At 37.6% G+C, this 72089-nt stretch overlaps 2 protein-coding genes across 5 annotated transcripts in view; one reads left to right on the top strand and one right to left on the bottom strand.

Annotated features, from left to right (window-relative positions):
- Positions 1 to 39504: 39504 nt before the first annotated feature.
- On the bottom strand, positions 39505 to 43627 carry LOC110911250 (calcium-binding protein CML19-like). 4 transcript variants are annotated; one of them, XM_035984021.1, is made up of 7 exons: positions 43305 to 43627; positions 43111 to 43230; positions 42260 to 42440; positions 41520 to 41637; positions 41397 to 41416; positions 40224 to 40312; positions 39505 to 39907 (listed from the first exon to the last, which is right to left on the bottom strand). In XM_035984021.1, the coding sequence occupies exons 3-7, from the start codon at positions 42323 to 42325 to the stop codon at positions 39808 to 39810; spliced, it is 393 nt and encodes a 130-aa protein (XP_035839914.1). In that variant the 5' UTR covers positions 42326 to 42440; positions 43111 to 43230; positions 43305 to 43627; the 3' UTR covers positions 39505 to 39807. The 4 variants fall into 4 exon arrangements, 2 of the variants coding, with proteins under 2 accessions (XP_035839914.1, XP_035839915.1); XM_035984022.1 differs by having other exon boundaries at positions 42317 to 42440; XR_004881310.1 differs by having other exon boundaries at positions 41397 to 41637; positions 41793 to 42440.
- Positions 43628 to 61686: 18059 nt separating this feature from the next.
- LOC110909537 (zinc finger CCCH domain-containing protein 66-like) overlaps positions 61687 to 72089 on the top strand; it is a 15192-nt gene continuing 4789 nt past the window's right edge. The window contains exons 1-2 of the mRNA XM_022154442.2: positions 61687 to 61836; positions 62035 to 62097. Coding sequence (XP_022010134.2) covers positions 61702 to 61836; positions 62035 to 62097 — 198 coding nt within the window. The 5' untranslated portion in view covers positions 61687 to 61701. The remainder of the gene's footprint in view (positions 61837 to 62034; positions 62098 to 72089) is intronic.

Here is a 72089-nt window from a genome sequence, read left to right as displayed (position 1 = left end):
TACTTCTGAGAGAAAGGAGGCGGTCAAGAATATGACTAAGGGAAATGCTGCCTTACCTGTCGACACAAGTGATCATATTGGATGTTCTTCATCTGCTCACAAAGTTAAGGTATCTATACTCGTCACTTAATTAGCATATCTTATATAAACTGTTTTTTTTTTTTGTGCATATATTCAACATTCCTTTAATTTACATGTATATGTTTACTTTTTCATCAAGGGGAAGAGAGCCGTCAACGTTCAGAAAAAGCTTAACCGTAGAAATAAGATTACAAAGACTGCAAAAAAACATTCTGGACATCTTCTCGACCCTGAATTCTTTCATTTTGATCACAAAGGAGACTATAGGCTGGTATACCATTTTTTTATAACAAACTAATGATTTATGTTTATTTGTCTGACTATTATTTTTTTCTACACAATACATGTAGCGTCTTCCTGTTGAAGTTGCCAGACGAATAGGTCTTTCTGTTGATCTTCATCCTTTGAAAGTTCAAAACATGGTTGGAGTTGTGGAGGTTTATGATGTTAAGTCGGAGTTAAATGAATTGAAGCCACGTTATGCGTTGGACGGTTGGCGAAAGTTTATGACTGAGAATAACTTGAGGTTTAGTGATATGTTGCACTTCACATACGTGTCTTCGCAACAGAAGATCATATTAAATCAAGTTACCTCAGTTTAACAACGACATTTAAGTATTTTCTGATATCAGATATTATAACTATGAATTTTTTGATGGTGATGTTGTATGTTTTTTTTTAAATTATTAACTTGATGTTTTGTTGCTATGTATAGCTAACATGATAAAACACTGTTATTAGCACTTTGTGTTTTATATATAGATGATATTATGCTTCTTTTTACTAATAGTAACTGCAATTAGTAGAAACTTGGTTTATTAATCGCAAACGTGACATTCTTCTGCATTTATGGGTTTATGAATTCAGAATAATGGATGGATATATATGACTGTATTTGGCATGATGATGTTGTGTTTCATGTTGTAAAAACCTGGGAATTGTCAGATAATAGATTGCTTTGCCCGATTAGATTATGTGTTAAATTATAGTTCTTTAAGTCATTATTTCTTTTTCTTGAATTTTATGTAATTTTGTAAGAAGTACAATAACAAACAGTGGTTTCAACATCTGTTTGCCTTTTGGTCAATAGTTAATAGAAACCCATGTTAGGTTCAACAGTGTTTTGAAGAGGAAAACAGTGTGAGAAGACAGTAGATCTGATTAAGTTAAACATCTGTTCAGGCTTAAACAGATGTTTGGCCTCAAACAGATGTTTGGTCTTTTATATCAGAGGTTTGGACTTAAACAGTTGTTTGACCTTAAACAGATGTTTGGCCATAAATAGATGTTTCACCTTAAACAGATGTTTTGCCTTAAATAGGTGTTTGGCCTTCTATATCAGATATTTAGACTTAAACAGATGTTTTACCTTAAACAAATGTTTGGCCATAAACAGATGTTTGGCCTTAAACCGCAAACATCTGTTTAAGGTCAACATCTGTTTAACTATTGGTCAACATCTGATTGACTTTTGGTCAACATCTGTTTGAATTTTGGTCAACATCTCATTTATTCAACAGAACTTTGAATAACTCAACATCTGTTTAATTCGTTTTTTCGTTTTGTTGAATTCTATGTAATTTTGTAAAGTAGTACAAAAACAAACATTTTTACAAAATCCCAAATCACCCTATCATTTAAGTGCATTGAAGTAAAAGTGGAAATGATGTTATTCATGTGGTCCTGTTGCGCTTTTGTTTGACCTCTAATATGGGTTCATGATCTAATCCGGTGATTTGAAGACATTGTTGTTGAATCGAATGAGATGCTTGATGTATGATATTCACCAAATTACATATGTTTTATTCCCTCATTTTACCCCCATTTTACGCGTTTTCGGCCGTAAAACCAAGAATCAGATACTTAATCGGTTTTTTTACAGGCCTAAAATAGCGTGCCAAACAAGAAGATGATGAAAACGAGGATTTTTCGGGCGAAACGGCTGAGCTGCGAAGATTCTGTGAAGATATCTGATCTGGGTGAGTTGCACGGTCGTGCGGTTGGTGGCACCCCCGTGCGGATCCAACACATGGGCTCAGCTCGGCAATGCACGCCAGTGCGATCAGGAGTGCAAGGCATCTTCGGGAACGCACGACCATGCGACAGAAGGAACTCCCGTGTGGTTGCGATGACCAGCCCCAGCCCGGATGTGCACTGCCAATGCAGATGCTCGTGGCAACCTTACAACAGAGATGCACACTCGTGCAACCTATGGCACGCCCGTGCCAATACGAAGATCGGTCAAGATTTACTGATGTCACACGGTATGGTGAACAGTAACTTAAAGTGAACAGTCGTGCACTTTAATCGCATGACCGTGCGATCTGAAAAAGTTATAAAAAACAGAAGGCAGCAATCAGTTCGTAACTCTGGACTTTTGGGAGCTTCTCTGGCGATTATTCAGGCTTCGAAGGCACTTGCTTTCACCCGGAATTAAGCCACATCGTGCCGTTTAGCTCCGTTATCATCCAGATTCTCAATCTAGTGCTTGGTTATGGTTTGATTTCTTGAATCTTTCCATGATTTTGTTGTAATTCAAGCATTTTGGTTGATGATTATGTATTATTGTAAGCCTAAGGGCAAAAACACTAGTATTCCTTGCTTAACAACAACCATTAGTATGTTAATTATGTTTGTAATGACACTTGAAGCATTTTCTATGTTAATCCTTGATGATTAGTTTGCAACCTTGTTTATTGATGTTGAATTCTTGATTATAGTTAATTATCTTGGATGATTAGTATGTGGTTAGTTGAGATATTTGGAAAAAGATGCTTAATTAATCATGTATTAGTAGACTTTAAACTTGTTTAAAATGTTTGCACCATGATACTAGAAATGGTTAGTGGTTTAATAAGGGGTAATTAACATTAATCAAGAAAGCTTTCCCTCACGTAAGGACCTTAACGGGTTAAATGGTGTTGTTATGAATTCTTGACATAAATTGGTAGCTTAGTTAGTAGTTTAGGCCAAAATTTCTTGCTTGGTAAATTTATGTTCAAGATTTGTAAAATGAACTCGGTTGTGATTTAATCTAGGTTATGCTTGTCTCGGTAGTTACATTGTGTTTATCGGTGTCACTTTCCTTGATTAAGTGAAGTTAGAAAACTCCTAACGGATGACTAACTTTTCTTTAGGGGATTTTCATAGACATTTGGCAATTGGGCGTTAAAGTGTGTTTATCGTTTTAGCTTTCCAAAGAGTTGTCATGTTAGGATTCCCGAAAGGAATACTAATTGTCTTGAAAAAATGGAAAATTGACCAAGTGTTTTAAGTGACAAAACCGACTTAGTTCACATACTTTGGTTGTGCATAAAGCAAGGCTATATATTTATTTTCTTATTTGGAGTCTATTATGTTTGTGAAAGTTTATGTTTTAGTCTTATTTTTAGTTTAAACAAATTACCCACTTATGTTTCTACCAGTAATTTAATGACAAAGGTTTAGTATTATTCCTTCGCCCATATCCTTGGATCGACACTTGGTTCTTACCGATACTTTACTACATATATGACAGGGTACACTTGCCCTTTCGTGTGTGTTTTAATGTTGAAGTATAAATCATTTTTATAAATTTAAAACCGAACTGTGTGTAAAAATCATTGTAAAAATATGTATATACGCGCACACGTGGTTCGCCGACTTTGCCGACTTTGCGAACTATCTTGCTTGCGGGATTCTGATTAAGGGATTGACTCACCAACAAAATAGAAAATTCTTTGCGGACGTCAAGCACTATATTTGGGACGACCTTTTCTTGTTTAGAGTTGGTGCTGATCAGGTGATTAGGAGATGTGTGTCGGGAAAGGAGGCAACTGACATTCTGCACCACTGTCACGAGGGACATATCGGAGGTCACCACGGAGCTAATTTCGCCGCTAAGAAGGTGCTTGATTCAGGGTTTTATTGGCCGATAATATTTCGTGATGCGCAGAAGTGGGCCCGTGCATGCGATGCTTGCCAGAGGGCAGCAAATATATCGGCACCCGACGAAATGCCTCAAAATTGGATCCAAGTTTGTGAAGTCTTTGATATCTGGGGGATAGACTTCATGGGACCATTCCCCCCTCGCGAGGAAACAAATATATCCTGGTTGCTGTTGATTATGTATCGAAGTGGGCCGAGGCACAGGATTTGCCCACCAATGATGCCAGGGTAGTCGTGAGGTTTCTGAAGAGTTTGTTTGCCCGGTTTGGGGCACCAAAGGCACTGATCAGTGATAGAGGGACACACTTTTGCAACACTCAGCTAGAGATAGCTCTGTCCCGTTATGGTGTGCATCACAGATTATCCACACCTTATCATCCACAAACAAGTGGGCAAGTGGAGGTGACAAACCCGGGGTTGAAAAGAATCCTTGAGCGGTCGGTGGGTGCAAACCGTAAGGATTGGTCGGAAAAACTGGATGAAGCACTTTGGGTACAAGACGCCTATTGGGACTACTCCCTTTAGGCTTGTTTACTGAAAAGCATGCCATTTACCCGTGGAGTTGGAGCACAAGGCGATGTGGGCTCTCAAAACTGCAAATCTAGATCTAAAAACCGGAGGTGAAGCCCGGTTCCTTCAGATTCACGAATTAGAGGAGCTACGACAATATGCCTATGAAAACTTTGTGTTATACAAAGAGCGCACCAAGAGATTGCATGACAAACGCTTGAAGGACCATAAACAATTCCAAGCGGGAGATCTTGTCCTACTCAACAACTCGAGGCTACGTCTATTTCCCAGGAAGTTGCATTCGCGTTAGACAGGTCCGTATACGGTAAAGGAGGTATTTCCGTATGGGACCGTCGCGATTGAAAACGCGGACGGCGTAATTTTCAAGGTGAATGGGCATCGCTTAAAGCCCTACGTGGCTGGGCCGATTGAGTCGGCGGTGGAGGTTATCGAGCTCCACACCCAGCATACATCATAAGTGTGGGGAGGAGAGTCTACGCTACTGACTCGAAGATAAAAAATGTAGCAAGAGCATCTCATGCGCTTTAGGGGTAAAATTGTCCAACTATTTGTTTTTGCCGTTTTTTCGTGTTTCTGGTGTGTTTGGTAGCCTTTCGTAGTCGTGAACAGTTTTTGATCATGCCGGACGAGGGATCTTAGTTAGAATATTGTTTGATCAGTTAGTATATTGCAAAAATGGAGGAAACGGGTCGGAACAGCAGCTGAAACTGGTTTCTGCAGCAAACAGGCTGTTCTGCAGATATGGCACGACCGTGCCACCTGTCGCATGACCGTGTGGTTTCGGGCCAGCACCCCGAGTCGCACCCACCGTGCATTCCGAGAACAAGGTGCCAGGATCAGATCTTGTCGGAGATGCACGACCGTGCGTCTAGTAGAACGACCGTGCGGTTGGCTAGGGGCAGTTTTGTCTAGCCACTATATAAAGGCCTTATCTGCACCCCATTCTCACAACTCGCGAACCCTAGTCGCACTCTCGTTCCTGACCGGTTTCTCCTTCAAAATCCCACCATTTTTGCAAGGTTTCTCAGATCCTTCGAACACGGTATGTATTTCTCCTTGATTTTCAGTTTTAATCTTGTTCTAGGGCTAGGTAATTCAGATTTCTTCAAGGATTTTAGGGTTCTCTTCATAAATACAAACGAAACCCTAACCCTTGCAAGAATAATGCAATTCGTGAACAACCGGTCGATTTCCTAACCCCATTCACCAGAAATTTGTTGATTTTCGGAAAAATTTTGCAGTTCTGTTTTGGGGTTTGAAAATCTGCAGGAAATCGAGTCAAACGGTCATGGCACGGTCCGTGCAATTGCGGTTTATTCACGATATTTGCTGTCATATCGGAGTCGCACGGTCGTTCCATATTGGCATGGTCCGTGCATTGCCGACAGATTCCGGCCACCACCCTTGATCTCGGTGACGCAAGACCGTGCGTCTGGTCGCACGCCCGTGCGATTTGCCCAGATCAGTTGGACAGTAACTTCATAATGGTGTATTAGGTTGTTTCGGATGAAATTTTTTCTGCTCCTCTTTGTCTAACAACATTTCCTCGTGCAGATGAATCACCCCTTCCTCCACTTTGACCAAAACAACCAGCGATACCATCCTTGCCTTACAAAACTCAATGAATTATGGCAGAGGCAGGACCAAATTGGTATCCCAAGAAGGCTGGATTGGGATGTAATGACGGAGCTTAACCAAAGAGACCGGCTAGCCAACATGTTGTCGCTTCCATTTGCTCGACTGGTCAACATTGACTGGCCCATTTACCTGGAGCTCACTTTGGAATTCTTCGCTACATACTCTTACGAGAAGCCAAAAACGAGTCGGAGCCCATATTTCAGACATAAGAAGCGGATTAATTTCAGATTGGGCGGTAATTGGCTTAACTGGACAGTCGGGAGGTTAGGTAGAAGAGTCGGAATTTACACTGATGACGAAATGAATTCCGAGTTCTTCACCGAGCTATACACCTTCCCTAGCGAGGAGAAGCGGGCTGACTTTTGGGCACGAGTTGCTGTTGGCCCAATATATGATCCTCGAGTGGCCAAAGCATCGCGACTGCGAGACCCTTTGCTTAGGGTTATGCACCATATTTTCAGCCACACCATTGCTGGGCGCATGGACAGTTTGGGAAACTGTCCCACTCCTGATGTTATATTTCTATATGCGTCGCGGAGGGGGTTCACATTAACCTCGCCGCACGTATGGCAGATTATTTCGTGCACAGTTCAGGCAGGACCTCTAGCAGCCAAATCCATGGGGGGTCAATATGTCATGCAGCTTGCCTACGCTATGGGAATAATGACTGACGAAGTGGTTGAGGGTCTAACTTTGGTTACTGAAGGTACGTATGTGGATATCCCTTCATTGAAGGATATGGGGATAATCACGGAAACCGACAACGGAGATAGGTTAAAAGGATTAGATAACAAGGTCTGGGACCCGTTGCCACCCGAGCCAGCGGATGATGAGGATGAGGTTATGCCCGATCACGAGGAGGAAGAGGAGGAGCATCAACAGCCACCACACACACCACCGCACCAGGAGCCCCAACATTGGCCTCCCGGCATCCCGTCATATCCTGAGTTTTATAGTCAATTTCAGCAGATGCAGATTAACCAAGAGCAGCAGCGGATCAATCAAGAGCAGCTGAGAGTTAATCAAGAGCAGCTGAGAGCCAACCAGGATGCGATGCGGGCGAATCAAGATTTCATGCGCCAAGAGGTGCATGCCGGGTTCTCATACATCTTTGGGGGTCTTCATAATGCCTTCCCCAACTACTTTGGCGAGCCCCCACAGTTCCCATTCGGGAACACAGGTGACTATGGCGGGGCTGGCACATCCGGCATATGTGGAGGTGCCGATGATGAGTAGTGGAGGAGTTCTGAGCTGGTGGTTATGGTAGTATTTTAGTAGTGTATTTTGGGTGTTCATTTTGGTTCTTATTGTAAACACCCGGGGTTATGTATTTTGTTTTTCAGACATTATGGTTTATTTGCTTCGTTTATGTATGGATATTTAGTACTCTTTTTATTTATTTAGATCATGGTTTGTGTTGCGATTAGATTGTCTCGCCTGCTGTTTTGTTTTGCTTTGATTTATGACATCCATACAGATCTTTGAAGCACATCTTGGACCGAAAAGACACGGCAGAATCAACTTTGGGGACAATGCGAAGTTCAAGTGTGGGGAGGGGGTTTAACATTTTAACTTTGTTTGTCCTAAAAAAAATCAAATCAAAGCTGTTGTATATATTTTTAGTAAATAAACCGGTTAGTTGTTGTTTTAGAAAGCTTCAGATATGAAAAAAAATTGACAAGCCAAATAAATTTTGAAAAAGATAACTAAAAAACGTGACAAACAAAGAATGACTTGCATGATAATTTTCACACTTTTACCCATTCCTTCCGTTATGTGAGCATATTTGAGCCTTAAATTTGTTATATGTTTGTTCATTTCGGAGTAGGAGTGAGCCGGATGTCTCGTGTAGTTTAGAACTTGTCACTAGCATGCTTTTCAAGACCATAAACGTGTGAAATTGTGTAGAAATGATAGAGGCACCTAGAAAACCCTTTGATACTAGCCTTTTTCTTTGTTTTATCTTTCCCTAGACCCTATGCTACCCATTAGGATTAACCATGTCGAGTCTTTCCCGTGTTTTCTTTTGTTTACCCAACCAAATAACCCACTTAGAAAAATTTAGCCTTTTTTATTTTTAACCCTTTTGTGTTAAAACTCGATTAAAAGTCGTTTAACTAGCGTTTCTCGTAATTAGTTGCTCATTGTACAAAGCCATTAGAATATATATAAATAAAATAATAAAATAAAATAATAATAATAATAAAAAAAATCAGAAAATCAGAAAATCAAACACCCTAAAATAGGGTAAAGTCGATAAAATTCGAGCAATTTTAAGTGCTAAAATGATGAAATCCCGTTGATGAGCTCGATAACACAAAAGTCGCCCTTTTAAGGCATTAGTATATATAGTTTAGTTGTTTTACGCTTGTTAAACGAGATTACCGAGTTTTAACCATTTAGTCACTTTAAAATTTCCATTCCACACCCTTCACCCAAGCCTTTCGTTACAACCCGTAAAGACCTCTTGATTTACACTTTTTCGCATGTTAGTTGGTGGAGATAAGATCTTGTGACAATCTTATGATATTACACGTTTCTTTGACTAGGCATTGAGTGTTTACACATACACATTTTATGTATGTTTCACAAATATAACCGAGTGTGTGTGAACCTTGTGAGGTGTGTGAAGATTAGCATGCTAAGTCAATCAGATTGAAATCACGGCTTTATGGTTATCTCTACATATATTTGCATGTGCTTATTTGGTTTGAATCATTTGATGTTGCATTTTGAAAAACCGGCTAACCGTATGTATGTGTATTAGTAAGTAATTTGTAAATACTCGTTGTCGTTAGAAACTATCTTCTATTACATTTTAATTTTAGCTTGCTTGAGGACATGCATGGTTCAAGTGTGGGGAGGTTTGATATTCACCAATTTACATATGTTTTATTCCCCCGTTTTACCCCCATTTTACGCGTTTTTGGCCGTAAAACCGAGAATCAGATACTTAATCGGGTTTATTTTTGTTTACAGGCCTAAAACAGCGTGCCAAACAAGAAGATGATGAAAACGAGGATTTTTCGGGCGAAACGGCTGAGCTGCGAAGATTCTCTGAAGAAATCTGATCTAGGCGAGTTGCACGGTCGTGCGGTTGGTGGCACCCCCGTCAGGATCCGACACCTGGGCTCAGCCCGGTAATGCACGCCAACGCGATCAGGAGTGCAAGGCATCTTCGGGAACGCACGACCATGCGACAGAAGGAACTCCTGTGCGGTTGCGATGACCTGCCCCTGCCCGGATGTGCACTGCCAGTGCAGATGCTCGTGCCAACCTTACAACGGAGATGCACGCTCGTGCAACCCATTGCACGCCTGTGCCAATACGAAGACTGGTCAAGATTTGCTGATGTCACACGGTATGGTGAACAGTAACTTAAAGTGAACGGTCGTGCACTTTAATCGCATGACCGTGCGATCTGAAAAAGTTTTAAAAAACAGAAGGCAACAATCAGTTCGTAACTCTGGACTTTTGGGAACTTCTCTGGCGATTATTCAGGCTCCGGAGGCACTTGCTTTCACCCGGAATCAAGCCACATCGTGCCGTTTAGCTCCGTTATCATCCGGATTCTCAATCTAGTGCTTGTTTATGGCTTGATTTCTTGAATCTTTCCATGATTTTGTTGTAATTCAAGCATTTTGGTTGATGATTATGTATTATTGTAAGCCTAAGGGCAAAAACACTAGTATTCCTTGCTTAACAACAACCATTAGTATGTTAATTATGTTTGTCATTAAAGCATTTTCTATGTTAATCCTTGATGATTAGTTTGCAACCTTGTTTATTGATGTTGAATTCTTGATTATAGTTAATTATCTTGGATGATTAGTATGTGGTTAGTTGAGATATTTGCAAAAAGAAGCTTAATTAATCATGTATTTGTAGACTTTAAACTTGTTTAACTAGTTTAACTTGTTTAAAATGTTTGCACCATGATACTAGAAATGGTTTGTGGTTTAATAAGGGGTAATTAATGTTAATCAAGAAAGCTTTCCCTCACGTAAGTACCTTAACGGGTTAAATGGTGTTGTTATGTGACATAAATTGGTAGCTTAGTTAGTAGTTTAGGCCAAAATTGCTTGCTTGGTAAATTTATGTTCAAGATTTGTAAAATGAACTCAGTTGTGATTTAATCTAGTTTATGCTTGTCTTGGTGGTTAAATTGTGTTTATCGGTGTCACTTTCCTTGATTAAGTGAAGTTAGAAACTCCTAACGGATGACTAACTTTTCTTTAGGGGATTTTCATAGACATTTGCCAATTGGGCGTTAAAGTGTGTTTATCGTTTTAGCTTTCCAAAGAGTTGTCATCTTAGGATTCCCGAAAGGGATACTAATTGTCTTGAAAAAATGGAAAATTGACCAAGTGTTTTAAGTGACAAAACCGGCTTAGTTCACATACTTTGGTTGTGCATAAAGCAAGGCTATATATTTATTTTCTTATTTGGAGTCTATTATGTTTGTGAAAGTTTATGTTTTAGTCTTATTTTTAGTTTAAACAAATTACCCACTTATCTTTCTACCGGTAATTTAATGACAAAGGTTTAGTATTATTCCTCCGCCCACATCCTTGGATCGACACTTGGTTCTTACCAATACTTTACTACATATATGACGGGGTACACTTGCCCTTTCGTGTGTGTTTTAATGTTGAAGTATAAATCATTTTTATAAATTTAAAACCGAACCGTGTGTAAAATTCATTGTAAAACTATGTATATACGCGCACACGTCAATGTAATGTGGTCGTATTAATAACAAATAGTAATTAATATAATAAGTTTCCCGAGCCCGGGAAGCAATCTCGGGTAATAACCTAGCTAAATAATATTTTATAAGGAGCAATGGTTAGTTATAACAGTCCTGATGAACTTTCGTTAGAGTTTCACAAGTCTACTCAATTGCTGAAGTTAAAAAAGTTGTGCATATCGTGAAAAAGATAAAGTCCTCTTAGTTTCATGTCATGACTGTTTGTGGTTGTACATTTGGTTCGTTGGTGGTATTAATTTTGCTTCTTAGACATGTTCTATATGTAGTTATGTCTATAAACAGGTTTCATTGTCAATGGGTGGGCGCTACTTTTTTTTGTGGATAGCACAATGAAAATACTCGTATGTATCTTATATATTAACTGATGATGCATGTCTATAGTTGTCTTTTAGCTATAATAGATAACACGTTTTGGTACAATATCTATACACATAAGTATATGTTCTATCAATATGTGTTATGCATGGTTTTCTAAGAAACGACCCGTGTTTGCACACGGGTCTTACCGCTAGTCTACTATAATAAAAGAAACCAAATTTTGTACATGTGTCATTCATTGAAGGTATCCTCAAATCTATACTTATCTTATATTAACTAAGTAAATAATAAATTAATATTAAATTTATCATACTTTAATAAAATATTATTCTCAAATCTAAATTGTTAATTTAATATATTTTTAAAACAAATAACTCTTTTTCTTACTTATCTTATATTAAACATATAAAAAAATTAATATTAAATGTTATCCTAATTTATTAAAACTATAACTTTTTTATTATTTGGTATACAAAATTATATTTATTCAACTCGTGTAAAACGCGGAGTTTTTAAAAATATAACTTTTTTTATTATTTAATATATAACTTTTTATCATTTTGTTAGGACCTGGGGCCGTCATGATTGTGTTTGTTTGCATAAAACGATTAATCAGAACATATGAAATGATATAAGTGCAGCGGAAATGAGTAGCAAACTTTGTAAACACAATCAAAGGAAAGTATAGATTGATAAACAATTGCTTTTCATTGAGTCAAAAGATTTACATAAAAGCAAAAGATTACAATGCAAGCTTACAATCTAAACTCCCCCTCAGCCTGATACACCAGAGCTGGTTGCACAAGATGAAAGGATTGAATTGAGGAGAAGAACTCACTCAAAACGATCAAGTATAACAGTACAGAATACTGTCATATTTATAGGCAAACCAAACTACTGATGAGCTTCAGCTGACGTCACCATGATAGTGACATCTAACGACCTAACAAACTATAAACACTGTTTTATACAAACTACTGACATGTAACATCTGATAAGTAGTAAAAAGCAAAACTAAGGAAAACTACTGCTTCACGTTCCACTGTTGTAGCCTGAGCACAGATGTTGAATCTTCAGTGCATTCTTCAAAGGTGATCAGTCTTTGAGAGAGCAGTGCTTGAGTATTCATCAGTACTTAGGAAACAGCAGTAGATAGAGCATCGGTGTTTGTCTTCAGCAGTCGTTGGATAATCATCAGAGTTTGGTTTATCAGTTGTTGTAGTTGAGCATCACTTAAGATCCATCTGCTGTTAGATAACCACTGTCAAGGGGAGAGCATAGGATAAACTGCTGCTTATTGATGGTCCACTGATGAGATCCGGTTTTGGCTTTACATTATCTGTTCCTCTGTTAGGGTTCAATCCCAACAATCTCCCCCTGGAACAGATAATGCCAAAACCCTTCCTTATTCAGGACCTTTATTACTCATCAAGAGTGCCTTAGCTTGTTCCTTAAATTCAGCTTCAAATTCTTTGGCACTCTGGTCATCTTCATCCCTGCACAGTGAAAGCTCAAGGAGATCCTGCAAATCTTCAACACTAAGGCCTAGTGCTTCTTTCCTTGATATGTGCTTCACCTCACCATTGGATCTGAGCAAAGTCAATACGTGGGTCTTTTGATCAGACTTCCACTTTAGTATTTTTGAATCCAATGGGTTTCTTGGGAGAGATTTATTATCAGATGAGTTGAGGGATGATGACCTTGAAAACACATGCAAACTCTCAGACATTCTTTTGAAAGCTTCTTCAATGACTTTGTTTGCTGCAGCTATATCTTCTGCAGTTTCTTGTCCAGTAAGCTCTTGTTTTTCTTTTTCTATCATGCCTGTTGCAGTGTTTGGGGATGCAGGACTGTTTAATACCTTCTTAAAAAGGTTTTGAATTCTTGCTGAGCTATCTTATTTTAGACCCATTTTCATGATGGTGTCTTTGAGATACTCTGCTTCCTTTTCTTTAACCTCCTTGTCAGACAGCTGTTTACCTTCTTCTTGGTTTGTCACAAGAGTAAGGTTGTCTGCTGATTTTAGGATTGTTTTGAGGCTTTCAATTTGTTGTTCCAGCTTCACCATGTGTTCTCTCTTCTTCCTTTTCTTCAGCCTCTCATAGGCTTCATCAGTTTGCTGCCTAGACCATTTTGATATGGCTTCAGCAGTGTCCACCTTAGCATCCACTAGCTCCTTTTTCTTTCCTTTATATTCAGCAGTGAGGTCAGCAATGAGCTTTTAGTATTTACTCCAGTTTGGAGCATTCTTTTTCTGTGAAGGATCATTTTTGATTCTTTGGATCCTTTCAGCCTCATGCTTTAAAGCTACTAAAGGCCATTCTTTAAACTGTTGTTCTTCAGCAGGATAGAACTTTTCTTTCATGATGAAGGCAAGAAGTTGTTCTCTCAACTTCTTCTTTTGATCAGCCTTTTCTTTGTCTAGCTCTTGTGCAAAATCTTCTATCTGCTTAACCTTTGCAAGGTAGAACTCCAGTCTATTAGCAATTTTTTCTTCGCTTAGCCTTTCATTTTCACTGTCAACCTTAGCTTTAACTTTAGCTTGCCTAGCCTTTATCTTGAGATAATCATTTATATCTTCTGGAGCTATATAGCCTATGAGTGAGGAGAATTTTCTTTTTGAGGGATCTGTTTCTGTATAAAACTGCCTCATCTCATTTTTGATGGCTTCAAGCTCCAATGGATACTTTTCAGCATTCGGATCATGTATCCCTTCATCGGCAGTGATTGGCTTTCTTTTTCCGCTAAAGAGCTTTGGTTGAGATACAGGAAAGGATAGAGCAGTGGTGGATGATTGACTAACAACTGTTGAAACAACTGGTGTCTCAACTGCTGTTGTCATTACAACTGCTGATGTATCAGCAGTTGTCTTCTGCTTTTGAGCAGGGGTTTGATTGAGAGGTGATCAGTGGTTGACTAACAGATGTTGAAACAACTGGTGTTTCAACCCCTGTTGTCATTACAACAGATGTTATGACATCTGTTGTCTTCTGCCTTTTAGTAGGGGGTGATGAAGGTTTGGTTTTTTGTGATGGTAGTGGAGGTTTTTGTGTTGTAGACACAGATGATGGTGAAACATCAGTTTTTGTAACTACTGTTTTGGTTGTGGTGATTTGTGGTAGAGTGGTGTGTGTTGGAGGTGTGTGTGTTGATGTGATGGCAATTGTTTGGCTACAGTCAGCAGTTTTTGTAACTACTGAAGTATCAGCTGTTTGATTTGAAGATTTTGTATCAGTTGTTTTTGTAACTGCTGATGTATCTTCTGGTTCAATGTACATTCCATCTTCAATTCCTTTCTTTCTTAACCTGATTTTCTCCCCCTTTTTGGCATTATCTGCCAGGGGTGTATCCATGAAGAAAATGGTAGATGGAGCTTTTTCACTTTGAGCAGTCTTTTGGATGCTAGCCTTTATAGCTTTGATATCTGCTTGAGTGTCTTTGAACCTTGATTCCACCATGTTGGTCAGCATTTTTACTTGAAGAGCATGCTTTTTATCAGCCATTTGTTGCTGTTGTTCAAGCATGGGTTGGAAGATATTCCAAAGCTCATTTGCAGCAAATGCTTGTGGAGCAGGTGCTTGAGCAGGAGGAACAGTTGATTGGGCTTTTTGAGCTTCTAACAGCTGCTGCACCATATCTTTTATCTCGGCAACTGAAGATTCCAAGTTTTCAACTCTTGCCGTCAATTCATTATACTTTGAATCATCACCTGAATTAACAGGATCATCTGAATCCCCACCAGTAATGGTTGTATCAATGGTGACTTTGGAACAGAGTCCCAAAAATCATCCATTGATGCCCCTTTTTCTTGGTACTGGGGACTTCTTTCTTCAGCAACCGATAAACCTTTGATGTTACCAGCAGTTAAAGATAACTTACTGGTGGTTACTGATGTTGCCATGGAAGAAATTGCCTTCAAGGGAGTCTTAGTAATATAACAACTGTCCAACTGAAGATCTGTTGATCCATCAGTTGTAGTTGCTGCTCCACTTGAACTACCACCGAGAGTTACTTGTAACTCAGGGGGTGTAACCTCCTCAGCTGTTGCTGGGCTAGCAGAGGTATGAGCATCAGACCCAGTCACTTGTGGAGGTATACTCTCAGTAATAGGTGATAGAGAGGAACTGGTTTGTGTCTGTGCCATATCAACTGCATGCAACAGGGGTATTATTGATTGTGGCAATATGACTGGTGAGGGTATGGGTGTTGAAAGAGACATGTCCTTGGGATCAGGACTGTGGAAGATGGATCCGAGTGGATACAGAGCTTCATAATTTGGTGTCCCTATGCTTACAACCTGATCCTTTTGTGAGGATGCAGGAGGAGTTTTAGGTTGGGGTTGAGATCTTTCTTCCAACTGCTGTGAGGAAGTAGCAGCAGTGGTTTCTTGTGACTTTTGTGTTATCACTGGCATTGACTCTGGGATCTCATCTTCCAGAGTTGCCTTTGGTGTGGGTTTGGTGGGTTTTCTGGATGTTTTTCTTTTGGTCTTTTTGGTGGCAGGTGTTGGTTTCAAAGCAGTGGGTGTGCTACTTTGATCACCTGGAGCAGTGGGCCAGTAGTGTTTGCTTGAGGATCAGTAGCAGTTTCTAAAACCTGCTCAGCCTCCTTTGTTTTTAATTTTATTGGTGCCATCATTCTTGAAAATGTTTCAATTGTTAAACAGTTTATTTTGAATGAGACACCTTGTTTGGGCAATTCTGCATCTTTCTCAACAAATTTTTGTTCAAAATAGTAGCTTAGAAATCTTGGAAAGAGCAGAAATGCTTTATTATCAACGTTCTTTACCAAATCATCAAATATTTCCTGGGAGTAGTTATAGTTTTTATCGTTTAAAATTGCATACCCCAGGCATTGGATTTTTGTTGGTATCTCATTAAAAGACGTTGTTTTATTAGAAACACACATGAGCAGTGTGTGGAATAAAAATCTGGGTGCAGAAGGGAAGTAACCCTTTTGTAGGGTATCCCTATTTGGTTGTTCTGCATAGCCCCTGTTCATGAAATCCTTTACCAACTCGTCTTTAGTAAATGAGGTTTTTCCTTTCAAATCATCGAGTTTAAAGGTTTCAGAGATGGATTTTGGTGAGATTTGTACCTTCTTACCCTGTATCGAGGAGTTGATGGCGGCGATGATATCTCCTTGTTTTTCAAGGGTGGCATTTTTCCAGATCTCCCTCGGGGTATCAAGGTAAATAGGAGCGTCTGCTGTTATCAAAGTTTTGTACTTTGATGCAGAAAGGATGTCAAGGATGGAGTCGAAGGTGTGGTTATCGGTAGGTTTTGTGAGTATACCTACATAGTTGTGTGGAGCTTTGTAGCGAATCTCCGGTGTTTCAGCGGCCATTTGAGTGGCATCTGCTGTTGTGGAGGAAGATGATGGTTTTGATTTTGTTTTCGATTTTGGTTTCGTCATTTTTGATGAAGAAGATCGAAGAAGATTTTTTGGAGTTATGAGAGGGAAACTGCTTTGTGAAGAGAATGTTTGGAATTCAATTCGACAGTGTAATCCTCTGTTTTGGATTTAATCAGGGTTTTATTTAGGGAAAAAGTGATTGCTGATGTGGCAGCGGTTATTTTGATCTGAAGACTAAAAACTGACCACGTGTCAAACATCTGATGGAATGGTAAATAATGGAGGACAGTTGTTTTGACAACTACTGATGGATCAAGTATCAGTAGTTACAACGGTAATAAAATGAAACAGTGGATGTATCAGTGGATGGAACAAAGATTTTAAACATCAGTGTTTTGGATAAGCAGAGGTTGACTCTCAGTAGTGGACAGGCTTTAGAGAACAGATGTTGAGGCACAACAGCACTTTAGGAACAACAGTGGTAGAAAATAAAATTGTTTCAACAACTGATAGTGCAGCAGTATTTCAACTTTTGACAAACAATGTTAGCATCTGCTTGTTCAGATGTAGAACTTGATTTTGCTTTGTGAAGGCACAGTATCTTATCTAACATCTGTTGAGCATTTGAGATGCTATTCTTAACAAAATACATTTTAGATGTAAATTATCAAGATTAAATTGCTAGCAGTTATCTACATGGAAATTTGTTCAAGGTTTTGCCAAATATCTATTATTTTAGACAATGGTTTAGCATCCCAGATGATGAAGACATTTCTACTAGAGCTGCTCATTTTGTGTCTAATTACTGGAACTAGAACATGAGTATCTCAGTAGTCTAAGTCAATTTGCAATCAATTTTTGATCTGTGAAAACCAAACTTTAGCTTAACATGACCTTGATATGTGTGTCATTTCCTTTTGATCAGATTTAGGGATAATAATTTCAAAAAAAAATAAGGAAATTACATCCTTACCAGAGATGAACTTTTACTATTAAAAAGAGTAAAAGAACAAAATATATTTTATAAAGAATAAAATATATTTGGTTTTTATTAAGAGGAAAACACCTTAAAAAAAATAAAGGATGTTTTGAAGATAATCAAAGGGATCTGACAGTTTTACAAAATAAGTTTATGATCATATCATTCTCAAGTTCTTTTGACCACTGTCTGAGGTCATTTTCTTGTCAATTGATTGTAAATTCCCTTTAAGCACCATCACTAGAGATGCTATTGTTACCAGAACAATTCCTATATTGATGAATGCACACAGTTGCAAAATGACCACTGATGACCTGACTTGAACCTCAAGAGTGTTTTATGCTTATACTCTTTTCTTTTGATTTCAAAAGTTTTTGAGATAGCTACACTTTGAGATTTGTTCATTTTCCTTTTCCCTTTTTACCCTTTTTATTCATATGTTCAGAAATACTCACTAGGAGATTATATTTTGAACATACTTTGTCCATAATCACTTTGAAGCAATGTTTTGAGAGATCTGACCATATTCGATCATGTTTTATTACAGATCTCACATTACCTATGATTAAGACAGTTTTGACACCTTATTTTCTCAATGTGTTTTAGACAAAGTCGATTTGGTCCTTTTGAAGGTACTCAACTTGCCTTTGAGCACATGAGAGATTTTGACTAAAGTTTTATTCCCTCTTTTCTATGTCAGCAATATTCTAGTGTTTTAGATGAACACAAATTTTGCTGAACTGAAGTCCATACTTTAGTGTTTATTGAAAACATCACAAATATCAAAACAACAATTGAAATCAATTTTGAAAACATCGAATGATCCCATAGTTTATCAGATATTTTACAGATCTGAAAACTATGAGTGACATATGCATGATAACACTTGTTGTGTGAGATTTGTGTGTCATATGACATCTTGGTTGATTTACAGAGTTTTTGAATAACCATTTTGACCATGATTCACTCGTTACTCTGTTTTTCAACTGAATACAACCAATCCTTTAGTATCAATAACTTTTGAGCTGAACTGTTATGTTAAATTGATTGTTAGATTGAATTTGACTGTCTAAGCTCTGATACCAATTGTTAGGACCTGGGGCCGTCATGATTGTGTTTGTTTGCATAAAACGATTAATCAGAACATATGAAATGATATAAGTGTAGCGGAAATGAGTAGCAAACTTTGTAAACACAATCAAAGGAAAGTATAGATTGATAAACAATTGCTTTTCATTGAGTCAAAAGATTTACATAAAAGCAAAAGATTACAATGCAAGCTTACAATCTAAACTCCCCCTTAGCCTGATACACCAGAGCTAGTTGCACAAGATGAAAGGATTGAATTAAGGAGAAGAACTCACTCAAAACGATCAAGTATAACAGTACAGAATACTGTCATATTTATAGGCAAACCAAACTACTGATGAGCTTCAGCTGACGTCACCATGATAGTGACACCTAACGACCTAACAAACTATAAACACTGTTTTATACAAACTACTGACATGTAACATCTGATAAGTAGTAAAAAGCAAAACTAAGGAAAACTACTGCTTCACGTTCCACTGTTGTAGCCTGAGCACAGATGTTGAATCTTCAGTGCATTCTTCAAAGGTGATCAGTCTTTGAGAGAGCAGTGCTTGAGTCTTCAGCAGTACTTAGGAAACAACAGTAGATAGAGCATCAGTGTTTGTCTTCAGCAGTCGTTGGATAATCATCAGAGTTTGGTTTTTCAGTTGTTGTAGTTGAGCAGCACTTAAGATCCATCAGCTGTTAGATAACCACTGTCAAGGGGAGAGCATAGGATAAACTGCTGCTTATTGATGGTCCACTGATGAGATCCGGTTTTGGCTTTACATTATCTGTTCCTCTGTTAGGGTTCAATCCCAACACATTTGCTATGTAAAATTAGATTTATTCAACACGTATAATACACGGGGTTTTTTAAGGATAAATTTTTTTTATTAATTGGTAGATTTTTAAACCCGATTATACACGGGTTTTTTTAAAGATGCAGTGTTTTTAGTATCTAACTTATAATAAAAGACTCCAAATAATGCCACATGACATTCTTTTCTTCAACCTCATAAATTTTATTTATAATTATTTAATAAATTTCTTTTAATATTAATATTTAGAATTAATATATAGATATCATTTATTTTTATCCTTATCTTTATCTATTATTAAATAACTTCAATTTTGCAATTTAAACCCTTTGTTTTTTACTTTTAACCCAAATTTTTCATCTTTTGCAATTTAATTCCAACTCTTTTTTATTTTCAATTTTAGTCCACCATACTTATCATCTTTCCCAAGTTTTTCGTTTCGTTTTAAATTTTGTGAGTTAATGCAAAGCAACGTGCGTGTGGGGTTCAACATTTTTTTCATATATTTTTTCCCGTTTGACTGGCCCGTCGCAGCACGTCTATTTTTCTCCGTTTAACAAGTTCGACCAACGCCCGGGTCCTAGATTGATTTAGTTATTTTTTCTATGTTTTACGTTTCGGTTTAATTTCTCTACAACGAGCGTTCGTCATTCAAAGATTTTACGTCTGCTTTTCGCTCGGCGTTATTTTTTTCGTTTTTATTTAATTTGTTTTTACGAGTTTTTCCGGTATTGGTGGTTACTGACAGTGGTATAGGATTTGTACTATTTGACACAGTTTTACAACAACCGCTGCAACGCAAGGGCTTAATACTAGTTTAATATACAAAATTACATTTATTTAATCTGTGTAATACACATGGTTTTTAAAGATATAACTATTTTTTATATCTATTCAACATGTGTAATCTACGGGGTTTTTAAGGATGTATTTTTTTTATTATTATTTGGTAGATTTATTCAACCCGATTATACACGGGTTTTTTAAAGATACGACGTTATTAATATTTAGTATACAAAATTACATTTATTTAATTTGAAATTACATTTATTTAATTTGTGTAATACACATAGTTTTTAAATATATAACTTTTTTTATGATTTGATATATAAAATCATTTATTTGACCCGTACAATATACGGGGTTCATAAAGATATAATTTTTTGTTATTTAATAGATAAAATTACATTTATTAACCTGTGTAATACACGGGGTTCTAAACTAGTTTGTTATAATAAAAATAAAGATAATTGATATCCATGTATTAATTGTTAAAATCTAAAAATATAACAAAAATTATAAATAAAATTTTTAAAGTTGAAGGAGAGAATGACATGTGATATTATTTGAAATCGTAGAAGTTTGATTAGATTTTTTTTTATTATTATAATGGTGATGAAGAAAAATAATAATTTGAATGAATTATCTACACTGATAAATAATTAATTATTTTGTCCAAAAATAAAATATATACATGTATGTATGGATTATAATCACGAGTGGGTTTTTAATTAAATTTGAATATAATTAAAAATCTATTATGAATATACGGATAAGGATAAGTGATATTTATGTATTTATTATTAAAAATATAAATATAAGTTGTGTGGTTATGGAAGAGAATATCACATGACATTATTCGTAATCTTTTATTAGAATTAGATTTCCTTATATGAATAGTAAGGGCTCATGAATAGTGTCATAAAAGGGGATGGGTCTTCTTTGTTGCACTCATATGGTAAGGTGCATATGTACACGTTGGTGAAGCGGATAACACACATGGCTATTGATTTGTCATGGATGATTTGTGATTGCCAATTTGCCATCATCCCTCTTAACGACTCCATGTGTTTCTCGGTGCATCATCATCTTCCCAATTTATTCTTTTAAAATTTGTAAAGACTCGTCAATAGTGTCACAAAAGGGAAATTATCTTCTATGTTGCACTCATATGGTAAGGTGCATATATACACGTTGATGAAATGGATTGCACACATGGCTATTGATTTGTCATGGATGATTTATGATTGCCATCATCCCCATTGACGACTCCATGCGTTTCTCGGTCTATCATTCTCTCGGGAGTTTATTCTTTAAAATTTGTAAAGCCTCATGAATAGTGTCACAAAGAGGAAGGATCTCATGTGTTGTGCTCGTATGGTAAGGTGCATGTATACACGTTGATGAAGCGGATTACACACATGGCTATTGATTTGTCATGATGATTTATGATATCGATGAATCCATGTGTTTCTCGGTCTATCATCTTCTTTCCAATTTATTCTTTTAAAACTAAATTAGATAGAGAACCTTTAATAATGTACTAGTGAGGAGCCCGTGCGTTGCAGCGGAGTCGACAATACAGACGGGAATATAAATCAAACCTTAAAACAATAAATAAGTCATATATAAGTTGTGTGTGTGTGTATAAGCACCGCACTTCATGGAGGGGTTAGTTTTTAACTACTACAACGTTCATTATACATTATGGCACAAAAAACGGTCCTTGGTTTACGTTAAACGCATGAAGCAGAAACTGTTATAACCAATTCTAATAGCTTTGCTTGGAAACAACCAAAACAGTTCTCTTCATACACCCGTTGAAGGTGCCAGGTCTCTATGCTATAGACTGTCTTCAAGCTGCAGTATCAGAAGAAGAATATGAAGAAGCTATATTCTCCTGCAAAAGAATCCAAACACTAAAAACAGAACATTATGACTTGAAGTCGAAATAATTGTTTTAAAAACACACATCCAGACACCTAGAGGAGCAAATTACTTACTTTTAACTGTGTTCCTTGAAAATATGCACTTTAATGTGAGCGTGCGCCCTGGTTCCAAACAAACATCCATTTTCACAGCAAGTTCTTTCTCCATCCATCTCTACCATTTAACTCCACAAGTTCTTTGGCAACAATATTAAACCCTCTTGCATATCTTGTAGAATTTTCTATACGAACATTTACCTTTAGTGTATTTTTTGAACAAAGTCCCAAAAAAATAACCTAAAAACTGATCAAAAACAAGCAGGGGTGTTGTTTGGGTTAACTAAGAGTTTCAGGTAGTCCAGATTAGGTGAACCTATTTTTTCAGTAGAAAAATTATCCCATAACCGAACTGAATAACAATCGGATTTATCGACTCGGTTTGATCGTTTGCGAGTAAACTCGAGTCAGGTTTCGGATGACAAAGATGTCCAACAGTGAGCACGTGGGATTAATATAGCAGCATTTTTGATGCGGGAATATCAAGTGTCGACTCCATTATGTGATATATTGGGGGATAGTTTTTGAGTTTTATAAAATAATTGATTTTTCACTTCAAATTTGTATTGGGGGATAGTTTTTGAGTTTTATAAAATAATTGATTTTTCACTTCAAATTCCGTGCCTTTTGGGTGGAATCTTGGGGGTTGGGGAAGAACACACGGGTATTCTTTGAATCAACGTGTTTGATCTTCGTTTCCGTATCACGCGCTACATCAGTTGGTATCAGAAAATTCCTGGCTCAAAATGGCTTGTGAGAGGGATTATCGCTTGTACCACACTCTACCATGTTTTGATGAATACGAGGATGAGCAATGGTATTCTTGGGCATGCGACGATGATTCGGGTGGTACTAGTGTGCTCACCATTAGACATGACCACAAAAAAGAGACGGCGATCATGGGAGCCGGTGATGACGAATCAAGTTTCAAAAGTCATAGCGTTAAGGGTGATGGTCCTACTATGGTAACGGGTGGTCCAGCGGCTACATTTGGAACTCAACCTGTTAGCATGAGGGGCTTGCAAAAAAATTTCAAGAGCAAAGCAATGAAGTCGAAGGCATTAAGAAACACAATAGATTTTGGTGCTTCTCAAATTTACTTTTGTACAGTTTTAAAAGGTAATTTTCCAACAAATAGTTTTGAGGAAATTATTTTGGATGATGAAAACCATGGTATACAAAATTCTCATGCTGTAAAAATCTGGTACGAGGTTCTATTTGAAAATTTGGTTGATGGCCGGATTGTGGAGGTTGGAGAAGCTATGTCGTCAAAAGATGCCCCTCATATTGATCAAAATGAAGAAAAAGTTGTTGAACTTGATGGGTATTTTGTAAAAAAATACAATGAGGTCCATGGTTTACGACTATATGGTTATTTAGTTAGAACTATATTAATTGAGAGGGCCAAGACAATAGTGAACAAGAAATGGTCATATGCTCTGTTCGACCCAGGTGGTACAGGTTCAGAGTCAAATGAGATAACCCGTGAAGTAGAACTACTTGGGCGGGCCTTGATAATGATCGAAAAGAATCGGATTGATGTTCCTTTCGATCCAGGTGGCTTTAGCCTGGCACAAAACTCGAGGTCGAGTTTTTTCAAAGGTGGGAGAATGATGCGGGAATATCAAGTGTCGACTCAATTATGTAATGAATAAATCCACATTTAGTGTTCATTAAGTTTTGTTTTAATTTATGTCCATTGAGTTGATCATAAAAACTCTATATAAGTTCTCATGTAATTTGTATTGGGGGATAGTTTTTGAGTTTTATAAAATAATTGATTTTTCACTTCAAATTCCGTGCCTTTTGGGTGGAATCTTGGGGGTTGGGGAAGAACACACGGGTATTCTTTGAATCAACGTGTTTGATCTTCGTTTCCGTATCACGCGCTACATCAGTTGATGCGGGAATATCAAGTGTCGACTCAATTATGTAATGAATAAATCCACATTTAGTGTTCATTAAGTTTTGTTTTAATTTATGTCCATTGAGTTGATCATAAAAACTCTATATAAGTTCTCATGTAATTTTTATTGGGGGATAGTTTTTGAGTTTTATAAAATAATTGATTTTTCACTTCAAATTCCGTGCCTTTTGGGTGGAATCTTGGGGGTTGGGGAAGAACACACGGGTATTCTTTGAATCAACGTGTTTGATCTTCGTTTCCGTATCACGCGCTACATCAGTTGGTATCAGAGCTAAATTCCTGGCTCAAAATGGCTTGTGAGAGGGATTATCGCTTGTACCACACTCTACCATGTTTTGATGAATACGAGGATGAGCAATGGTGTTCTTGGGCATGCGACGATGATTCGGGTGGTACTAGTGTGCTCACCATTAGACATGATCACAAAAAAGAGACGGCGATCATGGGAGCCGGTGATGACGAATCAAGTTTCAAAAGTCATAGCGTTAAGGGTGATGGTCCTACTATGGTAACGGGTGGTCCAGCGGCTACATTTGGAACTCAACCTGTTAGCATGAGGGGCTTGCAAAAAAATTTCAAGAGCAAAGCAATGAAGTCGAAGGCATTAAGAAATACAATAGATTTTGGTGCTTCTCAAATTTACTTTTGTACAGTTTTAAAAGGTAATTTTCCAACAAATAGTTTTGAGGAAATTATTTTGGATGATGAAAACCATGGTACACTACTAGAAAAGATACCTTTAATGACACAAGAACAATGACACACACTAAATTTATGACACACAAACGCTAGTGTCATAGAAAAAATGTCATCAATGGTAAAATCTGAATATTTTATGACATTTATTCTTGTGTGTCATCGTTTAAATGTCATTTTCAAAATAATAAAAGACATAAAAATATGTGTGTCATGGTTTTGTGTCATCTTTTAACTTTTAATAGTTAAACAAAACGTGTGTATCATCGTTGTGTGTCACCAATATGCGTGTGATCGTTGTGTGTCATCGTTTAATTTTTAATTAATTTAATCATCAATCTATATAGCAATTCCCGCTTTCTAAAATCTTATAAAAAATTTGAACAATATTTTCTCTCCCCAAAATTCCCTCTCAAAAACCCAAACCCTCAGAGGCTTCATCATCCCAAATCCCTCTAAAAATTCTACACACCAAATTTCCAATTCCCTCTCAAAAACTCAAACCCTCAGCCGCTTCATCATCAATTCATCCCAAATCCAAACAAGTTTCCTACTGATCATCTCCTTCCAGGTAATAAACCTTGCCCAATAATTTATTAACAAAGCATCTTAAATTCTAGGGTTTATGTATCTGATAATCTGCTGAACATCTGCTTTCAGGTTTGAAGTTTAGTTATACTTCATGAAATATCAATGTTATTTTATGTTTTTTATTTACTGTATGTATTGATGTATCAGCATAGTGAATTACACATATGTATCAAAATTATTTTGTTCTTATTATTATTATGTGTATAGATATAATATATAAGCATGTAGTATGTGAAGTGAAGCGAAGTCTTTGTGATTTGTCGGGTCATTAGAGACACACTCTAGGTGTTTGATGAAATGTCTCAATAGATATTGTTAATTGGATATGAAAAAAACTTTGAAACTGTCTATTATCATATTTCGGGTGGAATTCCTTTGTCGTTTAATGAATCTCTTGTTAGAGTATTGTTGTCTATGAATCGATTTCGGATGACATTTATGTCATTTTACTGTTTTAGGAACCTTGTATAGAGTAACTGGTAGAACTTACTTGGTTAGGGTTACACAAATTTACTTCTTGAATATATGTGATACTTATACCTGGCAAAACGGGCCAGTCGGGTTAGGTCGGGTGGCTGGTCAAAATGGGTTCGGCTTGGAATGGGTCGATTCAGAAAAAAAAGGTTGTTTTGGTTTGGGTCAAAACGGGTCTGGGCCGGAGAGAGTTCGGGTCAGGACCGGTTTGGATTGAAACGGGTCCGTGTTGGAATGGTTTTCGGGTTGGGCCATTTGTTAAACTGGACCATTGTAATTGTTTAACTCGTGTAGGTAACTGATCTGTTGTACATAAACTGCTACTGATCTGCGTTAAAAATGGATGAAACAGCTAAACTGGAACATTCCAGTTGTTAAACTGGTGCGTTGCATATCGGGTCTGACGACGGGGGTAGCCCAAGGTCAAATAAAATGACTAATATGCAAGAGCTTAAAAGGTTGAAAGGTTCATCGGATGAAAAGCTGTAAAGTGAGAAAAGCGAGGAACAGTAATCAGTCACATCTGAGAACTCACCTCACCAACTCACGCCCACAAACTCAGAGCAGGTCTGCACAAGTACACTCTATTAACCAGGGGTCCAAAGCCTTCAACCCCAAAAGGGGAAACCCTCCATTGCAAACAGGTTTCGCTAGTCTTGTATATGCCATTTCAGGAGATGTCTTCCCCTATAAGAAGACAACTCATCTTCACTCCTGGGACATTCCGAAACACAGAGATTCCTTAATCTCTGGTCATTCAAAGAGTACTTGATCACTTCCAAGTTACTCTTCATCACATTCATCACACACTCATTCTATTTGCTTTCTTTTCTGGATTCGAGCTTGCCTCGGAGAAGGAACTTCAAAGCAAATAACAATTACATACTAGTGAACCTCCTTCCACGTTTTGCAAACGTGGAGGGACCCCACGACCTGCGTTAGGCAAAACTGAACCCTTCAGCCCTTTTGCCTAACCAACTCAGCTACCATCCTTGGTCTCGTGTTTGTTGCATCAACAAGTTGGCGCCCACCGTGGGGCTACGCCGCTGTTTCTTCTCAAAAAAAGACCTAGTAGTGTAGCTCCCTTCACTCAAAACCACCATGTCAGAAAGTGGATCACCGGGAGAGGTGAACCAGGTCCCTAACACCTCCACCCCGGGTAGTGGCCTAGCTCACACAACTATAACAACACCGTTTTCAACTCCGGGGAGTACACCCGAGTTCCTTACCTTCAACACACCAACCCCATCCAGATCTGGGGCTCCGTCTCCCAACGTTGGTGTGTCGGACACCCCGGCACGTGTTGAACTTACCCCCGAGGGGGTCGCTAATAACTTCCTCGAGTTAAGGTCACTTCTTAACCAGCATGTGAATAGAGAAAGGGAAAAGGGGGTATGGATTCGTCTAGATTACGACGAACCTGAGCCAACGTTGTCTCCTGGGCCACCCCTACCACCCTTTGTTACAAGAGGTGAGGCTGGTCCCAGCAACCCTTCAAACCCTCATCCTTATCTATCCACTATGACAAATCCAACTGTTCATCCTATTCTCTCTTCCCAACCAATTGCTAGTGGCACTCCTCTGGGACACGAGTTAACACTTGATCAACTCCTACAGTCCCCGGTGACCAGCTGTCCCGCTTCTCTAACTACCACGTGGGAGCAAGCTCTGTCCGTGCTCCCTTTAGCACGAAGTGCTGTTACTAGCACCCCTCTCGGAGTGAACTGCTCAGTTGGTCCAGGAAGCCTTCAGGGTTTCAATCTTATACCTAACATGATGTCACAGTTGATGGCCAACTTCCCATGGCAACACTTCATCAATCAAGTGCTTGCCACCCAGGGGAACCATGGCAATAGCAACAATGTAGGTACAAGACCTGAAGAAGACTTGGCTAAACCTTACAAGCCAAGTAACCTTTCCTGCTTCTCAAGGCAGATAGCTGATTATGATTTTCAGTCAAAGATCAAGATGCCAGCCCACATCAGAACGTATGATGGGACCGAAGATCCCGAAGATCATCTCCAGATCTTCACTGGTGTCGCTCGAATAGAAAAATGGTCAAATGCTGAATGTTGCCTAATGTTCATGCAGACTCTTGTTGGATCCGCCAGAATCTGGTTCAACGACCTACCTGCTCAAAGCATTCGAAGCTTTGACGATCTCAGCAGAGGTTTTCTGGCAAACTTCTCCCAACAAAGGCGATACGTTAAGGACGCAACAGTAATCTTCCAGATAAAACAACGCGATGATGAAAGCCTTCGGGCATTCATTGAACGGTACAAGAAAGAAGGGCTAACCTATGTAGGGGCTGACGAGAAAATGAGAGTGGCCGGTTTTATGAACGCCATAACCTCCAAATATCTCACACGAGATTTCAACAAGTCTCTACCCAAAACCTTGGAGGAAGCCCTTGAAAGGGCCGAAGCCCACATTCGGGGAGAGGAAGCTGTGGATATCAAAGAACAAAGGAAAAGGGGGTCTGGCTGGCGAAGCAGTAGCCCAACCAGAAAGAGAGGGAACTTTAACTCTTACGACAGACGCCCAAAGGGTTCAGACCCTCGAAGGGTTGAAGGACGAAACCCTTCAGGCAGAGATAAAGGCATGAGTTTCACTCCCCTCACCAAAACCCCTCAAGAAATCCTGGCAACGGAAGAAGTCAAGCAAAACTTTAGACCTCCCAGGCCTCTCCCCAAGAGTCGAAAAAATGAGAACTCAACGCAATTCTGTGAGTTCCATGAAGAAAAGGGACATCACACCAATGATTGCTTCCAACTGAAAAAGAGAATTGAAGAGGCTGTTAAGTCAGGAGAGCTCGCTCATTTGGTAAAAGGGGGTTCGAGACAAAATGGCTGAAGGCAAAGGGAAGGAAGTAAACATGGTGTATTCTGATGAAAAGGTTCCTTACAAGAAGCGGCGGTTGGAAGATTGGGAGCTTCAGTGTGTCTGCTTCCCCCCAACAAAGAAGGACCCACTTCCTGGTCCCCTTGTGGTTGAAGCCACCGTGGGCACGTTACAAACATGTAAAGCATACATAGACACGGGAGCAGCCACTGAAATCATGTTTGAGAAATTTTTCAACCAATTAAGCGATGAGGAACGTTCAAGGCTTCAACCCTCTGGAACCTCCATAAAAGGTATCGCCGATATAACCTTGAAGCCTTTGGGGCAGATAACCCTTGATGTTTGTTTTAAGGAGGGATCAAAAGAAAGAACCCGATCACTGACCTTTGTGGTTATCAATATCCCTTCCAACTATGACGTAATCATAGGGAGGCCTGGACAATGTGCATTTTACATGGCAGTGTCTGTCGGCCATGGCACAGTCAAATTTCCTACTGAAAGAGGGATAGCAACCCTTCAACCCTCTCAGGAAGCTTACCTGATCGAGGATGAAAGCTCAAATGGTGAGAAAGACAAGCAAGGGTTAGTCATAAACCCTAAATACCCTGAGCAACGAGTAAGGGTCAACCCCAACCTTTCCCAAGAGACTCTTTCATACCTTGAAAAGCTGCTGAAGCATCACAGTGATGTGTTTGCCTGGTCTCCTGAAGATATGACTGGGATCCCCCGAAGCATTGCTGAACACGAGTTAAGAATACCACCGGATGTCAAGCCGGTGGTTCAAAAGAAAAGAAGCCTGGCACCCGAGAGAAGCCTGGCAGCTTGCCAAGAGGTTGAAAAGCTTGTATCAGCTGGCATTCTCCGAGAGGTCAAGTACCAATCATGGATTGCAAATCCTGTTATGGTCAGAAAACCCGACAACTCTTGGAGAATGTGTATAGATTTTAAAGATCTTAACAAGGCTTGTCCTAAAGATTGCTACCCGCTCCCGGAAATTGATCTCAAGGTTGATTCCCTCACGGGGTATCCGTTTAAATGTTTTCTTGATGCATACAAAGGTTATCACCAAATCCTCATGAAGAAGGAGGATGAAGAAAAGACAGCTTTCCACACAGACAAGGGCATTTTTTGTTACCAAAAGATGCCTTTTGGCCTCAAAAATGCAGGTGCCACCTATCAGCATCTCGTCGATAAAGCCTTTGAAGACCAAATCGGTAGAAACATGGAGGCATATGTCGATGACTTGGTGATTAAGAGCAAAACGGAATACCAAATGCTTGATGATATCCAAGAAACTTTCAAAAACCTTAGAAAGATCAACATGAAGCTCAACCCGGAAAAATGCTCGTTTGGATTCGATGAAGGAAAATTCCTGGGTCACATCGTCGGAAAGCAAAGTATCAAGGCCAACCCTAATAAAGTAAAAGCAGTCCTTGAAGCTAAACCACCGAGAACCAAGAAGGAGGTTGAAAGCTTAAATGGAAAGCTTGCAGCCTTGAAGCGTTTTACCTCAAAACTAGCCGAAAGGTCTCTACCGTTCTACAAAACGCTCAAGAACTGCTCAGATAAAAAAGATTTCAGATGGACCGATGAAGCTGAAGAAGCTTTCAACCAAATGAAGCAGCACTTAGCTTCCCTACCAGATATTGCAGCACCAGAAACTGGGTAGCTCATATCGGTGTACCTTTCAGTTGCCGACGAAGCCATCAGTGCAGTTCTCACTATTGAAAGAGACAAGGCTCAGGTACCCGTTTATTTTTTCAGCAAAACTCTAAAACTAGCTGAAACCAAATATCCTCCCCTCGAAAAACTCGCTCTAGCCCTGGTTCAAACAGCCAGAAGGCTTAGAAGATACTTCCAAGCACATCCTATACAAGTGGTCACTGACCAACCTGTCAAGAATGTGCTTGAAAAACCTGAGAACTCAGGAAGGCTAGCAAAATGGGCAGTGGAACTAGGTGAACATAACATCACCTACGTCCCACGAAAAGCCATTAAAGCTCAAGTCCTGGCTGAATTCCTAGTTAAAGTCCCAAACCAAACAATTGAAGAAGTAAACACCACAACCGCTGAACCCTCCAACCCTGAAGCCTGGAAATTATTCACTGATGGGGCTTCAAGCGTTGAAGGGTCAGGAGCTGGTTTAGTCCTAATCAACCCTGAGGGGCTAGAATTCACATATGCTCTCCGTTTTAATTTTCAGACCACCAATAACGAGGCTGAATATGAAGCATTGATCGCTGGCCTACGACTGGCCAAAGAAATGAAAGTCAAAAAGCTTGAAGTGTTCACTGATTCACTACTAGTATCAAGCCAAGTTAATGACAGCTATGTCGCCAAGGAGCCCAACATGAGAAGGTACAAAGAAAAATCCAAGGAGTTAATGAACACCTTCCAAACATGCAACATCAAACAGATTCCAAGGTCCCAAAAACAAAAAGGCCGATGCCTTGAGCAAATTGGCATCCCTCACGTTCGCCCACCTCACGAAAAAGGTGTTGGTTGAAGTGTTAAAGGCCCGGTCGATTGATGAATTGGAAGTGCAAGATGTAGTCACCGAGGAAGATCCAAATTGGATGACTCCTATCAAAAAATTCCTTCAAGACAATGAACTACCTAATGATCAAACAGAAGCCGAAAGGGTAAAGATCAAAGCAAGACAATATGTGTTGCAAGGAGAAACCCTCTATAAAAAAGGTTACCTTGCACCCTTGCTAAGATGTGTGGGTCCTGAACAAAGCAAGTATTTGGTTAAGGAAGTGCATGAAGGAATATGTGGAGCTCATTTTGGAGCTAGGTCGGTGGTTGCAAAGCTCATGAACCTTGGATACTTCTGGCCATCAATGCATCGCGACACCGTTGAGCAGCTGAAGAAATGTGATGCCTGTCAAATCCATTCCCCAATACCAAAAAGTCCCAAACATGACCTGGTTCCCAAAACCTCGGCATGGCCATTCCATAAATGGGGAATAGACATTGTCGGGCCATTCCCTCCAAGCAAAGGGGGAGTAAAATTCCTATTGGTAGCAATTGACTACTTCAGCAAGTGGCCAGAGGTTAAACCCCTTGCCAAGATCACAGGAAAGCAAGTCATAGACTTTGTTTGTGAAAATATCATCTGCCGCTATGGGTTGCCAGGGGTTATTGTCACCGATAATGGGAAACAATTCGCCGAGAAACCCTTCAGCCTTTGGTGCAAGGAATACAGGATCAACCAAATCTTCAGCTCAGTGGCTTACCCGCAGTCAAACGGCCAGGTTGAAAGGATCAACAGAAGCATAGTGGAAGGCATCAAAACAAGATTGGGGAGGTATGAAAGTAATTGGCTTGAAGAATTGCCTAGCGTTTTATGGGCAATTAGAACAACAGAAAAAACAAGTCACAAGAAAACACCTTACAGCTTGGTATTTGGATCCGAGGCCGTAATCCCCGCTGAAATAGGAGTTGTAACCCAAAGAATTGTCAACATGGATCCCGAAGTAAACCAGCAAAAGACCATGTTGAACTTACAACTCCTAGAGGAGGCCCGAGATCAAGCAGCAATACAAGAAGCCAAATACAAGCAAAAGATGGAAGCCTGCTACAACAAGAAGGTCAAGAACGAACGATTCAGGCCAGGGGATCTAGTCCTCAGAAACAACGAAGCTTGCAAAAAAGAAAATCAAGGGAAGCTAGGCCCAAAATGGGAAGGTCCATACACCATCCTCGAAGCACACAAGGGCGGGTCCTATAAGCTGGGAGATCTAGAAGGCAAAAGGCTTCCAAGGCACTGGAACGGAAAAACCCTGAGAAAGTTCTATGTTTAGAAAGTTTGGTTTGTATCAAAACAAAAACCTTTTGTAAAAGCAGATACTGCTTGAATGAATGAAGTCATTTTATCAAACTTGTCTTTCTATCCTAATATCAGGTTGAGAACCTAGCAAAAAACTCCATGGCAAGGGCCATGTAAGGGGATGAGCTCCCAGGCCATATCGCTCAATAGGTTCAAGGGTTGAATGGACCTATATAAGGGGTGAGTTCCTAGATCAATACAACTCCATGAGATTTATTAAGAAAAAACAATAATGTCTCATAGACAGGTTTCAACAACCTACACCAATCGTTCCTTAAGTCTTAGAAACATAATCAACAAATAGACTTACGAAATCAAGCAAACTACAAAGAAATAAGGAAAAGGATAGATACTACGTCTTGATGTTAATAAAAACTAAGGTAAAGTGTCTGCAGCACGGAACCCTTTAAATTGTAAAAAACATAAAGACAAAGTAAATAAAGACAAGGCAAGAAAATAAAAATAACTGACAAAAATAAACAAACTTATCAAATTAAACATGCAAACCAAACAAGAAGCTACCAAGGTTTCAAGCCAACAGAAAATAAGCTTGAAAGGTTAAAGGCTTCAACCCATTAACAACTGCACAAAAAGGCTTAAAGGGTTGAAAACCCACAAAACAAGCCAAGCAAAATAAGTAAACAAACATAACACAAACAACATAGCAACCATCATACCATAATTAGGAAGGCCATAAAAGACCTTCAGAAGGAAGTCAAAGCAAGTCCTAGTAACTTGCAAATAAAACTAGTGTTCAAACGGCCATACAGGCCTAACCAACCACAGGAACCTTAAGGGTTCCTAAAAACCTAATATTGTTTAAAACATTACAGACATAAATGCTAAGAAAGCTACGAATAAACATCAGGTAGCAGAAGGCTTGGAACCTTCAACCTTAGACTTCTTGGCTTTCTTATTCTTCTTCGCCTTAGCACCCTCATCACCACCAACCGCAGAGGTCTCTAAACCAGCATCTTTTGAAGCATCAGGCAAACTTGAGAGGGTATCGTCACTATCCCCAGAGTAAGACCTCTTCCTTGACAGGGAACCCAAAACCTCAGCACACACTTTCTCATTCAACCCCTCAGGCTTCAAATCCTGTAAAACAGATAAAGGCTTACCAAAGCAGGAAGAAACTTCATGAATGTAGGGGTAGGTTAGCCTCTCTATCTGCTCAACAGAAGCTTTGAAGATATCAGAAGCCTCGGGGCGAAACATAGGTGATTTCTCCAAGGGTTGTCCAGACTCATGAAGCTTGTAACCAGCAGTAAGGCCTTGATGTTTCCCCAGGTTCAAAAGCTTAGTGTAAACATCACCAAGGGCAGAGTTAAACTCCTTGGAATGTAAAAGGTAAGTGACAACCTGCTGGAAACCATGCTCAATCAACCACTGATTGTCCGCAGTAACTTGGCCAACCGAAGCTTTCAACCCTTCTTTTTCTTCACGAAAAGCTTGATGCTGAACAGCCAAGGCCTCTCGGTCAGCCTTTAGCTTCAGCAAGTTAGCCTCAAAGCTCTTCCTCAGATCACCCATCTCAATATCATGCATCTTTTTCAAATCACTAACCTCCTTCCGCCACGCTGCCTCCTTCTCTGCAAACCCAACTATTTCCTTCTTCATTGATGCTAGGGAGGATTTCATCTTTTCCTTCTTCTTGGAGAAGTCCTCATATTCCTGCATCCTTTGGCGAAAGCGGGTAATCCCTTGAGGAAGCATAGCAGCAAGGTTACAGGTGGTTAAAACCATGCGAGACAACATAAAGTCATCATCCATCTCAGCAATGGTTTTGTGCACAGAAGGAGGAGCAAGATGACTAAGAGCATCCTCACAAACAGCAGCATCCTTGAAGGAGTCATCAGTCTTCACTAGCCAAGCAGGCACATAAGTACCTTCAGGGTTCAACCCTTCAACGTCCCTGCTTGAAGATTCCTGAACAGGGACAACCTTCTTGCCTCGAACCTTCTTACCATGAACAACCAACTCCTTGTCCTTCTCAACACCCGCTTCAATTTGATCCTCCGAAACTTCAATATCATCACTCAAATCCACTGGCTCAGTAGAAGTGGATTGAGGACCAGCTTTCAACAAACGACGAGAAGATCGGCGAGTTGAAGACTTGGGAGCATTAGACTTGGTAAAACCCTTAACATTGGCAACACTAGCATAACCCGTGCCCTCAAACCTTTGCTCGGAAGTCCTAACCACAACATTCTCACCCGGAACAGACGGGGCATCCTCAAACACAACATCGGACGTGTCGTCACTCTTGATAAAGTCCAAAGCAGACATAACTGGTAAAAACAAACAAAAGAAAATAAGTCATAAGCAAAGTAAAATAAGAAAAGGCATAAGGGGGAAAATGCATACCAATGCCATTTCTCATTAACACCGGATCCCGATCGGCTTTTCCCCAAATATTACTAACCCCTAAAAGCACTAACAAATGTTCGGGAAAGGGACGAACCCTCGAAGGGCACCCCCGAATGGCTGAAAGAAAAGCATCGTTCAACTCAGATTCAGAAGGCTCCGGATCATTGAGAACAGCATCCGGATGCCTCCACACCATTTTGAAAGGAACGATAGATTCAGAAACCCAGAAAAAGCGATCCTTCCAGGACCCAAGCATTGTAACCATGGACGAAATAAGACAAGTATCAACCTTTGATGTCTCAAAGGTGAACCAGTCACCATTTTTGGCTAAACGAAAAAACCTCCGAAAGAGCAACAAAGAGGGATCATACCCAAGAGCACGACACAACACTTCAAAATGCAAAACCCTAGCCATCCCCTTCGGATGAACTTGCCCAAAAGAAACGCGATAATACTCAAGCAAGTTCAAAACGAAAAACGAAAAAGGGTAACGAAGATTAGACCACTGAAAATGACGACAATACAAGGCAATCGAACCAGGGTTTGGTTTGTCAACAGGAACATCGCAAGCAGGGGCAGTTGGGTTAAATTTTTTATCAATACCATACTCCAAACAAAACAAGTCTACTTCCTCTTGTGTCATTCGAGAGAATGACTTTGCTAAATCTTTAAGAGCACCCATTTTTGAAGAAAGTAAAAACGAAAATGGAGAAGAAAACTAACCTGAAGGAAGAAACTTGGAATGATTGTGAGTAAAATGAAGAAGTTTTACAAGTATAAAATAAATATGATTTTAAAACAGGGGTAATAAAGGTAAATAAATGGCTCCTGCAAAACCGCCGCCTGACACACGTCAATCAAATCAACTGTCAATCGTTTAAAATTCAAAATTCAAAAAGTAACTGCCTCAAGCCTTTCAAGCCTCCAAGCAACGAACCCTTGAAACCTTTAAAACATATGCATAAAAGTCAGAAGTCTTTGAGCATACTACCCCAAAAACCTCTGACTTGGGGGGCTGACGACGGGGGTAGCCCAAGGTCAAATAAAATGACTAATATGCAAGAGCTTAAAATGTTGAAAGGTTCATCGGATGAAAAGCTGTAAAGTGAGAAAAGCGAGGAACAGTAATCAGTCACATCTGAGAACTCACCTCACCAACTCACGCCCACAAGCTCAGAGCAGGTCTGCACAAGTACACTCTATTAACCAGGGGTCCAAAGCCTTCAACCCCAAAAGGGGAAACCCTCCATTGCAAACAGGTTTCGCTAGTCTTGTATATGCCATTTCAGGAGATGTCTTCCCCTATAAGAAGACAACTCATCTTCACTCCTGGGACATTCCGAAACACAGAGATTCCTTAATCTCTGGTCATTCAAAGAGTACTTGATCACTTCCAAGTTACTCTTCATCACATTCATCACACACTCATTCTATTTGCTTTCTTTTCTGGATTCGAGCTTGCCTCGGAGAAGGAACTTCAAAGCAAATAACAATTACATACTAGTGAACCTCCTTCCACGTTTTGCAAACGTGGAGGGACCCCGCGACCTGCGTTAGGCAAAACTGAACCCTTCAGCCCTTTTGCCTAACCAACTCAGCTACCATCCTTGGTCTCGTGTTTGTTGCATCAACAGGGTCAAAAGCGAGTTCTCTAAGTGTTTGAAACATGCTGTTGTTAACTGGTGTTGCGTATAAATTCAAGAACCTTAAAATTGGTGGGACTCACAAATGCAATTGGGTATGAGTAGATAGATGATGACCCGACGTTTGATTTAAGGATGAAATAGTTAATCGACAAGTTAAACTGATGCTACCACTGTTGTGTGTTAACACAGCAGCAGCAGTCTTAAGTGTTTTACATATATCAAATCATTTTTTCATAAATTGAATCATATATCAAATCATTTATTTTTCTACATGTTGCTGTTTATATTCATACATTAATATAATCATTTATGGGGTGTATTGGTTTAATTATTATAAACAGTCTACCTCTGTTAAAAAACAAATAAACCTTTCTGAATAAAGAAGTTACTGTATACTTTTTCATTGTTTCAAATTCAAAGTGATTACTATACAGATTTATGTTCCAAATGAGCCAAGCCCATAGCTTCAAAAGAGCTAGACATTATTTTGTAGTCAATAGTTACTCTCTTGTAAATTTAGTACTGTTCTCGTATGTGGATTATATAACACAACCCATGCATGAAACAAGAACTAAATCCCAGTAAAAGATATATATGAAAACTGGTAGTTTAAAGGTGTTAAAAAAAAACATACCATATAGGGTCGATAACACAACTCAATTACCAACTTTAAAAAGAAAACCACATAACTTTGTTTGAAGAAGAAGAATGGAGATTTTGGTCAGACATTGGGAAACCTAGGTGAAGATCGCATACAACGTCCTGGAGGAAAATGACATCGGAAAGTTGTTTTTTTTGTTTTTTGTTCTTTTTATCATGGTTGTACAAATCCCGACTAGTCTCTGATTAGTCACCGATTAGTGGCCGTTTAATCGCTAGGCGGTCAATGGCGGTCCTATTTGGGCCAAATTTTGGCCTGACGCCAGCCATTTTTCGACCAAACCTTATAAATTCCTTCCAATTACTTAAAAAATTGGTCAATGAGGGGTTAAAACATGTATACTTTAAAAATCTACATATAATATGTACCCCGCCGTCCGACTAGCGCCTAGCGATTCTTACAACACTGCTTTTTATTTCTTTCATTTAGATGGTTAATTACGATTTAGCCCGTCACATGCTTCTCATGTGATAAGGTTTTAACTAAAAAGTGGATGGAGTTAGTACAGTGGAGTAAAATTGCAATAAACTAGAAACCTTACTTTTAATTTTATGTTTTAATTACCTAAATTTGATTCGGATCATGATAAAGATTCCAAATTGCATGAAATTTGTCTTTATTACTTAATTATGTTATTGTGTTTTTATTAATTAATTTTGATTCACATCATGCTATAATTAGTTATTGTGTATTTGTTGAAACAGATTTTTTTTGAGACATGGAATCGAATTCTGACTCGGATCATGCTGAAGAGAACAGAAATAATTGAAAAATTATAAATTATATTATATTATTAATTTATTATGATATATTTTTTAATTTTTCTTTTGTAGGGCAATGGCCTTGTATGCTGTACAAAGTGGAACCAAGACCAGGGTTAAAGTTAATTGGGTAAAGTCAATTGGGTTAACGCTAAGGTGAGCACTTAATTCTTATTGATGCAAACTTATCAAAATTTTTAGTTGTGTCCATGTGTTCAAATTTTAGCTTCAACTCCATCGACTAAATCAAAATTTTTAATTTTGTAGTGTCCCTATCAGACGGGAGGTAAATGTGGCTACTACGTATTGAAGTTTATGAAAGAGGTGGTTGACGAAGAAATTGAAATACTTGCTAATGACAATGTAAGTACTATTTTTCAAATGATTACTTTTGGAGTATTATTAGTTTGTTAGTTAACTGGCTGCAAAACTTCTATTATGCAAAACTTTTATTAGATCACTAAATTTAGTTTATAATATTGGGGATTTTGATGAGACGTGTGTTTGGTTTGCATATAAAAGAAACGAGGTAAAAAAGATAACTATTTTAGATGTCGAAGTATGTACGCCAAACAATATTTTTTGTTAACTTAAGATATTTGTATTATTTTTTACGTATGACTATGAAATGAATTGTTTTGGTATATGTGTATTTTGTTATGATTTGGATTTATATATTGTTTTAGTTCTATGAGGAAAATCAGAAATTCTACCAATAAAAAAATAAAAAATAATAAAAATAAAATTTAAAACCATGACACGCAATGCATGTCATAAATGTGTCATGAGTGTGTGTCATTAAGGCGTGTCATAAGTGTGTGTCATTAAGGCGTGTCATAAAGGTTTGTCATTAAAGCGTGTCGTAAAGGTGTGTCATAAAAGGATGACACAAAGGAGCATGTCATCTTCAATTAATGACAGGGGCTTCCTTGACACTCTTTTGTGTGTCATATCTACCCTTTAATGACACGCATTGCGCATCATTGAAGGTCTTTTTTCTAGTATACGTATACAAAATTCTCATGCTGTAAAAATCTGGTACGAGGTTCTATTTGAAAATTTGGTTGATGGCCGGATTGTGGAGGTTGGAGAAGCTATGTCGTCAAAAGATGCCCCTCATATCGATCAAAATGAAGAAAAAGTTGTTGAACTTGATGGGTATTTTGTAAAAAAATACAATGAGGTCCATGGTTTACGACTATATGGTTATTTAGTTAAAACTATATTAATTGAGAGGGCCAAGACAATAGTGAACAAGAAATGGTCATATGCTCCGTTCGACCCAGGTGGTACAGGTTCAAAGTCAAATGAGATAACCCGTGAAGTAGAACTACTTGGGCGGGCCTTGATAATAATCGAAAAGAATCGGATTGATGTTCCTTTCGATCCAGGTGGCTTTAGCCTGGGACAAAACTCGAGGTCGAGTTTTTTCAAAGGTGGGAGAATGATGCGGGAATATCAAGTGTCGACTCAATTATGTAATGAATAAATCCACATTTAGTGTTCATTAAGTTTTGTTTTAATTTATGTCCATTGAGTTGATCATAAAAACTCTATATAAGTTCTCATGTAATTTGTATTGGGGGATAGTTTTTGAGTTTTATAAAATAATTGATTTTTCACTTCAAATTCCGTGCCTTTTGGGTGGAATCTTGGGGGTTGGGGAAGAACACACGGGTATTCTTTGAATCAACGTGTTTGATCTTCGTTTCCGTATCACGCGCTACATCAATTTTTCAATTTGGAAATAGTTAGTATGAAACTGGTCTTTCCTCTTGGATTACTAACCCCTTTTGTTGCAAACTCATCGACATGTTTGAGAACCTATAGCTCTTCTCAAGTGCAGCGCGCCTAGAAAAAATGAAAATAAAACTTCAATAAATCCATAATGGAACACATGTTTAATTATTAATATTATAAATATTAGTAATATTCACCACTTTAAGCTCATGATCAAGCCAATGTTGCAATGCCTTCTCATTGTTTTGATAATAAAAGTCTATTAATAAAAGATTATGAATATGCCATTAGTGCCCTTAGATATCAGCTAATTACCTAATTACCGATGTATATACTGGTTTCTTTCCCGAATGGTGTATAATGCTAAAACATGTGTATACATATATTAGTAAAGAAATAAAAAACAAGAATGTTAAGCGACCTTTACCTAACCAGACTAAACGTAGATGATATATTATGAGAGCCAACTATATACCCAACCAGAAGTGTCATCGTTAAGTGAGATGCTTGAAGAGCCTAAAACAGGAAACAGAAACAAAACTGAAATCTTTGTAAAAGTGGCAGTTTGACCCATTTGCTTACGAATGGATCACATTCAATTATAGTTTATCTCTGATGGGTCAAACAGGTTAACCCAAAGACGTAGGCTTAAAAGAAAACGATTCAAATGAGTTACCCTGGATTTTAATTGGATCCTTTGAAGTGTGACCTCAATGTCAATAACTTCTCTTTTTTTTTTTTTTTTTTTTTTTTTTGTTCTTTCTGTACCAGAAATACCATTTTAATAGCCTCATTTGCAAGACTTGAGCGTCTTAGTTTGTTAAATCCATTCTTTTAGCTCAAAGTGAAAGAAAACTTAGGTTGTTGAGTTAACCGGTAAAATACTAAAATTACTATTTACAGGTTGAGTAGAGGTCAAAATGGGCTGGGTAGATTACACAGGTCCAAACGGGTCAAAAATAACTGATGTGTCAAAAGACAGTTGGGAATTCACTCATTTGTCAAAACGGGTTAAAATTGTGTTTTTGTAACAAAATGGGCTAGTTAGATTACAGGCCACAACGCGTAAGGGTTGACCTGAGTAGAGAGGTCAAAACTAACGTGTTAAATTTGATTAATAAAACAACACTATTACGATAATGATTTAAGTTTTTCTGATAAAACAATTATGAAGTTGCATGCATTACAAGTAGGCTTTATAAAAAATTCAAATGTTCGTTTTTTAGCTTTTTTATTAGACTCGTATGAGGACAACAACTCGTTTTTCGAATTGTCCCGTTTTGACTGAATGTAGAGGAAGCAATTGCAATACTCTTTTACTTAATAATCCAGTTGATTTGCATTATATTTTATCTGTTACTATAAAAAAAAACCGACTTAAAACAAAACAGGCCGAAAATAGATTGCTACTGAAACAATATTACGCCTGTAACAAAAAGGATAGATTATAAACTGTAAAGATTTCTAACAAAAAAAATGTTTCGGCTCAACCCAACTGGCTTCGACCCATATCCGACAATGACCCATTTTGACCCATTACGCAACCCACCCGACCCATGTCCCCACCTGTAGTAACTGTATTCATACATTAAACTCATACCTGATAGCAACATTCAACTCCTTGGCGTCAATGGTACCCACATTTTAAACAGATTAAAGCACTCAACTTTAATAACTTTAACTAAAACAGTATACAATAATGATTAATGAATAAACAACATACCAGACCCATCAGTATTAAACAACTCAAATGCCTCTTTGATCTTTTGCCTTTTTTGCTGAGTCAACCCATGATGACGTCCTGTGGGCTTCTCTCTCCTTGATTGTTCTCCATAAACCCCCTAAAAACCCCATTTTCAAACATATTAGTTACATTCCTAAAACACACAACAAAAACACAATTAGGCATAACTGGAAAAAGAAAAAAGGAAATTTAAATAGGTGCATGAGTTTGTTTTGATATTAAAGACTTATAAACGGAGTGAAGACGCCTTACTGGCACTAAACTTGTTCCTGCTTCAATTCCATCCCTTCCAACCTTAACTACCGTTTGAAGTACTCTATGTCTCTATCAACACGATTTAATAGATCATATGAAAAGAAAAATAAAGAAACTTTTATATGTCACATATTACATTTAAGACTGCATAGTAATAGTTACTTGGAATTTAAAAAAATTAAAGAGGTCCATTGCACGCATGCAAATTGAGTGTTTGTTACTAAAATTGTGAATCACTTTCTAGCTTCAGTTTATGACCCTCATAACCTATCACTGTATGCGAATTTTGAAACTCCAAAGGGCATGCTATTCTGTTAACTTATGAATCCTAAATCAAAACGAGCACACACGTTGGACAAACCCTGTGAAAAAGGTAACATAAATATATGCAAAGTTCAAACCTTAAGGAGTTATGGTATAAATTAGGTTTATAAAGTTCCAATAGCAAGTACATGTGTGTATACCAATTTGACACTTGGTTGGTCAATATGTACCAGCATAGTTGCAGCCCGTACAACTACCTTTTGCATGAACTGTCCAATATCTTCCTATGTTCTAACCATTGATCCATACTTGACCCTTTCCCATACTCTTCGTCTCAATAGCCAAAGGCTTAGCCGGCCCTGCTGGTGCACTGAAATAAGCCTACAAGTTCACAACTGGTTAATGCATGTTTATATTTAACGGGTCAAATGATCTAAATAAGAAAAAAGCTGATGGTTGATCAAATCTACAGGCTGTTCAAAGAAGTGAGAGACCGCAGCCGACATGGGACCGGAGTATAAAGATTTTGTTCGAGAAAAGGTTGTATGCAGGTCCGTATGAGGTAAAGTTCGCCAAATTTATATGGCTCGTATGAATTGTATGATTGTCACATTAACTACTGATGTTTATACTTTATAACACACCTATGTCCGTTTTGCCCTGTCATACGACGTCACCTAGTTTTTGTATTGCATCACTGGTGCGCTGACACGCTATCCAAACACCACTAATGTGTCATACACTCATATGGGCCGTATCATGTCATACGGGTCGTACGACAAAATAGTCATATGCGTCGTAAGCGGCCCGTATGAGGTGATAAGTAAATTCAAATCCATAACATTATAAAGATAAAAAAATAAAACAAAATGATGTGGAAAAACAAAGAGAAGGCAATTCAACAAATATAACAACCAAATACAGCAAAATACAGATCTGATAAACATGATTGGTACTTTAGGGTTCAAACTTGAGTTTCTATACAAGCACTTGTATGTATGACTGTATGACTTTATGAAATGAACTCAACAGAGTAGACAAAACACCTTACTTTGATAAGAAATTGCAGAGATCTCTTACTTCCTCTATTAATTCACTCGTTGACGTTGTAGATATGGATATATTCAAAGAGATTACACGATCATGTTTTAATTCATCTATTACACAAACCCTGAAATAAAAAGAAGATGACGGGGTAAAGATAAATCTGATTATACACAACAATTCAGAGTTTAAAAACCTGACCTTAGGGTAAGCAACTGAAGTCGCAGGTGTTGCATCCTAAATGACAATATGTTGAGTTTAAAGGGGGGTGGGATCTGGAAGCGAAGGGGCAGATTCAATTCGCGTCTTCAATTGGTTTCAATCAAGCCTCAATTGAAAGGCCATAACTGACGATTGTTCATCGGCGGCCGTTTTGATTGATTAGGGTTGAGGGAAGGCAACAAAAACGTTTGATTTCATTATTCAATCTGCATGTAAGAAATGTAAAAAATCATTGAAACCTAAGTGAAGGGGGCATATTTGGAAGCTTGGGATGAAACTCACGAAAAATGCAATGACTTTCATATGACGTCTTAAAATTAGGGGGTAAAATTACATATTAGTCCTAAGGAGATGTATTATATAGTATTATAGATTATAGATAGATAGATATTTTGTTCATTATATTAACTTTTACATACTTAGAATTAGAAAGATGGTCATAAATGACCTTTAATAATGTATATTTATATAAATAATTTTTACTTATGTTATAATTATGAATTGTTTTAAACATTATAACTTACAAATATATTATCTTTTATAAATAGGGTTATCATATTTTAATAATCCTAACTTTCATCTGTTAGCCGACATTAATTCCATGTTCCAACTTAAAAAGTGAAAGGTTTTGTTGAAAAATACAAGGTTTAGGGAAATCGAAATGAGATGTGTGTTTGTTTAACTTTTTGGGGTTTGATTTAAAGAAAGATGGTAAAAGTGTGATAGCAAGGGCACTCTGGTTGATTCAAAATAACTGTAAGATAAACGGGCAAAAATGTAGCAGTAGGGAAGAAGGATAGTTGGCCAAATTCAGCATATTAGACTGTTAGTCTTGGTGATTATAGTAAAGGACAAGTGGTTAATGGGTGATCGTTTGAATTTGAATCATTTGATAGCAGAACAAGAAGCTGAAGGTTGTTGATGGTGGTGGTGGCTAATGGTGATGATGGAGGTAGAGGCGGTGATGGTGCTACATAAGCATACAGATAAGCATCCACATCAGCCAATAACTAGGTTTGCCACGTAAGCTGTCACACCAACAAAAAACTACCTGGGTTAACCCAGTTAGAAAATGATTGATGGAGACCATATTCTTACAAGTTAGGATTGTCGGAGAAAATTTTTGTAAGTTGGGATTAATGCCGGTAAATGGGTAAAAGTTAGAATTATTAAAATCCAATAACCCTTATAAATATCAAGTATATATAAGGGATATGCTTATTTTTATGTATATCTTGATATAAGTTTTACTCAATACCAGTAATAAAAAAAAGTTATATGCTATCAAAGCTATTACCGTTTAGTTATTTACATCCTTTTCTTTTTTCGTTATTTTATTAATGTAATAAAATGATGTAAGAAATTTCGCATATAATGACATGCACATTTTTGTCTGCGCTTCGATAATAATTGTATTCAAAATCGGACGAATCAAATATCAACTGGATAAAGTTTTATTTAAAGTTGAACGAGTCAAGTATGATTGATTTTTTTGTTATTTGTTTTTCAATAAAATTTTGTTTTTTTCTTTGTAACTTTTTATATATAATGTTTCATAAATTTTGGAATATAATTCGTGTTTCGAGACGTCTATTTGAATTTTCTCTGTTATGTTGCATTTGTAATCTTTTTTTAAGAAAATCTGAATTACATAGCTGTAATTTCGATATGAATTTTATTGACAACAAAGTTGTATTCAAATTTTAAATCTTAAACTATATCGAGTATCGACACCATACTAATACTGTAATGGACTTACACCGATACTAACCAAAACCGAATTCCTATCGCAATGCGAAGAAAAATCCCACTAGTTACTATTATTTGATATGATATTTAATGTAGAATGAGAAAAACAAAGATCATTGTTTTTTAGTTATTGAAAAGTAAGAACTAACTATATAAATTTATCTGAAACTATATTAGAACATGATGATACTATCATTTGATACGATACGATTCTTGTATGTAGACTACATAAGAAAACGAGTAATATATTTTAAAATGAAAAGGTTAAAAAGTAATTAAAAGAATATTTAAGTATTTATATGTCACACCCCAACTGATGGCGAAAACATCAGGGTGCAAGCACTAAGCGTTCAGATTGCTCATGAGATTCCATAACACTAGTTGTTTCAATATTAATCAAAATTTCATAGTAACATGTCTAAAAGCATCAACCACAATAACTAACATCAAAATTACAATTCATTATCATTGTCTCAAGTTTCTAGAACTAGCTACGTGACATATCTAGCTTCATCCTAGCTTGTTTCATGAATCCTAGCTTGTTTCATGAATCCTAGCTTCCTGTCAGCCTGCAACATGTATTAAAATAGGGTCAGTACAAAAATGCACCGGCGAGTATACAAGTTTGGATAATAGCATATTAGTTTAAAAACAACTCATATCCACAACGTAAGTATAAAAATAGTTTCAGCCGTGCTAGTGTCGCAGTCCACGCAGTGATAGCCCAAATATCCCGATGCTTTAGTGTTTACCCAAGACTCAATGGTAAACTAGAATTCTCCTAACAATACCCCCTAAGAATAATGGGAGAGGTGCACCCCCTATGGCGCTACTATTGTTAAGGCGGAACTACACACTCTGGATTAAACGTCACACAGCACAAAGCATCAAGAATCAAGAATCACAAGTTTCACGTACACATAGGATAGAGTTCAGATTCAAAGTTTCAGGAATCATAGTTTATAGATGTCACACCCCGAATTTCCACGTGTATCACCGGTGGGCCCGGTGGGGGATTACCGTGACGTAGTTGGCAACAGTATAGTCAAACCACACAATATTTAAATGCACAGCGGAAGCAAAAGATATATATATTACAATCCGAATAAAAAGTAATATCCAAGTATTACAACGGAAAGTAAGGGATCCACAGGCGGATCTTAAAATATAAACATTGTTCTACAGACTTTAGACGCCTAGAACTTGAAAGATTCCTTATTAACTTCCTGAGCAGCTTCCAGCCTATTACGTACTTGTACCTGTCACTTAGACTTTTGAAAATACGTCAGTTTTCACTGGTAAATACACTCAACTGACTCATTTGAAAAGAGTTTAGGAAAATTGATTTAGATGCACCAGGCACAAATTATTTTAACACTTTGATTAAAATGCACAGAGGCAAAATTAATCTTTTATAACTTGAGACAATCATATTTATAATCTTGTATACAGATTTACATGTTCGTTGTACGTTCAGGGCCCGATATAGAAACCGAGTCAGATTAACAGACACGCCACAAGTATAGGCCCACAAGAGTGTGAGATACCGTTATTACTTAAACAACTGTCAGGTGTATGCCTACACCCCGTGCTTAAGACGTGGCCATTTTATAATACTATGATGTCAAGGATATCCGGGACATGGTCATTAACCCCTAAAGGCTTTTATTTCAAACAATACAGATCAAACCGGGTTACCTCAATAATTTAATCACAATCCGATTAAATATTCAATACCCGACCAAGCGGTATCATTATACCGTATCCCAAGCCCGTATAGGGAAAATAAGTTAAGAGTATTTACCTGAGCTAGCTCCTGTCTTAAATAACAAGAATAGTAACTCAGCCGTATTCACTTAAGTAAGCGTAGGTACAATTTACCGGAAGGCTCTAGTCTGGAATGATGGTATAAATAACCAATTAGAATGCTAACGGGTCTTTAATTAAGCCTAAGCTTAGACCGGTTAGTCTTAAAGAAATATACGGTTCAGACGCACGATTAGGCGAAGGCCGGATAGAATGTGATTTAAACTTGACAAGTTCAGAGACTTGTTTACTATGGGTATTCCATACACATTCTGGATTTTGAGACAAAACCATTAAGGTTTGACCCGTTTCGGCTAATTTATGTAAACTTGTTACACAAACCGAACCGTACGCGTAATAAGCGTGACGGGTATTCGTGAGAGCCATATACAGGTTTCCTAAGTTAATTATGCCTCAAATATGTTGTGACATCAGTGAGATGTCTTTCATTATGCCCGAAATGAATTTAAACACAAACTATGCCCCATAGGGGTATTTTGGTAAATTTACATAAGCCGAAAAGCTCAAAACTGAAGTTTGAGTTTATCAACTTTTGCTTACTGTTAAAATATTATAATTTGCCTCAAACATCAGTAGGTATCAACCCTTGTATGTTTAAAATGGTTTTAGTACATACTATGCGTTAAAAACGCTTAATAAGGCGATTGGAAGCCATTTCCGGGTCCGATACTTAAAGCTGATATTTTTATTATTCCAGAAGGCTTAAAATAATTTATTTATCATGTGTGATCAGTAGCAAAAGGTTTGGAGTTGTTTAGATATGTAAAACTCATTTTATGGCCCGTAAGGGCAAAACCGACAACTACCGGATTAAGCCTACGACTATGAGTTATGCTCAGCCTAAAATTAATTAAAAATCTTTAAAATTCCCAAAATAATATATTACATCAGTGGGTAGAGATTTGATATCAAAAAGTATGTTTAAGTAGGCTATACGCTAATTACGCCATTTTATTAACATAAAGCATTCATTTTGCGATGATGAGCATAACTCTTAATCTACAATTCAAACTGATGTCAAACTTTGCGTACACGTTTATATATCAGTAATTAAAGTTTCTACTCTTTTACATTTCCAAAAATCACGTTTTAAGGCAATAAGGGCATAATGGTCAACATATGGGCAATTAACGGAAACATGCATATTAATTGGATAACTAATGCACCAAGGTGTATAATCACAGAGGGTAGTACTAACATGTAACCTAGTCCAATTAAAGCTCTGAGGCATTTCCAAAACATGACTAAACGGGTCAGAACTGAAAGTCAAAGTGTAAGTCAAACTATGTGACTTTCGGTTCCGAACCGGGTCCAAACAGGAAATCGTCGGGTTGAACATGTTTAGACATGTTCTTACACTTATTACCAAGTTATAACAATGATCCAACAGGTTGTATATGATCTATAATGTTAATTATGCATAAATGGCACTTTAGGCTTCCTGTTGACTTTTTAAATATAAGTTTGACCCGACTTTTGACCTAGTTAGAGTGGTGATCAGGGGGAACCCTCTTAAGGGTTTATTACCCACATAAATACCAACTTATAACTACTTTCGATTCGACTAATCATTGGACCATTTTTGATTAATCGTAAAGTCAACCGTTAATTACGACGGTTTGACTTTTAAGCTAAAACTAAGCTAAAACTCAATTAGGAAGGGTTAGGCAAACTTACAAGGGTCCTATGAACGACCAGGGATCACTTGGGAGAGGTCTTGTGCTCCAGAGATGCTCCAAAAATGCAGATGAAGGTGTGAGCTCTATAGTTGTAACTAAGGCCTTATATAATGGTCTAATCCACCATAGGAAGTTGACAAGTAAGTCTAATACTGACCACAAGCTTCCGACATGTGTCTCTAGTGTTTAGGGGTCGTTTAGGGGCCTCTTGGAAGTGTTTGAGGGTAACAATTGACGTTTAGAAGGCTGAACAGGCAACATGAACATTTTTCTGCATCTGGGCGTCCCAGGCGGCCCGCGTGGGATGTTGATGAAACTGAAGCGGGCCGCGTGGGTGTTATTTTCAGACAAAAACGTTTTCTTGATGTTGCATCTCACCCTTTGGCCTTTCCGAAAGGTCAACTGACCTATTACTTGCAATTTGAACCCTCTAACTTGACATATAAGGGCTTCAAGATTTGTACCCACTTTACCAAGCCCCTGGACACTTCCGGTTAACCCGAAAAGTCTTAACTTTTAATGTTTACGCTTTAACCCCTCACGTACGAATTTGATCATAACTTTCTCATACGATTACGAAACTTTACGAAATTTATATCGTGCATTCTAGTGAGCATAATTAACCGTTACAAAGCTTTGAGTTTGTCAAAAGGTCACTCAGAGGTATAACTTAAACATGTTGACACATTTAACCCCTATAGTTCGTAATCTCTCACTTTTTGCTTCGCATGATCCATGATTTATTCGTTTGATGACATGAACCTCATGTAGGGTTATTATGAAATATGTCTACTCACTATTTGACATTTAGAACCCGTATTTTCACATACTTTCCATGATTGTCAATTTTAGTCCTTTCATCACATTCTTTCACACGTTCATACATATGACACGTGTCAGCACGTTATAGTACGCGAATTTTCGAGGTGTTACATCCTCACCCCCTTAAAATAAATCTCGACCTCGAGATTTGTTTAAGTAAAGGAAGAAATTCTACCTTATATTGGGCTTAATCTTCCCCAGTACCTTTGAACCTCTAAGGCACTACAATTAATCTTTATAATAGGCACATGTATCTTTTTGGAGCTTCTAATCCCGCCGATCCTTAATCAAAACAGGTTGCTCATACTATCATAGTTCTGCATATCATTATGTGATAGCGCTTTTTGATTCATTGGTGACACGTCGCTAAATCATTAGTGTGGATCACATGGTGCGTTCCACCAAGCCTCTTAATTAGGTCTCAGCTCGTAAGCTATTTGATCTTGATACATTCGATTTCCTTCGAATGATTCTATATACTCGGAGCTTAACTAGCCCGATGACTTAACAATTTGGCACACCCTTCCTGGGTGATATTTCTTGTTGAACCTTATTCCTTAACATGAATTAATTCTTAATTTTCTGCCGAATACTGACATCTTACAAATGATTATGAATTTGCGTGATCTTATTGGTCATCTCTAATACAATTTTTAGATCCTGATGATCGGACTTACCAATCTATTGCCCTATCAATGGACGTTCAATATTCCATCTATACAAGGTCTTCAAAGGAGCAGCCTTGATGCTTATACATCAATCATTATAGAAAGCTTATCTTAAAGTAAGATGGTTATTCTAACCACTGCTTAATTAATTTCAGGGAATAGCTAACTCTTGTCATTAGTCAAACGAATCGACGATCTTGGGTAGTTGATGGAATTTCCTGCTCGATGCCTATTTAGGGTTGCGGTAATAATGCATAAGCATAATGAACCGTCTTACTTAATTAATTGTACCGGACTCTCGGAATATTGAGTTAGGCTATATGAATCCTTTATTTCAAAACTTACTTAAATCGGGTTTTTCGACCCTTTCCAATAATGGTACTAGCTGCCTTGGAGAATTCATATTAACGATGCAGCCCTAAACGAGATATGAATCTTAACTCTACTCGCCACTCGGGAGGTAAATAGGGTAGTCTTAGGAGAAGATAATCAAGATATAAGGAGGTTGCAGAGATTTTCCGAATCCCGGGCTCCAGTTCATCCATCCTTTCTTGTGTCAAATGAGTGACTCATGTACGAGTCCACCAATTTAATCTAAGACACTTACTTGAAAAGAAAATTTTCCACTTTCTAGATATCCTCTTTGAATACTACTGGTTGACTTTGGTACCATGTGCTTATTTGAATATCCTTGTGGTCCCATGCATTAAACCCCCATACTGATCAGGCATGGGAGCAATCTATGGAACATATTAAGATACACGAATCCTCATATGGCGCTTTTGTCATACCATTTGGTATTCGAAATCAATAGAGACCAAAGGGATATGAATTTTATAGGATGTTGTACTTTATCTGGAGAGAGGATACATTAGGACATTATGATTGAAGATTTCCGACAGGAATAGAAGGAATGGTCCCTGTTAATTTTCTACCCGTAGGTTTTACCTTATGCTTAATATATAGGGTTCTATGAAACGTTTTTAAAAGCTTGCCATACCTATCGTTTATGAGGGATTTATTGATATCCAATCCAAAATAAAACTCTTAGCATTTAAATTTTTGATATGAAGTTAGGGAAAGTAACTGAGGCCATTATTTATGAACTAGCTCAGGTATTTAGGCGCTTTCATTCTTTAGACGCATTTCCTTTGACATATTTAGGCACGTGGTCTTGATGTGGCCCTTCTCATTACAGCCGAAGCAGACTGCATTCTCCATGTCCTCGCAGTCCAACGTTGTATGTTCCCCCGATTTGCAGATCCCACATACCCTTGGTTGTGATCGGGATTTTAGTTCGAACCTGCACCTCCCATAATGGCACTTCTTGCAGGTCTTGCATACTGGTTTCTGGTTGGACTTCTGTTTGTTCCTCTTCATAGAGCTCTGGGAGTTATTTTCCTCCCTTTTCCTTTTTAGTTCATCTTTTTCTATTGGGGTATGAACAAGATCCTCCTTATGAGTAAGGAAATGTGGTCCTAGATAAAATTGGGAGCGAGTAGCCTGGGGCTCCTTGAACTTTTTCATAGCTTTCTTCACAGCCTTCCCAACAGCTGCGTCTATCATAGTTTGAAGAACACCTTCGGAAATTCTAAGGCTCACAATCGTAGCATCATCGGCATGTGTCACATCATTCATAACACGATCGACGTCTGTCTCATCTGAGTTTGCCATTTTCGATATTGGTCCCTAACACCAATAAAATAATTTCTTAGCTGCAATCCAACAACTGCTATTCTTTATCCTGATGGCCTTAACATATACTAACCATGGTATTTATAGACCATATAGGCTAATATAGTACTAACATTCTCAATGAATGTTATTTAATATATATTCATTAAGTTTTGCCTAGGTCACGAAAGACCATTAATGGCATTTAAGGTTTGGGCCTAATTCATCATCTTTTTGACAGGGGATCAAAACGTCACATCTGTCTTTATTATATTGATGAATTTTGGGATAGCTTGAAAGCTTGCCATAAGGATATCAGAAAAGAGTGATTCCTAATAGATACAAACATCAATCTAGGATTTGTTGGAGCGTTTTCTTAAGTATCAACGACAAATTTCCATCTCGTATTAAATGATCGGAGTCCTAAACAGGCGGAGACAACAGTTCTCAACAATTATGATTCATTATAGAATTATATGTGCCAGTAGTAACTAATTTCTGCATAACTGCTTGATAAGGAAGGTACCTGCTATATATTTATCATACTGCACCATCTCCTGGGCGTTCATCCTGAAGACTCATGCGTTTGTTCTCTTGGCTTCTTAGGGCCTCTTCTGATTCCTAGGGCAGTTGGTCTTGATATGCCCCTTCTTGTTACAACCATAACAGGTTGCATCTTTTAGCCTCTTGCAATCCAGGGTTTTATGTTCCTGAGACTTGCAAATTCCACACGGTAGAGGTTGAGATTCAAATCTGCATTTCCCGAGGTGGTATTTCCTACAGGTTTCGCACTTGGTCTTCTCATCCGACTGCTGGCTGTCTCTTTTAAACCCGGAACTCTTCGTATCGGAGCGATGAGAATTCTCATCCTCCCTTTTTCTCTTTCCATCTTCAGAGGCCTTGGCAGCCTTGTCTCTAACCACATCGAGTGTGAGAGATAGCGACAGATCCGCCGTTGACCTGAATGTAGTAGGTCTCGAAGCCTTAACACTGGCTTTGATTTCTGGGGCTAAACCCCCAATGAAGCGAGCAATCCTCTTGGGTTCTGGCGTTACTAGGTAAGGAACCAGTCTGGACAGGGTATTGAAATTGGTACGGTAAGCTTGACAATCTAAGTTTGTCATAACCAATGATAAGAAATCTGACTCGATCCTCTCCACCTCGTGTTGCGGGCAGTAGTTCTCCATAATGAGAGCAACAAACTGTTCCCATGACATGCTGTAAAGTGGGATCTTCCCAGCGGCTTGAATGAGAGCTTTCCACCATGCTAGTGCCTCTCCTTTGAACGATTGGGATACATACTTCACTACATCCCTTTTAGCACAACCGCTGATGTCAACCACCTTGTCCATTTCGTCCAACCAGACCATACTATCTACTGCTCATTTCTCCCCAGTGAAGTCCCGAGGTTTGCAGGAAACAAAGTATTTATAGGTACAGGACTTGGTACGTGGTTCATTATCGAACACTTGCTTTTTGGATGGAACACTGTGTTCATTTGATGAATGACGATCGTCATTCTTCTTTGGTCCTTCATTCTTAGAGGGCGGCTTGTTATGGGGCTCTGAATGAGTTTTAGGGACAGATTTAGAGTGGGGTACAGATGAGGCTCGACTATGTGTCTCACTATACTCCCTAAATTGCTCCTTTACAGCTTTAGATACTGCTGAATCAATCAATGTACGAAGCTCTCCTCTGGTTATTTTAATCCTTTCATCATCGTGGTTTTCCAGAGGGTGACTGTTCTCTTCCTTTGACCTAGCCATGTAGTCTTATATGCTACATAAAATCAAACAAGGGCAAGGTTTATACGGAAGCTCTTACAGTTTTATCGTCTTAAACGATTTATTAACCATGGTAATATAAACCATTTTGGTTAATTTGTTAGTTATATTTAATTATCGTTTTCATTATAATTTATCCTAGTTATAAAGCATCAGGGATATTAAGGTGGCGCAGAGGGCCTAGTCACAAGGACAAGTTTAATTTACAAGCCATGATTTCGGAGAATCGAGGCATTAAGGTTCGAATCAAAGTTCAATACCTTTTCTTGACAGGGAGTCATAATCTACCACTGTCTTTAGTCTCGGAGGACGTTAGTCATAGCCCGTGGGCACTTCATCCATAAGGAATGATTATATAGATAAGGGGATTTAGAATAACCCTTTTAAAAATGACTTATGTGATTTTTATCGTACCACACTTTGTCAAGCATGTTAATATGCTTTCTGATTTTTAACAAAATTTTGAATCTCTTAGATAGGTTTTACCATCTTGGCCATGTCTATAATGACATTCAGGCTCGGTTTTACTCTTTAGATTCTTTTTAATAATTAACGTAGAACAATCTTTAATTGGAATGTTAACGAGGATCTGAATCTAATTATAGAACTACCATCTTGGCTCTGCCTTAAAATGACACATGAGCTAGGTCTTGTCCTTTTTAGATTTTGCCATCTTATTATAATGGTAGATCTTGTATAATATAGGAATGATATTTTAAACCTAATCGTTCCGTTAAAATTCTAAACAAGTACATGGTTGCCCTAAACGAGACTTCTTAAGAACATGACTTGCCCATGCAAGGGCTAATCAGAAAAATAACAAGGAAGTAACGAAACGAATTGGAATTCGTCTTATATTCTTGTCTAGACTCAAGAATGTGCAATTGCGTAACTGAGATTAAACACAAAGGCTAGTGTTTAATTCACTCAGTGTTGGCTCTGATACCAACCTGTCACACCCCGAATTTCCACGTGTATCACCGGTGGGCCCGGTGGGTGATTACCGTGACGTAGTTGGCAACAGTATAGTCAAACCACACAATATTTAAATGCACAGCGGAAGCAAAAGATATATATATATTACAATCCGAATAAAAAGTAATATCCAAGTATTACAACGGAAAGTAAGGGATCCACAGGCGGATCTTAAAATATAAACATTGTTCTACAGACTTTAGACGCCTAGAACTTGCAAGATTCCTTATTAACTTCCTGAAGTCTGAGTTTATCAACTTTTGCTTACTGTTAAAATATTATAATTTGCCTCAAACATCAGTAGGTATCAACCCTTGTATGTTTAAAATGGTTTTAGTACATACTATGCGTTAAAAACGCTTAATAAGGCGATTGGAAGCCATTTCCGGGTCCGATACTTAAAGCTGATATTTTTATTATTCCAGAAGGCTTAAAATAATTTATTTATCATGTGTGATCAGTAGCAAAAGGTTTGGAGTTGTTTAGATATGTAAAACTCATTTTATGGCCCGTAAGGGCAAAACCGACAAGTACCGGATTAAGCCTACGACTATGAGTTATGCTCAGCCTAAAATTAATTAAAAATCTTTAAAATTCCCAAAATAATATATTACATCAGTGGGTAGAGATTTGATATCAAAAAGTATGTTTAAGTAGGCTATACGCTAATTACGCCATTTTATTAACATAAAGCATTCATTTTGCGATGATGAGCATAACTCTTAATCTACAATTCAAACTGATGTCAAACTTTGCGTACACGTTTATATATCAGTAATTAAAGTTTCTACTCTTTTAAATTTCCAAAAATCACGTTTTAAGGCAATAAGGGCATAATGGTCAACATATGGGCAATTAACGGAAACATGCATATTAATTGGATAACTAATGCACCAAGGTGTATAATCACAGAGGGTAGTACTAACATGTAACCTAGTCCAATTAAAGCTCTGAGGCATTTCCAAAACATGACTAAACGGGTCAGAACTGAAAGTCAAAGTGTAAGTCAAACTATGTGACTTTCGGTTCCGAACCGGGTCCAAACAGGAAATCGTCGGGTTGAACATGTTTAGACATGTTCTTACACTTATTACCAAGTTCTAACAATGATCCAACAGGTTGTATATGATCTATAATGTTAATTATGCATAAATGGCATTTTAGGCTTCCTGTTGACTTTTTAAATATAAGTTTGACCCGACTTTTGACCTAGTTAGAGTGGTGATCAGGGGGAACCCTCTTAAGGGTTTATTACCCACATAAATACCAACTTATAACTACTTTCGATTCGACTAATCACTGGACCATTTGTGATTAATCGTAAAGTCAACAGTTAATTATGACGGTTTGACTTTTAAGCTAAAACTAAGCTAAAACTCAATTAGGAAGGGTTAGGCAAACTTACAAGGGTCCTATGAACGACCAGGGATCACTTGGGAGAGGTCTTGTGCTCCAGAGATGCTCCAAAAATGCAGATGAAGGTGTGAGCTCTATAGTTGTAACTAAGGCCTTATATAGTGGTTTAATCCACCATAGGAAGTTGACAAGTAAGTCTAGCACTGACCACAAGCTTCCAACATGTGTCTCTAGTGTTTAGGGGTCGTTTAGGGGCCTCTTGGAAGTGTTTGAGGGTAACAATTGACGTTTAGAAGGCTGAACAGGCAACATGAACATTTTTCTGCATCTGGGCGTCCCAGGCGGCCCGCGTGGGATGTTGATGAAACTGAAGCGGGCCGCGTGGGTGTTATTTTCAGACAAAAACGTTTTCTTGATGTTGCATCTCACCCTTTGGCCTTTCCGAAAGGTCAACTGACCTATTACTTGCAATTTGAACCCTCTAACTTGACATATAAGGGCTTCAAGATTTGTACCCACTTTACCAAGCCCCTGGACACTTCCGGTTAACCCGAAAAGTCTTAACTTTTAATGTTTACGCTTTAACCCCTCACGTACGAATTTGATCATAACTTTCTCATACGATTACGAAACTTTACGAAATTTATATCGTGCATTCTAGTGAGCATAATTAACCGTTACAAAGCTTCGAGTTTGTCAAAAGGTCACTCAGAGGTATAACTTAAACATGTTGACACATTTAACCCCTATAGTTCGTAATCTCTCACTTTTTGCTTCGCATGATCCATGATTTATTCGTTTGATGACATGAACCTCATGTAGGGTTATTATGAAATATGTCTACTCACTATTTGACATTTAGAACCCGTATTTTCACATACTTTCCATGATTGTCAATTTTAGTCCTTTCATCACATTCTTTCACACGTTCATACATATGACACGTGTCAGCACGTTATAGTACGCGAATTTTCGAGGTGTTACAATAGAATACATGTTACATCCCAAAAGTTTAAAACAAAAAGGGATCGGGTATACTCACAGTGATTACTTAACAATATAAACGGTTATTGGATCAAAGGGAGCTCTTTTAGAATTTGCCTAGTCGGGCAGAATAACGAGATTGTGCAAAGTGTTGGAACAGTCACTGGATTGGATGGTTGTCAGATCGGATGGCTATCCGATCGGATTGCCACTCGATTGGGTGACTTAGTGCACATGGAATGGGTGACTGTCCGATCGGGTGGCCACTCTATCCAAGTGTTCAAGTTTCAAATTGATTAAGTGCTTTGGTTACCTTGATCGGATGGCTGCTCGATCGGATGGCTATCCGATCGGGTTGCCACTCGATCGGGATTCCCAACGTTCCAAGTTCTGAAAAAGTTTCTAGGTGTTGAAAAGTTTCAAAGTCTCAAGTTTCCAAGTTTGCTAAACAACTGTCACCCGATCGGATTGTCACTCGATCGAGTGATCCTTGTCTCGTTTGTAATTTTGTGAAGTTTCCCAGTTTAACGATGACGGCACGGTACGTATTGAGACAACGGTAAACTCATCGCCTTACAGTCGCTCTGGTCGGGTGGGAATCACCCCTGTCCGGTCAGTTGTCTGTTTACGACAGTTTATGTCGGAATCCGTTCCATGGTTATCTTCTCTGGCAACAATCCGTTTCCAAACCTACTCTAGACTACCCATCAAGTCTACAGTCTGTTTATACCCGGATTTCACCGTTTAAAATGGAAGATTGAAGAAAAGATGAAGAAAACTTAAGTTTTATTATAAAAATCCTAGATCTAGCTTAGATTTGATGCAAAACACATGAAATTCCTTAGATCCGAGCTAGATCTTGCCATGAATGACATCATAAGGTCAGTTTGTATAACCCCCATGATGACATCATCCTCAAGAACTCAGATCCGAGAGATTCACGGTGAAAAGTGCGATTTCAAAGGTGAATCATGTAGAGAATGAAGTGTAGATCGAGAAAGTATAAGAATCTAGCTTGAAACATACCGAAATCGTCGAGAAAATGAAGAAATGTAGTGTGCGTGCGTCTGGTTCGAGCAGGGCTGTCACATCACTGATAATGGTGATGTGACAGGCCTATTTATAATGTGAGAGGAAAGGCTAAGGCGGTACACTCGGATCGGATGGCAGGTCGATCGGATGGCCATCCGATCGAGTGGTCATCCGATCGGGTGGTCATCTGATCGGGTGGTTATCCGATCGGATTGCCATCCGATCGGATTGCCACTTAGTCAATCCCATCCTTTCCGCGTCCCCGTCTTTGATTCGCTTCGTGAGTTGGATTAAGCGTTGCGTTGCGTAAAGTTTGGTAAAAGTGTCACACTACTAGATTACATCATAAACACAAAAGTTTCCAAGTTTCATAGATTCCGCCAGTGACAAAACTCTAGTCTCTCGTTCAACCAAGAATCAAGTTTCACGAGTCTAAAGAGTCAAGCACCAAGAATAAGTATCAAGAGTCAAGAATCATAGTTTCTCAAGTGTCGAGTATCAAGAATCAAGAGTCTAGATTTCCAAGTATCAAGTATCAAGAATCAATATAAAGAGTCTAGGTTTCATAGTATTAAGAATCAAGTGTCTAGATTATACATCAAGAGTCAAGTATCTAGATTTAAGTGTCAAGTCTCATAGTATTAAGTATCAAGAATCAAGTATCTAGAATAAAGAGTCAAGCATCATATCAAAAGTGTCGAAGTATCAACATCACATAACTACAGGAACTAAAACTGTCATTAAACGGAAGTTCAGGGACTAATCCTGTCAGGAGCCTAAAGTTTAGGGACGCTGGGCGTTACATTATGCTTGTGAATTTCAACTTTTGATGAATATATATTTAAGTGTTTATTTTAATTTTTTATCTGAAAATTTCATTTGGTATTTGGTATAATTACCAATTATATTATTTGGTATATGGGTGTTGTAACTTGTGCTTTAGGAGTTTTTTTAAAAAAAGTTTCTTACTTTTAATTAAAAACTATTTGATTCTTTACTTTTAACCTAAAAGTATTTGAGTTTCTTTACTTTTAACCCTAAAACTTTTCATCTTTACTTTTAACACAAAATCATCTTATTTTTTTTTACTTTTAATCCCACATTTTGCATCTTTTGCAATTTAACATCACAATTTTTTATTTTCAACTTTAGTCCTCTATACTTTTCATTTTTCGTAAAAAAATCATTTGACGTTAAATTTTGCGAGTTAACACGGCATAATGTGCTTGTGTGGTTAAACTTTTTTACGTCGACTATTTGTTCCTGTTTAACAGGTTCATCATAATGCGCGAGTCCTAAATCGACTTAGTTAGTCTTTTATATGTTTTACGTTTCGGTTTAATTTCTTCGCATTAACACGACACAACTTCTGGTCACTGGCAGTATTGTGGCATTGGTGTTCGCCCGCACCGCAACACGGGGTGCTTAATACTAGTTTCATTTAAAAGTAATGGTTTATTAAACTAAAAAGTTAATGGAAGACAAATTTATATTATACATACATATGAATTTAAACTTTGTTCGTGATCGGAATATTTAAGTATTTATTTTAACTAGGTTATTTTCTCGCATGTTGTGGCGGTATTTAACCACGGGTATTCGATCTGTATCAATTTGGTTCGTTACAATTCCAGTACAATACATGCACCCAATATAGAAATTAACATCTGTTTTATATCAATCGAAAACCATAAAAACGAAAACCAGTACTGACACAGATGTTCAGAATGTATCATCGTTTCTGATTGTCATGGTACTGGTACTGATATTCATGTATCGAAACCAGAAACCCATAAAAAAGAATATAGGACCAGTTTCGATGTTCAGTACGGTAGCGATACAGTATAAATTTATCGAAACCAAAAACAATAAAAGAAATACCGATACCGTTGTTGTTTGGCTGGTTTTGATTCAATTCACAACGGTAGCAATACGATATATGTCATAGGTTTTGGGTTTAGGATACCAACATGTATAATATAATATTTATTACAATATTATACACGTTTTGCTCTTTTATGTAATTTGGTTACACACATTTTAATAAAACCTTGCAAACAAAAATAAATAATAAAAACAAAAAAAACTGTTTGTTGTCTTTTACTCTATCTTACATGTTTGGCCCTTCATGAATTTTTTTATTCTTATTATTCTCCCTATTAGTATTGGCACTATTCATCAAGAGTTGTTAACTTGTTATTTATATGTATAATTATATGTATAATTTTTGATCTGAAAGTTTTAAGTATTCTTTTTATTTTTTTATAATATATTATTCATCATTTAATTTGATCTTTTAAATACGCTATGTACGTTACTTTTTTTTTAAATCTAATTCTACAATTATGTTTATTTTTTATCCAACATTACATTACGATATAAATTTCATCGAAAATAATGGATGCCGTCTCACTATGATATCGAATCGAACAAAAACCAACGATGAATAATAATTTATTTTTTGATATTCAAAACAAGGTATTTTGTATCGTAAACTATATGTGTGCCGGTACGTAACAATATTAATAAAACGTATTTTATTTGTATTGTAAACTATATGAGTATCGATACGTGACGAACCGAACCGATTTTGATTAACAGCATCGGTACCGATATCGGTAGTATTGGAACCGGTATTCGTTTTATGGTTTTCGATTGATGTAAAACACATGTCGATGTACACATCACGACTTTATTTTTTAGTTTTCTCTTTCAGTTGCTATAGCGAATGCCGGTACTAGAACGAACAAAACTGATACCAACTGAGTTCCCGTCGCATAGCACGGGGGAAAACCAAGAGTTATAGCTTACAAATATATGATTTTTTATAAATATCGAGTATATCGTAGCAACCTACTTTTCGATAAACATTTTATTTAAAACCGAGTTGTGCATTAATGTACATGTAATCGGAACAAAAAGTATATATATTATCAAAGCTATTATTGTTTAGTTGTGTACATCGTTTTCTTTTTTCTTTATTTTAATAATGTGATATAATGAGGTAAGAAATTTCGCATATAATATTGTCACATGTTATTTTTATATGTGTTCCGATAAAAGTTGCATTCAAAATCGAACGAGTCAAATACAAGTGAATTCAATAAAAATTTCTTATTTCATTTGTAACTTTTTATATATATTTTATTCAAAATCGAACAAATGTAATAAAATTGAATTCAATAACAATTTGTTATTTCCTTTGTAACTTTTTATATATAATTTTTATAAAGTTAATTTAGAATACAATCTATTGCGTCTTTAACCTTATTAATTTGATTCTTGTCTGAAAGGTCGCATTCGTAATCTTTTTTAAGAAAAAAACTTAATAAATAGCTGTAATTTCAATATAAATATATTTTTACAACAATTTTTTAAACACCTTAATTTATCTTTAGCTTGCACTTGCAAATATTTAAACATATAATCTCATACTTGTAAGAGGGACACCTTGCCACCAGACCAATAGATATGAGTTCAATATAAATTTTATTGAAAAATAAGTTGTTTTCAAGTTGAAAATCTTAATTATATGTTTTAACAAAATGATATTACTATTATTTGATATTGTATCTAATGTAGAGTATTTGATATGATATTTAATGCAGAGTGAGAAAACAAAGAGTGATGTATGAGCTGGACCTACCTAAGGTTTGTTGTAGTTTTTAGTCAAGACTCTTGTCATCGCGTCCCCTCAAAACAAATGACAAAGGAACTCATGCTTTTCACACACTTCCTCTCCTAATCCTCACCACCAATTCATCCATATATATCTGGTCATCGGACCACCCTAGCTAGAGCTCTTGTCAATCACAGTTTCAGATTAATGGCAAATTCTTCAAATGGTGACTTTGTATTCAATCCAATGGAGAAAAAGGACTGCTCGTTTTTTGTTCAATATGGTACATGTAGTTATGGCCAGAATTGCAAGTACAATCATCCCCCTCACGATGATTCTGCGGTATTATTATATATATCTCTCTTTTTCAGCTTCATTTCGAGTTAGATTTCTTATAATTAAAATATGATTTATAGCCTTCTATCTCTATATAAACTTCATAAATTGTTTGTTTTAATGGTGTGAATTTATTTTCATATAATCAATAAATTTTGAATATTCTCGCGATTTTTTGTTTAAAACATTGGTCTTTATGTGTAGGTTGTTAAGGAAGGAATGACTAAAACTATGTATGCAGATTACACTAGGAAAATCCCATGCAAGGTATAACGTACTGATCAATTATATATCTACTCTTACACATTCCTGGGTGTGTTTGGTATTAAAATTGTGATTTTAATGAGTTTTTAAATTTGTTGGTAACGATTTTAAGGTAATTAGTATTCTTATCAACCCCTATTTAACACAAGTTGATATAGCTAATGTTTTAAGCGGGCAATTAAAAGTGGTACCGATGATATTTGGTAAGACCATATGTTACCGAATTATGCCCTTGTCACGGTGGCAGTGATTCGACACTAAACACCATGCCATGGGGCGTTATTGGAGGAGCTGCCTCACGCTCATGAAGAGGAAGAGAAATGTTGGGGTGTGAGTCCCCCATCACAAACGGCTATATACCCTTTTAATTAAAAAAGTAACTGATGGCTTTTTTCTGGTTGTGAGTCGGTGACTGTATTAAACATGCGAAGAATGATCTGCTAAATATTTGACATAACTTTCAAGATATATTTGGATTCTTTTTTTTTTTAAATTAAATTAAGGCCCATATATTGACCCGTAAGTGTTATTTAGTACTGAAAATTTAAGAAGTAGGTTTCTTTATTCAACTTAAGAAATAGATCTTTCGTTTTATTTAGTTTTGTAGTTTATTAATCTTTTTAACGTTTTGTTATTTTTTTTTTCAATTTAATAAAGTTTTTTATGATGTATTGTATTTTTTTTTGTTTTTTTAGAATTTTATTGTTAATACTATTTAATTATTTATCTATTTTAGTTATCATCAAAATTAATATTATTTAAATACATAAGTAATGACTAAAAAATAAAGTGTTGCAATGAAAACTTGTGAACTATAACAGTGTGCAGTAAAAAAAAAAAAAACTGGGCGAAAGTGACGTGGTGATGTGACAAAGAAATGTGTGAAATCCTATCAGATAGTCGGAGCGCCTAATCGGCTTACAATAAAAATTCACTTTTTGTAATCTCGCTTCTAATAATGATTTCAAAAAATGCCACGTGTTAGCACCATATCATCTCTCAAAATAAATGCTTTTAATCAAAATTGATTTTTATTATTATTTTCTATATTGGGTTAATATTATAAAATAGCAACATTGCGTATTTTAAAATCCCGACCTTAATATCTGCACTTCAAATACATCTATAAATTGACCAATATTTTTTTTGTTTGATTAGATCTGTTAAAGCTTCCCACAAAACCTGTTCTGACTCCGATCTTTAGTTTATAATTTATATTGATAATGATATTTTTTTTAATTAAACCTTATCAAAAACAATTTTTTTATGAATTTCTTTTTATATTAGATTTATAGTAATAATAATGATATTTTTGAATTGTGTTACTAAAAATGCCTCTAACTTCAAATATATTCTAATTTTAAGTTTCTAGTTACACAAATTTATTATTTAAAGACAATTATCTATTTTATTTTAAGTTTTGCTATTATTTTAAAATGCAAACAAACACTTTTTGTTATTCAAACCGTATAATACACGGGACAATAACCTTGTTTTTTAGTACAACAAAATTCTTGGATTCTTTTGATGTTATACTTGTGTATTCCATGTATATTTGCCCATGATTTACCTCCAAATCTTTTGATTTGCGGTTAGAACTAATAAAATTTTTAATTATTTTGTAATATCACTTTAGAATTAAATCACTGCCAATACCAATTACAGTGAAGTCTGAGTAAGGACAAAGTTTAAGAGTATTTAATATAAATCATTAAATCATTAAATCTTTTTTCTTTTGGTATATGGACAAAGTGTAATCTTGAGTTTCTTTAACAAGCTATTTCTAAAATGCAAGCAAGCACACAAATTAAATATGGATATGGATATGGATATGAATAACCTCAAGTCAGCTTGGCAAATATGCTTGTGTTGAAAGAAATGTGACCTTGTATTTCTGTAAGGTTCCATACATGAGTACATTACTAGACTTTGGATTTGATTCCAAAATTCACCATTTATTGAAATCTTAGGAAAATTTAAAATATCTATCCCTCAGCATTATATATAATATAATATAGTTACTTTTAATATGTGAACTCTTGGAATGTTCAGAAGCTTGTTCACTGTTATTAACTTACAAGAAAAATGTCAATGACAGAATATATTATCCTACCATGGAACTTTCTCTTGTAGAATCATGTAGTTGTTTATATAAGGTCTGTGAGATGAACCCAGATCGTAAATCGTACGCCTTACTTAATTATCTTTTGAGTTGGATATATATTCTGTCATTGACATTTTTTATCACCCTATTTACATATACATATATAGAGCGGGATCCTGTACAACTGAAAATAACCTACTTGTAGGTCCCTTTTCGCGGAGGATTACGAACCTAAACCTTGTTATACAAACCTACTAGCGAGTGCGGAATCCAAGCTAGCAAGCAAACCGAGTTAGTAGCAAGTAGAGAAACAAACACACAAAGATTCACCGATTAACACTAGTCGTATTAATGCAAATGAAGGTTCGGTTACAAGCTCAATGTTTACAGAAGTGTTCTATAAACTCTCTAAGTGTGTGTGTGAGTTCTGGGCAGAATGCTCTCTAAGCTTCTATCTCTCGGGTGTGTGAAAATGGCAGAACTTCAGAACTCTCAACACATGCATGGGTATATATACCCAGCTCAGCAGGTCTGCTCGAAGGATTCGACAGATGGTCCGAAGGATCATCTGTCGACCACATGTTACACGAAAGATCAGCGTGGACCTCGAAGGATCATCCTTCGAGGTCTAATGGTCGAACCATGGTCGAACCATATCTTTCGATCACCTCGAAGGATCAGGTGTATCCTTCGAGGCTATCCTTCGATCAGAACATCTTTCAAATGTTGTCCAAGTCAAACCGGAGGATGGTTGACTTGGTCAACTTACAGACTACTAAGGACATCGTTTACATACAGACCCAATACAGACAAAGTACAGACACAAGTGCACCAACAAACTCCCCCTTGGCTGTAGCTTTGTCTTTGATCTCTAAGCTTTGTCTTGTTCTGCTAAAAGTGTAGACTCGTCTTGAACTTCGACGGTCTTTGGTCTTCAGGTCTTCAAGACTCTGATGTCCTTTCAAGTCTTCAATGTCGGAGGATCTTCAAAGTCTTCACGTCTTGAAAGCAGAGAGTGTATCAACAAACTACCCGTATCATGTAGGAAGTGTGTTGACAAACTCCCCCTTAACATAAGCTCCCCCTTGAGTTATGCTCGTGAAATACTTTAACTTTATGAAGTAAGATCCTTGAGGTGATGATGATGGCCAGCGGCAACTCGATCATCTTCATTCATTGAGTGCCTTCGTGTCTTCATTCCAAAGCTCGTCAACGACCATGTTCTCCTAGCCTTTAGAATCTGCACATGCAAGAAATCTAAACGCGTAATGAGAACAATTGCTTGGAATATAGTATAAACAAATGACACACGAATGACCATGTCATAATCAAACACCGTCCGACAGTTTGAAAGTTTAATAAAATTTGTCAATTTTAGTTTTTAACTTTCAAAACATGCAAATTTCGACCTTTTATGAAGATTTAGTCAGTTCGGTTTTCAGTCAGGTTTCAGGTAACGAAGACTTGAGCTCCAACATCGTACGGTCGAAAATAAAGTAGAAAGAAAATCTTTTTGGCTTTTATAAAGTTTATATTAAAACAAGCCTAAAATCTTTTTGGTATTTTTGAAATTAAAGGACAACAATTTAAAATCCTTTGAGTGTTATCAAACGACATCACCGCTAATGTCGTGCTGATATGCACCAAACGACGAAACTGTTTAAAAGAAATAATAAAAGTTAAGCAGTAAATAAATAAATATATACAAACATTCTTTTTGCGAGTTTCGAGGGTAAGAGAATCATATCAGTGTACGGTCATGCCAAAACACTCTTGTTGTTCAGTTAGTTAACATTAAGATAAGCATCCTATAACAATTATCGGTATTGTTGTCCACTTAAGCTCAACTTATCAGATGTAATCATGTTTAGAGGATACGTTAACGTATGATTTATACTTACCGACCGGTGTTCATCCACATCACGACACATTCCCGTATCAAGGTATGCACGAGAGTTCATCTTACCGGTGAGTATACCGATTATCATCTGTTTGACCGTATAAATTGTGAGATACTCACTTATTTTGATTTGAAAACAAGCCCTATGTGATATAATCACTTATTGATGAGGAACTTGATTTTCGTATGCATGAGGGCACAGGTGCAAGTCCGTGAACAGGTCAGTACTTCCGTACAGCAGAGAGACGAACTTGACACCCGGATAAATGTGATATTTTATCACTTATTTGATTTGGACATGTGATTGTTTATCACTTATTGAGGTCGAATGCAGTATGCAATATGTACACGTATGTATAGTATCATGGAAGATCTAGACTTGCGTCCCCGTTATTTTTCGGTAAAAGATACAACCATGATACCCAGATGATAAGCAGCATAAAGACCGAATATCTCAGAACCTCGGCAATCTATCAAACGAAATTTCGGTACTAAGACCATATGCCAATGAATGGTTCCCACCTGATCTTCAGTCGATTAAGATTTATATCACCCTGCACACTTTAAAATGATTGTGAGCCTACCGATACATCTTATATAGAGCTGCTTATCGTTTTGCATTTAAGGTTTAAAGAGGTTTGGATAGACCACTGATGTACTATCATTTTCTCTTTTGCTCGCCAGGAAACTCATTTTTGATTTTCTATTGTTTTTGTGTTTTTGAACTTTTTCGATGTTTTTGGATTTTCAGATTTTTGGATTTACTCCCCCTAAAATCAACAAACTAAGATAAATTTAAAAACACAAAGGTATTTACAAAAATGATTTTCCGATGTTGGTTTTACTCTTGCTTGACCTTAATGCCGTTTACCAATAATAAAAAGTCAAATCTTGATTTGTCAAATGCTTTGGTAAATAAGTCGGCACGTTGGTCATCGGTGTGGACCTTAACAACATCGATTAGCCTTTTCTCAAAGCAATCACGTATGAAGTGATATTTGATTTCGATGTGTTTGGTCTTTGAATGCTGCACAGGATTTCTAGTGATATCTAAAGCAGCAGAATTATCAACGTAAATAGGAGTAGTTAGGAATTCAAAACCGTAGTCCCGCATCTGTTGTTGGATCCAAAGAACTTGGGAGCAACAACTTGAGGCAGCAATGTATTCAGCTTCGCATGTTGATGTAGCTACACACGTCTGCTTCTTGCACTGCCAGGTAACTAGGCGATTTCCTAAAAACTGACATCCAGCCGTTGTGGACTTGCCGTCGATTTTACATCCGCCAAAATCAGAATCACTGAATGCTACCAATTCAAAGTTATTATCCCTAGGATACCACAGACCGGTGTCCGGGTAAGCCTTCAAATAACGAAAAATCCTTTTAACAGCAGCAAGATGTGAGGCCTTCGGGTTAACTTGATATCTGGCAAGCAGGCACGTCGGGTACATTATGTCTGGCCTTGATGCTGTGAGGTACATGAGAGATCCGATCATGGCGCGATAGATAGAAGGGCTAACAGCTTCTCCCTTCAAGTCTGGAGTAATTCCGTGATTAGTTGGCAATGGGGTACCAATGGGCGTTGCATCAGACATCTGGAACCGGCTCAAGATGTCACCAACATATTTAGTCTGATGGATGAATATCCCAGACTCCGTTTGTTGTACTTGTAGGCCCAAGAAGAAGGTCATTTCCCCCATAGCACTCATCTCGAATTTATCCTGCATAATGCGCTCGAATTCCCTACACAAGACATCATTAGTAGAACCAAAAATAATGTCATCAACGTATACCTGTACCAGAAGAAGATCTCCATCTTGTTCCTTGATGAAAAGAGTACAGTCGATAAGACCTCTACGAAAACCGTTCTCCAGCAGATAGTGAGATAAGGTTGCATACCAAGCTCGTGGTGCTTGATGAAGACCATAAAGAGCTTTGTTGAGCAACCAAACCCGATCGGGATGGATAGGATCTTCAAAACCTGGAGGCTGTTCGACGTACACCTCTTCTTCAACCACACCATGTAAAAATGCACTTTTCACGTCCATCTGATAAACCTTGAATCCTTTGAAGGACGCATAGGCTAGAAAGATTCGAATTGCTTCGAGACGTGCCACTGGTGCATAGACTTCGTTGTAGTCGATCCCTTCAATCTGACGAAAACCTTGAACGACTAAACGAGCTTTGTTTCGGATAACAACTCCGCGGTCATCCTTTTTGCATTTGAAAACCCAACGGGTACCAATCTTCTTGTATCCAGCAGGTTTCTCTACTAGTTTCCAGACACCCAGCTTCTGGAATTGTTGCAGTTCTTCCTGCATTGCTTCAACCCAAGCATTATCTTTCAAGGCTTCTTTCCACGTTCTTGGTTCTTCTTGTGAGACATAACACGCGAAGGACCAGTCGTTTTGTTGCCCGGATTCTCGAATAGCTGCATACAAGCCTGCATTGTTGTTGTTTCGCAACATGTTTCTTGTTTGTACGCCACTTTGCACATTTCCAATGATGTTTTGTTGAGGATGGGTATTATGAATCCTTGTTTCTGGATTGTCTGGAACTGGAACATTTATACCCAGGTTGTTAAGATTAAGATCAACAACCAATTCAAGACCTGGAATTGACGAAGAGGATGATGCAGTAGTCTCAGCTGTTCTATGTGTTTCCACTGGAGGAGTACCCTCTGAAGTACCATGAACTGCTGTTGTAGGAGCTTCTTGATCTGCATCTAGAAATTCATCATCCTCTGAAGATTCGTTCAATTCGTTAGCATCATGAAAATCCTCATTGTTGAGAGTATTGTTGTTCACCGAAGAGGATGGTTCTTGATTCACAAGAATTGGACGAACCACCGGTGAAACTGTTGCATTGTCACTCTCGAAAAACATCCTAGCCGCAGCATTTTCTTCAACGGCTTCAACATTGATCGAATTGAAGAAGTCATCGTACTCAAACATCCAAGGTTGACCCGGATTTTTGACTGGCAAGGTGTGCCTTTGTACTCTGACCTCAGACCATTCCTCGACCCTTTTAGTCTCTAGATTCCAGACTCGTAAGTTAGGGGTGGCATACCCAAGAAAGTATCCATCAATTGCTCTTGCCCCAAACTTTCCATTAGGATCGATGATTGTGCATGGAGCTCCAAACGGTTCGAGATAGGACAAATCTGGTTTCCGTTTTTGAAGAAGCTCAAAGCAGGTCTTGTTGTGTCTTTTGACTGTAAGGACTCTGTTCAATGTGTAACATGCAGAGGCCACAGCTTCAGTCCAGAATGGAATGGGTAACTGTGACTCTACCAACATTGTCCTAGCAGTCTCGATCAATGTGCGGTTCTTACGTTCAGCGACACCATTCTGTTGAGGAGTATAAGCTGCACTAAACTCATGAAGAATACCTTTTGAAGTGCAGAACTCCATCATGGAATGATTCTTAAATTCAGTACCATTGTCGCTACGTATCCGCCTAACCTTCAACTTATACAAATTCTCAATCTGAATGATTAAGTTTTTGATAATACCAAAGGTTTCACTCTTGTGTGCCATGAACGCAACCCAAGAAAATCTTGAATAATCATCAGTAACCACGAGGCAGTATTGATCACCCCGAATACTCTTGTGCTTGACAGGACCGAACAAATCCATGTGCAAACGTTCAAGAGGAACTGCCACTGTGTTGATCTTCTTTGTAGGGTGCTTCTTCTTTGTTTGCTTTCCTTTCTGGCACGAAACACAGATGTCTTGAAGATGGAAATTTTTGAGGGGAACACCATTCACCAATTCATTTGAAACCAAATGATTCATTTTGCGTAAGTGAATGTGACCCATTCGTCTGTGCCAAGAGATAGTGTCTTTTTCTGTGGCTTTGGAAACGAAACAAGTTGCTTGTGCAGACGTAGTAATAGCCTGGCTCATGTCAAGGACGTACAAATCATTTATCCTTGGAGCCGACAAGAGAATCCATTCTTTTGGAATTTTGAAGCCGGGTTTCAGCACATAACATCCATTAGCATCAAAGTGTACTGAAAATTTCTTGTCACAAATTTGAGAAACACTAAGAAGATTGTGATCAAGTTGTTGCACAAAATTGATCTTGTCAAAGCTGACAATCCCGTTAGATATCATTCCTTCACCCGTTATATATCCACCTTTATCTCCAGCAAAAGCAACATAACCTCCTCTAATAGATTTAACGTCGTAGAGAAGCTTCATGTCGCCTGTCATGTGCCTGGATGCCCCACTATCAACAATCCAATGACTACTGATAGTTCCTCCTGAAGCACCCTGCACATGAACTCAAATGAATTAGTTGGAGATGGGGACCCAAGCCATTGTGGTCTTGGGTCTTCCATTTTCATCAATGACAATAACTTCTTGTCTTTGATGGTTGGTGAATTGTGATGGTCCCCCTGATTCAACAACCGTTTTTGGTTTCCAAGTCTGTTTGGTTTCACCAGTGTTTTTCTTTAAAATTTTAACTTCTTGATGATTTGAAGTTTTAGAATTTTCTGGTTTTACAACAACAGATTGTTTATGAACCACATCGGTTTTAATCGCTTTTTCAATTTTCTTGACCTGTTGCCGTTTCTGTTTCTTTTCCCTTTCTTTTACAAGGCGGGGATCTTGTTTTGTGGAAACAGTTGGCTTACGGTCAGTTTTGCCACGGGGATCATCAACCTTTCCTTTCTGCTTATGAAGATATGGGCAGTTTCTAATAATGTGCCCAATGGTTCCACACTCAAAACATGATCTTCGTTCTACAAACCCCGAAGAATCATGTGATCGTCTAGCCGATGATGTTGAACTTTGTGAACCCGAGGTACTAGGTTTTGAACTGCTTGGTTCATTTCTTTTCTCGACAATAGCTTTCTTGACAAAATCTAAGTTAGATTGATTTTCAAACTTTTCAATTTTGTCTGTTCCCGTCGATTTCACAAAGTTAACAGTTTTCTTCTTCTTTTGATTCGGCTTCTTTTGCACTGGAGCCGGAGCTTTACCTTTGGGTTTGGTGTGATTTTGCTGTGTTGGCACTGTCGGCAATTTCTTGTTGCCAAAATGCTTTCGAACTTCAGCCTTTGGGATTGGAGGACACTGTGTGACTGTAACTTTAGGTCCTGCCTTTCCCAAGAACTTACTCGTCGAATTCTCAAAGACTTTACAGATTAAGGATTGATTAACATTCTTAATGGGAAAATCTTTGTCTGAGTAAATTTTATCATCACCAACAAGAGTGTACAGCAAATTCACACTCTCCAACTCTTCTGCAGATGAGGACTCAGTTGCAACAGTCTTAGCGGGTTGAACAGGGGGATCACATAGAATGTGATTCTCAAGAGGTATGTCCTCATTTTTGGCTACCGCATCAGACTTTGCTGGGACAGTATCATCAGATTCATCATCAGACGAATCAGCATCCTCAATTACAACTGGAGGATCTTGATTCTGTTCAGCACTCACAAATGTATCTGCTGACACATCTGAATCTGAGGATGCTTCCTTTTGGTATCCGAGTCCTGCAGCAAACTCCTTAACATCTAGAGGCACAGAAGGTTCAAAGAAAACTCTGTCCTCTTCATCAGGCATGGCGTCATAATTATGTCTCACTGGTGGTGGACACTTCTTGTAGCCAATGCATGTGACATCTCTCTTTTCCTTCTGAACGTCAATGATGTGATCTAACACATAGCTAGAACTCAAATAACTGTCTAGCTTGAGTTGGATCGCATCACTTTCGGTTTTCACACAAGCCATCTCTTTTTGCATACTCTCAAGGCGAGATATATACAAATTAATATCAGTTTGTTTTCTTGAAACCATTTTAGTCAGTTCAGTTTTATCCTTCTTTAATGTTTCAATTACTGACTTAAATTCTTTTTCATGGTTTTCATAAAACATGTTGGCTTCTGTGCATTTAGAGAGATCCACAGTCAACTTCTGATTGTGGAGAAAGGTCACATCATATTTTTCTTGCAAAGCGTCATGCTTACTTTGCAAGTCAC

Source organism: Helianthus annuus, chromosome 15, assembly GCF_002127325.2.
Source record: "Helianthus annuus cultivar XRQ/B chromosome 15, HanXRQr2.0-SUNRISE, whole genome shotgun sequence".
NCBI classification, from domain to species: Eukaryota; Viridiplantae; Streptophyta; class Magnoliopsida; order Asterales; family Asteraceae; genus Helianthus; species Helianthus annuus.
This window is presented reverse-complemented; position numbering and strand designations above follow the sequence as displayed.

Coding starts and splice junctions, on each gene's coding strand:
- LOC110911250 (XM_035984021.1), bottom strand. CDS start 42,325: ATGCAAAAGGTAGTTGTACGGGCTGCAACTATGCTGGTACATATTGAC. Junction 41,417..41,519: donor GTTTAATACTGATGGGTCTG/GTATGTTGTTTA, acceptor ATTGACGCCAAG/GAGTTGAATGTTGCTATCAG. Junction 40,313..41,396: donor GAGTTGAATGTTGCTATCAG/GTATGAGTTTAA, acceptor TTCCTGTTTTAG/GCTCTTCAAGCATCTCACTT.